Below are 72,089 nucleotides of genomic sequence, written 5' to 3'. Positions count from 1 at the left end.
CTTGCCTATTCTTTCCACAGCCTGATGAGCAGTCCATATATCCGTCATCAGCCAGGTGTTGCCTGTCCACCTGGGCTCCATCCATCCTTTGTCAGGGGCTACAGAGTCTCCAGAGAAGGAGAGGATGGACGTTGGCCCTCGAGGGATCTCTGGGAGACAAAGTGTAGGCACAACCACACCCTAGGAGAACTGCATAGAGCAGTTTGGGTTGCAGGTGGGCTGGACATCCAGGAAGCTGGGAGCTGGAGCAGCTGGTCAGGAGGAACCTCGTGGGTAGCTGGGTGAGAGTTGGTGGGAGAGGATATTCCATGGGGAGGTGAGAAGGTGTAGGAGCTTGGAGGAGGGGAATCTGTAGGGGTGGAGTAGGTGGGTGGCATGTCACCCTCCACCTACGTCTTATGCTCAGATCACGTGTATGGCCCCTGGGACTACAGGCACTGCTTCCCACTCCAAAGCGTTTGCCCCTCCTGTCCAAATCCTTCTTTCCTCCTGGAATTCCTTCAGAACTCTGCTAAGGAGGCCTTCTCCCCAAAGCCCACAGACCAGGAGTGTGAATCACTTGGACTATACCTCCTCCTCCATTTGCAGCCTGGACTTCACATGGCCTCTCTCTCCCTCAGCTGGGCCCTCCCCCAGGACAGAGCACATCTTACCTTACTTGTCCTTGACTCCCAGTGCCCAACACGAGGCTCAGCATGCAGCAGGTTTGCCAGAAACACAGACTGGGTTAATCTGAGCTGCTGGCCAAGCCCAGCCCGAAGGCCTCTTTCCTCTAGGAGTGTGCCCATTCTGTTCAGATGCTGGTCCTCTCCCCTCGCTGCCCTGCATCTCCACTCCTCCCCTTCAGCTCTGCGAGTTACCCCCGGTGATACTTGGGCCACTTACTGTAAGTCTCGGGCCTCAGGCTCCTTCATGTCAGTCGGTTATAAAGGGATCTCCGCATGGAGAGGTTATGACACTTACAAGACCCTGAGCCTGGCACCTTGGGGGCCGTTTAAAAACAGTCATTCTCTCCCCCCATGCCTGGCTCCCCTCACTGTCTGGCTCCTCCCCCACCATCTCATTTGTGGCCCAGGTGAACCTTTGGGGCTCACCCAGTCTCTGGAAGTTTTCCTAACAAGAGGTTTGCATGTTTGGTTAATAGGAGAAAACACAATCCCGGCAGAGGAAAGACCGGATGCAAAGGTAGGATGAAGGCCCAGGGAGCTGGACCCCAGTGAGAAAGACACCAGTTTAGCAAGCCCTTCACCTTGTTCCTATTCTTCGGTGCATCTGTCATGGTTGAAGGAGGAGGGTTTGCCCAGTTGCAGAAGCCCCAACCCCAATGAAACAAATGTGACTGTGGCCACACAGGCACTGGGGACCAGTTCTGCTTTGGCCACCTGGTGGGCTGTGTGACCTCTGGCAAGTTAATCTACCTCTCTTAGCCTTAGACCAGGTAGAAAATAAAAATGGAGCTAGAACCATCTTCGAAGAGGGTGACCTGAAGATGAATGCAATAATGCTAAAGCCGTGATTAGCATGGTGCTGGGGACGTGGGAAGCATGAAATAAATTGTATAAATTAGTGAATATGTGCATTTTTACAGCTTGACCAAGCCTAAAGAACAGGATTAATTTTAGGGTGTATGAGGCCCGAGGAAAGTATTTGATTAAAAATATGTTATAAAATCCATGTGGAGTGTAATGATTTATTGATGAAGATTTAGAATAATGGGTAGAGAAGAGAAACTTAATTGTTTATTTATTGTCCAATCAGAGCTCATGAAGACTCTTCAATGTCCCCAGGCTCTGTCTCTCCCTGTTCAGGCCCAGAACCATCTCTTTGTATTCTTCATTGTCATGTGCACATTCCTGGCTAATTTCTTATTTCCCACTGCAAGGAAAAAGTGGTAACACTATTTCAATTCTCAGTGCCATGGCTTTCTGGAACCAGTTCATAAACTTTTTCCGTCTGCAGGTCCCTAATGCTGTATAATTCATGCTGGTTTGCACTGTCACTCCCGAAGCTCCATGTGCCACTGTGCTGCTCATGACTACTGACTTCACTGACTTTAAGTTAACTTTGTGCTTTATTTACTGATGACGACATGGGCAAGTCCTGCCCAAAGATGGCAAGAAAACGGGAGCAATAATTCATTTTCCGGTCATGTTAAATTTGCCTCTTGGAATTTTGTAGCATAAACATAAAACAATATATATCTTTCACCCACGTCCTCTCTGGAATCATTAGGCTGTGATCCCTGTGTCCCCAGAATGTGATCGTTCTCACTGCAGCCCAAGCGCCAGCCTTTCACTCACCACCCCCAGCATGGAGGACAGGCAAGGGGGCGTGGCCGGAGCCCGCAGACTGGTGCATGCGCATACGAGTGTTGTTCCCTCTCCAGCACAGCTTAAGATGCGCCGGGGGACTGTGATGTCACCGCACCTGTTGGTCATAAGAGAATGCATCAGTTGGAAAGATCCTTTGGCATTTCTCCAAAGCCTTCAGAGGAGATAGGTGTGACCACCCGTGTGCTCAGTGCGCGTGCTCAGTTTCTCCTCTGTCCGTGGGATTTTCCAGGCAGGAATACTGGAGCGGGTTGCCATTTCCTCCTCCAGGGGAATCTTCCCAGCCCAGGGGTCGAACCTGGAAACCCGTGTCTCTTGTGTCGCCCTGCATAGAGGGTAGATTACTTAACACTGCACCATCTGGGAAGCCTCCTGGCCATCTGTAGAGGCTGCCTGACTTGGATCCTGGGGAAGAACTGTGGGTACCATCCTGTGTGCCAGTGGTGGGAGACACAAGGGATGAAGGAGGCCTGCCACCACTCCCACAGCCCTCAGGTGCCATGGACTGAGGAAGCGCTGTGGTGGAAACACACCCAGGAAGACAGCCCGTGGACCCACAGTGGCGGCTCAAGCCCGAAGCTCCACTGTGGACTGTAATAGCTCAGAGCCCCAAATTCACCCTCTGTCTGGCATGAATACGAGTTACCCCAAAGCAGCATGTCAACTCCACTTTAAGGGTGAAGGTCCAGGCCAGCCAGTGAAAGAAATACACAATCACCCAGAAATTTGATCTACTCAGCTGTGATGCACTCCTGGAACCACACCCTGCTCATGGGGCCTTAGTAAGTCCTTGGGGGCTTCAGTTGTCTTGTAGATGCCCTGTATTGGGTAGAGGGAAAAACAGGGTTAGGGTCCTCACCAGTCTAAATCTGGTGTAGGGCTGCCCTGCTCAGACACTCTTCCAGCTCTGCAGATCTCAGGTACTAGAAAGGATCTAAGAAAATTTCAAGAAGGGTGTGGCTAGAACCTGGGAACACATGAGATCTGGGGATCTAGTCTGGACCTCGGGTACCCTGCTTGGGCTCCTAGCCAAGATTGGTCCCAAGTACCCAAGGGGGCCCAGAGAATTTCAAGGAAGGTAGCCTCTTTTAGGTACAGGGCCAGGGCAGGGGTCGGCTTGCCTAGGCCTAAGGGAGGTACTTCCAAAGAAAACACTGAATGAGATTTTAAGTCTAAGGTTCATGAAAGACTGAACTGCATAAGAATTTCTCTGCCCTGTCCAGCATTCAACCTAGTTGCTTCAGTGGGGCAGATAGACTTGGCCTGGGAAGTGATGGTTCAGGTCCCCTAGGGAGGCCACTGTTTGAAGAGAGTAACTCACTGGGCCAGTGCCTCTCCTCTGGCCCTGCCTTTCTGTGCCAGGGCAGAGGTGCTCAACCAGGATGGTCACTGAAGTTATCTGGTGATGTCCCAGTTCCATGCCAGACCAGTTACATTGAATCCCTGGGGGCTTCTGTGCCCAGAGAATGGATGAAGAGGGAAGGGTGTACAGCACTGGGTTTGGGGTCAGTAGAAAGAGAAAGTGTTGGTTTCTTAGTCGTGTCCAACTCTTTGCGACCCAATGGACCATAGCCCCACCAGGCTTCTCTGTCCATGGAATTCTCCAGGCATAAAAACTGGAATGGGTTGCCATTCCCTTCTCCAGAGGATCTTCCAGACCCAGGGATGGAACCCAGGTCTCCTGCACTGCAAGCAGATTCTTTACCATCTAAATCACTAGGGAAGCCCCTTGAAGATCAGCAAGCCTGAGTTTAAATCTTAGTTCCTCTACCTATAAGCTGTTTGACCTTGAACAAGTTAATTAACCTCTCTGAGATTCAGTTTCCACCTTTGTAGATGGAATAGGACTCTGCCTCTCAGAACTGTCACAAATGCAGTAATTGAGTCCTTGGACTTGGAGGTCAGGCACGTTCTCTGTTCTTTATTAGCTGTGTGACCTTGGGTGATTATCTAACCTCCTTTGAACCTTCATTTCTCCAGTTTTTAAGTGGGCATTATAATGTTACCTCCTAGAGCTGTGGAGATGGAGTAGGATAAAGTGTGTTAAATACCTAACATAGTACTTGGTTTGTTATTAGGAATTTTTAAAAAGGATGAGTCTCCTGCCTGCAGACCTGACTGTAAGAAGTGGATGACCCAGATCCCTCCGTGGTTTTCGGTTGTTTCCACTTTTGCTTTCCTGTCTGCCGCTCCCGCCCCTGGGCCTGACAGCACGCACCTCATCAATCCTTCTCCACCCTAACTGCTCCAGTCATATTAATCTTCCTTGTTCTTTCTTATCTCCCAGCCTTTGCTCCTGTCAGGTGCAACAGAGTGAGATCCCCTCTTCTCTCTGCCAAACTAGGCTGAGCACCTCATTCATGCCTGTGTCAAATTAAAATCTTCTCCATGGCAAAAAAAAATACCATGAGCAAAGTAAAAGGACAAACCACGGGAATCTATTTACATATTTATATCCACACAACATGAAGCGCTCTTCCAAATTAGTGAAAAAGAATGATCACTCAATTAAAAACTAGGGAACGGACACATAAGACAGCTTCTAAAAAGGGAAACAAATGGTCAATAAACATATGAAAAGCATCTCAGACTCATTCACGATTAACAAAAATGCACATCAGAACAATGAGATGCCATTTTCACAATTATGTTGGCAAAATAATGATGACCACGTACGATCAGACAAGAGGATGGGGAGAAAGCCAGTTGGGTACTGTTAATGGGGATGTGAGCTGGTGCAGCCTCTTGGGACAATGGTTTGACAGATTTACCAGTATTTTTAAAGCTTATCCCCTTTGAGAGGGCAGTGCCACTGCTAGGAGCTCTTTTACAGTTGTAATTACATGTGCACCTCTGTTCATTCAACAAATCTGCCGTTAACCCTACTGTAGATGCTGTTCCTGGCAATGAGGGGAGGGCAAAACACAGCTACATCCGGATTAGTTTCTTATGGCTGCCAGAACAGATTTCCATAAGCCGAGTGACTTACAACAACATGGATTTATCACCTCACAGATCTGGAGGTCAGATGTCCTACCATCAAGGTTTCAGCAGGGCTGAGCTCTGATGGAGGCTCTAGGGGATGATCCTTTTCCCTGATTTCCCAGATTCTAGAGGCTTCCTGCATTCCTTGGCTCATGGCCCCTCATCCTCTCTCTGACTCTGACCTTCCTGCCCTCCTCTTAGGAGGACACTGTGAGACATTTAGGGCCCACAGGAATAATCCAGGATGACCATCCCAACCCCAGATCTTTATTTTGATATTTTTATGTATTTACTTTTGGCTGGGCTGGGTCTTTGATGCTGTACAGCTTTATGTCTAATTATGGTGGGCAGAGGCTACTCTCTGGTTGTGGTGCGTGGGCTTCTCATTGCAGTGGCTTCTCCTGTTGTGGAGCACAGGCTCTAGGTGAGTGGGCTTCAGTAGTTATGGCTCATGGACTCAGACTCAGACTCGGAGCACAGACTCAGTATCTGCGGCACACGGGCTGAGTTGCTCCAAGGCATGTGGGATCTTCCCAGACCAGGGATCAAACCTGTGTTCCCTGCATTGGCAGGCAGATTCTTATCCACTGTGCTAGCAGGAAAGTGTCATAGCTTTAATCAAAGCTTTGACAAAGCTTTAATCAACTTCAAAGTCCCTTTGGCTACAGAAAGGAACATGGCCAAAGGTCCTGAGGATTAGGATACGGCCATCTTCCCGGGTGGTGCTAGTGGTAAAGAATCTGCCTGCCAATGCAAGAGACATAAGGGATGTGGGTTCCATCCCTGGGTCAGAAAGATCCCCTAGAGGAAGGAATGGCAACCCACTCCTGGAGAATTCCATGGACATAGGGGACTGGTGGGCTACAGTCCATAGGACTGTAAAGAGTTGGATATGACTGAAGTATGTTCTGCCTGCAACACAGCCTTGTGGGGTTAATATTCTAGTGATATTCATACACAAAGATATTCATAACAGTATTACTTGTAACAGCAATAACTTAGCAAAGAAAAGCCTAACAATCAGTAGTAGTGAACTAGTTAAACTCGTTATGATACACCCATTTAGTGGACTCCCAGGCTGCTTAGGACCTGAACAGTAGAGCTATATGTAGTCCCAGGGCTCCATCTCCTAGACACTTTGCCGGGTGAAGAAGTGACTCCAGAGCAGGATGAAGAGTAAGCTGGATAGAAAGAAAAGCACTTGTACTTCTACAGGTATAGACTATATATGAAACGATACACAGGAAATTACTAACAAAGACTTAGATGGGGAACTAGAGTTTGAGTCAGAGGCAAACTTACTCTTCATAATATATTCAGTCATAATTCTTTTCTTTTTTTTTAACCATTTGTGAAAATAACTTTTCAATTAAAAAGAAATCTAGCTAAAGAAAAGATAAAAATGATACCTTCAGTGTCTTACCTATCACCTCCATCACTTTTCCAAAGCTCTACCTCATCATCTTCCTCCATGACCTCCCCTCCCAGGTGCCCCAAAGGAAGAAGGAGTTGTCTACAAACTTGAAGCAGCAGATACCCCATCGTTGGACGACTGGCTAGAGGGCCAAGGGTGCTCAGAAACTCCAGGCTAAGGCAGCGACAGAGTGTGGAGGTGGGATCTGAAGGAGAAGGGAAGTAAAGGCAGGAAAGAGAACCCAGCTAGTCTTTATTCATTCATTCAACACAGAGATGTGGGAAAGCCCTCTGTGTAGGGTCTGAGTCAGGGCCTGGGAATGGGAGCTTGGAGACATCCCAGGGGGATGAGTTTGAGCCCCATCTCATAAGGTCCCCCATCTCATTTCAGACTCAAAAACATGTGTCAGTTGCCCGCCCTCTGCCAGGTACTGGGCTGGAATTCTGCCCCATGGAATAATGAAGTCAGACTTGAACATTAGAGACCCCTTTGGGCTGCATGGGGCCCAGAGATTGGATGGGCCAAAGATTAAGGCAGGAGATAAACTGGAGGCTGGTTCAGGGGAGAGGGGGCAAAGATCCAGATTGAGACAGTGGCTGCTGGGTTAAGAGGGAGAGGATCTGAAGGTGACTTGTGATAGAAATGAAAGGACTGGGAGAACTGGAGCACTTGCGCCAGGAACTATTGGCTCTCTGAGAGACTGCTTAGATGACAGCATCTTCAAGCGAGAGAAGCGATCTGTTGAGAAGGTCCTAGGTTGGGTCTGTGCAATGGAGGCACCCATGGGGCACTCAGAGGGTGGTGAGGCTGCAGCAGTGGAAAGCCAAGGTGGCCCAGGCAGCAGGGGTGACACCCAGGAGGGACAGAGCAGCAGCCCTGCTGGAGGGGGAGAGGCTGTGTGCACATGTGCAGTGCTCTGGCTTAGGTTACATTGATAGAAACAGCAAGGTCTTCTAAGGTGTGTTCAGTCAAGCTCTACTGGAGAATGAGAAAACATGCACTCCATGTGAAGCACTTCACGTACTTTTTTTTCTCTCCTTTTTCTTCTTCCTCTGATTTAGAGGGTGCTTTGAGAGGAAGCAGGTGGAGTTGCGGGATAATCACCCCCAGCCACCCCTTGGCATAATCCCCACTAGGGAACATGTGGACAATGAAGAGAGAGTGAATGCCCATCTTTGAGTGACAGGCAAAGGGAAAGAAGCCAGGGAGGAAGGCTGAGGGAGAGTCAGGGAGACAAGTGGAGTGAGACTCCAAAAAAGATTGAGAAAATCAGGGGGAGAGAATGTTTCAAAAAGCTCTATGTGCTTTTTGAATTAAAAAAGTGTTTTTTTGAAAGGAAGTAATGATTAACACAAATATCTCCAATATCTATGTATCTATCTATCCATCCATCTACCTAGGCAGTAAATACTTAAGACGTGCTTGCCAAGAACAAGACATCATATTAGAATTTGTAGGTAACGCTATTAAGGCACAGTATATGCTAGTCAGTTAAAAACTGAAACTAGCTATAAAATATTTAAATAACATTTTAACCCTGGAGCCACAATGGAAAATACTGACAAATTTGACTGCACAAAAATTAAAAGCTTTAATACAAGCGAAAAAATCTTCAGGACAAACTATAAAGGTATTTGTAATGCATATGACAGACAAAAGACTAATTTCCTTCATTTACATTGTAAGAATCATTCTGCGACAGACCCCACATGAGCAGATGTGAACAGGAAGTTCTCAAGAATGAAAGCTGATATGAAAGTAGTTTCAACATAACGCATAATTAAAGAAATGTAATTCAAAACTTCATTAACCACATCTCAGGCTGGCAAATATGAAAATGCTCATTACTATCCAGTGCCATGCAGAGTATGGGGAAACAGACAGCCTCTTACTACTGGTACCAGTTAACTGCTGCAGAGCTTTTATGGTAGGTAGTTGTGGACCAGGTCAACATTTGAAACACATATCTCATTTGACCTGGAAATCCCATCCCTAGGAATGAGTTTTACAGGTGTCTTGCATAGACACCCAGGTGGACCAGGAAGGGTGCTCCTGGTGGCAGAGACTGCGCACAACCTAACATCCATCAGCTGGTGAGTGGAGAGATGAGTTATGCTGTGCCTGGCTGTGGAATATCATGTAGCCATCAGGAAGCCATCGGCTCAGCAGAGAACAGTGTATCATCTCTCTATGACATGACACTGATAAAAATTATATACACTATATATGGATTATATTTACATTTTGTTTTGGAAGAAGATTCGTGATGCTAATAACCATTTCTCTCTTGAGACACATGTGAATGATTGTTCCATCAAGCAAGATAACAGATGCAGATGCAGGTCTTTGGGTGAGAATCATGTCTGTTGACTCTTGAGTTTAAAATACACTTGGGAGGAGGACTGAGCACGCTTCAATATAGAAAGGAAGGCTGCTAGTATCTAGTTTATGTTTACAAGTTCTATATGAACTTTTAAAATTATGTGCATGTACTATATTTCATAATATATAAAATATTTTATACTAGATTTTAAGTAAATTGCATATTAAGGCCATACTTGAGCTGTTGGCCCAGGGCCACATGTGAGAAACATCATTTAACTTTTCCCCCAACAAGGGCCAGGACGGGAATTCTTTGTGATCACCCTGCTGTACCACAAGTTGTTTCTCTACTTTGTGAAATCCTTTCATCACTTTTTGTTCATGGAGGTCCTTAGGAAAAACCCCTGAAAGATTCCTGAGATGCAACCCCCCCAACCTCCACAACCAACCCCACCATTTTGCCTCAAGATAACCATAACAGGATTTTGTTCTGGATCATTTCCATTTCCTTGTAATCCCCAAACATCAAAGTATGGTCTTAGGCAAAGATCTAAAGAATCATCCAAGCAGCGCTAGTGGTAAGGAATCCATCTTCCAATGCAGGAGATGCAAGAGACACATGTGACTCCTTGGATCAGGAAGATCCCCTGAGGTAGGAAATGGTAATCCACTCCAGTATTCTCGCCTGGAAAATTCCATGGACAGAGTAGCCTGATTGGTCATAGTCTACAGGGTCCGTAAAGAGTCGAACACAACTGAGAACGCATGTCGACACTGACATTTAACAAATCACTAATTTGGACAACTGTGTGTGCCTGTGTGTGTGTGTGTGTGTGTGCATCCCAAGGTGAGCAGCACAGTGTGACCAGTGGACAGAGCCCTGAATCAGGGACCAGAGGGCTTGAGTCCTAATCCAGCTCAGCAGTTGACCAGCTGTGTCCTGCAGCCATCACAATGCCACTTTGACCTTCATTATTTGTTTCTTAAAAGAAGAAATCCAACTTAGTCATGGTTTCTAATCATCCTCGCAGGTCAGATATTCTGTTTTTTCTACATTTCTTTCCTGGCCCCAACTCAAAGCTTGGTTATACATTTTTCCATTTCTCTACTTTACCTAGAACCTCCTGTAGGGCTGAGCCTGCAGAGGTCTGGTGTGCACGGCTTCCTGGGGTGGAGAGTTTGGCCTTAGAGGCAGATAACATTGGCTTTGAACTTCATTTCCACTCCTCAACAACCATGGAATCAGCCAGTTATCTTCTCTGAGCCTTGATTTCTCCATCTATAAAGTACAGTTAAGGTGGTGGTACAGATTAGAGAGTGCCACGTCCATTTCAGGGGCCTGGCACTAATGAAAGTGAGTCACTTCAGTCGTGTCTGACTCTTTGCGACCCATGGACTATTGCCCCCCAGGCTCCTCTTTCCATGGAATTCTCCAGGTAAGAAGACTGGAGTGGGTTGCCATGCCCTTCTTCAAGGGATCTTCCCAACTCGGTGATCGAACCCAGACCTCCCACATTGCAGGCAGATTCTTTATGGTCTGAGCCTAATAGGTGCTCAATAAAAAGGGAAATTCTTATAATGAAATCAGAAAGCAATGGCAGAAGGACACAGGATGCCTACTTCCTTACCTCCTTCAAGTCTTATCAAACACCCTTCCTCTGGGCATTTGTGTCCTCACTCTTCTGAAGTGTGTGTTGTGTTCTATTGAAATTGACTGTTGATGTCTCTATCTTACCCACTAGACTGTGAAGCCCTTGGGATCCTGAATCATGATCCCTAGTACCTGGCACAGTGCCTGCGCTGTGATATATAGAGGTCTATGTGTCTATCTTCTATGGGCTTCCCTGGGGGCTCAGATGGTAAAGAATCCACCTGCGGTGTGGGAGACCTGAGTTTGATCCCTGGGTTGGGAAGATCCCCTGGAGAAGGGAAGGGCTACCCACTCCAGCATTCTTGCCTGGAGAATTCCCATGGACAGAGAAGCCTGGTAGGTGACAGTCCATGGGGTAGCAAAGAGTCAGACATGACTGAACGACTTTAGATATATGGTCTTAGCCAAAGATAGAATGAATTACTAACTTGGACAACTGTGAGTGTCTGTGTGTGTGTCGAGTGACAGTACCCACCTGGTTACCTGCCACAGGTAGGTCTGGGAGGCCTGCAGACTTTGGGGGTGGTTTTGCCTCAGGCTCAAGCTATCCTCGGCCCACATGTTTCAGCTCTGATTGAGCTGACCTAGGAGGGTTCCTGTATGCAGTGGGGAGTGGGGGGCTCTCTGGGTAAACTGATATGAGAAGTGACCTCTCAGCCCAGTGCCTGGTGGAGATTCAGCTGTCAGCCAGCCAGGAGTCTCAGGGAGAAGTAAGTCCATTCATCCAGGAGATAAAGAGCCTTCAGGTGCACTGGAGAGCATCTGCAAGCGCCACTCACCGGAGAAGGAGGCTCATTTTTAATTAATTGCAGCCTCTTTCATCACTGACAGCAGGGGCCACAGTCAGCATCACAGAATCACTTTAATTGCCTCTGAGAACTCTCCACACTTCGGGTATACTGGGAGGGTCTCCTCAGCAGGCCCAGGCAGCCCCACGGGCTCTCCTGTTCATACCAATTGCACAACTCCTCGAGGGTTCCCACAGGTCAAACCCAAGCTTTTCTCTCCCTCAAAATGCCCTCTGCTTCGGTGACTAGCACGACTACACTCCCGGGCACCCCAGCCAGGAGCCCAGGAATAAGACTGGAGTCTACCCTCCTCTCCATGCATCTGGTTGGAGAGGGCCCATCCTGTGCCCCTTTCCCCTGTTCAAGGCCTTGATATCTCCTAGCTGGGCTGCTGTCTCCTCACCACTCTTGACCCCTAAAAGTCCAGCCTCCCCCCCCCAACCCCTAACCTCACCCAGCTCCCTCTTCCTAGAGCATCTTCCCTCTGCCCTCACTCCCCGAGCTGACTTTATCCACTCCCTGCTCTGGGGTGAACTCTTGCTGGAAGCTGCCCTGGATCTCCATCACCCCCCAGTGGTTCCGTCCTCCTCTGGGTCCCTGGGCCCTGTATTTAATGGCCTAGCTGTCTGTTGATGGTTCTGTTTCCTAGTTGGATGGAGAGTTTTGGAGGGTCAGGCTGCAGGTTGCCTCCATCCCCATACCCCCACACCTGACACATACAGTGTGTCAGGGCAGAATATGTTGGAACAGAGTTAAATCCAACATGTTTATAGTGGAAACAGCCAGAGGAGACAGACAGCTTCTGCCAAGAAAAAGATGAGCTGTCGAGTGCTGGGGGTACTGCCTGATGACAGAGTGCGTGAAGAGTAACCAGCAGATGCCTGGTTACTGAGGGGCTCACTGAGACCCTGGGTGTGCACCTATGGTGTGGGTCTCTGCTGCCCTGCTCCCCTACCTTCCCAGACCACTGGCCATCCTCAGGCAGGCCTGGGATGTGGCAACTTTTCAGAGGCTCTGGCCCTCTGGTACCCAGACCTTAATTCACAGATGGCATAGTCCTGAGACTATATGCATGAAGGCCCCCTCTTGGCTCTTTTTTGACCTCTCTGGCCAGTCCTTGGAGGAAGCCCCTAGTTGGGGAGTTCTCCATGTACAAACTGTTGGAGATGTTGGGGTGGGGGCGCTTGGGAAATGACCTAATCTCATCCCGCCTTGTCCAAATAAGGAAATGCGTGCCAAAGGGGAAGGACCTGACTGGAGGTCACCAGCTAATATCTGACAGAGCAGAGTTTGGGACTCAGGTCCCTGACTGTTTGATGCCTTTACATTGTAGAATTCTACCTCAGTCTCCTCCAAGCTTTTCAGAAGTTCTTCCATTAGACCTGCTGTGGTTGCCTCCTCCTCCTGCCCAGCTTCTTTTCCCTGGGCTGTGGGCACCAGCAGCGATGGCAAGAATGGGGAAGGACATGAGCTTTGGGTCAACCTTGGGATTTGGATTTCTAGCCCTGCTGCATATCATCTTGCTGGTCCCCCTGGGTAAAAAATCTAACCTCTCTGAGCTTCTTAGTAAAATGGGAGCTATAGAATCTCATGAGATTGTTCTGAAGAACTAATGTATGTAAAGAACCTCACACAGTACCCATTCACAGCGAGTACTTAATGAATGGGAGTTCTGTAACATCCTAAAATAAAGGTGCTGACCCCCTAAATGGTCCCTTTTGAATGGCTTCTGTCCAGGGCCAGCAGTAGATTGGTTACTACTGGGCATCAGGAAGAGAAACGGAGGAGAGAGTTTCGTAGATGCCCGAACCGGGCACAGATGAAGCGTATGTATTTCTTCTGAGCGGTGGGCTGCGTCCAGCCCTCGAGCCTTTGCCGGGATCCGCAGCCTCCCTAGTTCCGTTCCTGGCGGAGCCGGGCAGAGACTGAGGTCGGAGCCTGGCGGGCTGAGCACGGCCTGCAGCGCCCCCTAGTGCCCGCAGCGGGAAGGCGGCCTCCCCAGCGACAGTCTGCAGCCTTAATCTCTGAGTGGAAAACGGTCCAGTTGATCATGCGGAGTGGGAGGCAGCCAGGTTGTGTTTGTGGGGCAGACTTCCCCAGACTGTCCCCCGGTCGCAACCCTGCCACCGTCTGCAAAGGTCAGTCACTGCCCAGTGTTTACCGAGTTCTTGGAGTTCCCCAAGCCTGTGGTACCAAGTACCTTTGTGTTCCATGCAGTATTCTTCCCAGTCCCCATGAAAAGAGGGCCAGAGCAGAGCTCCCATCTGCTTATCGCAGGACTCCAATCAGAAAATCCAGAAAAATGTCGTTCTAACATGCATTTTAACAAACATGCAAAATTTTTTTGATGGTTTGTATGATTTTGAGTAGGGCTTCCCAGGTGGATCACTGGTAAAGAATCTGCCTGCCAATACAGGAGACTCAAGAGACAGAGGTTTGATCCCTGGATGGGGAAGATCCCTTGGAGAAGAATTGGCAACCCACTTCAGTACTGTTGCCTGAGAAATCCATAGAGGAGGCTGGAAGGCTACAACCCATAGGATCGCAAAGAGTTAGACACGACTTAGCAATTAAACAACAACAATGATTTTGAGTGCAGGTAGTGAGGAGTTACCATACAGCTGTTTGGTTCTTTAAGATTTTATCATGCAGATTTGGGCTAGTGGTAGGGAAGGAATCCCACTGGTCCTGGGCCTGGAAGAGGGGGAGTTCAGAGTGGAGACCCCTCTGGCCCCCACATTTGTGGGCCAGACCAGCCTATTACTCTGTGCTGATGTGTTCACTTGTGGTTTCCCCCCTGAACCCTGACCTCAGAGGTCACGAACTGGGTTTTTAATCTTTGTGTCAGTGGCTCCCTGCGTAGCACCTCACACGGAGAAGGCACAGGTAAATGCCAGATTAGAGGGGCAAAGGCAAGTGTGAGAAGGTGAGGCTGGGAGCACAGTTGTGACAAGTGGAAGGGAAAGAGAGGTACAGTGCAGAATTAAGCACAGAGGTGCCCCATTAAAAACACCCCAAACTCCCCTGGTAGGACATTAAACCACATTCATTCATGTACCAGAGCCCCCAAATTTGCCAATCCTGCAGGAAACAGGACTTGACCAGGTGAATACTGGGTTGAGGTGGTGCCCAGCGGGGTGGATGGAGTCCAACTATGCAGTCTTATCAAGGGCATGTCCAACAGGCGTGTGTGTGGAGGGCCACTCGTCTCTGTCATCAGAAACACCAGGTTCAAATCTGGCCTCTGCCTCTTGCTAACTGTGTGACCTTGAACCCATAGCTCTTTATCAGTGATCCTACCTTGCAGATTGTTCTGAAGTTTGAGAATATGTGCCTGGCAGAGGGAACCCTCAAGATAGTTGCCCCAGTACTCCTAACGTTTCCAGCAAAGGTGGCCATGCAGCCCTCCTGACCCCAGCTTCAGATCTTTCTCTCTCCATGTGCCCAGCACCCATTCCTCCCCAGACCCCACTCAGCTGTTGACTTTGGCTCCTGCCCTCTGAGAAGATAGAAACAATCAGATGAGAACTCCCTCATTCCTCATCTATCAAATCCACTGGCTTCTGCATCTTTATTCAGATTGCCACCTTCCTTCCTGCTATCCTAGAACTATTCCTGTCCCTGCCAATTGCTCAGAATCCTTTAGTCCTTCTAAGGACCTGGCTTCTGAAATCGTGCCCTCCCTTCTGAATTTTAATTGAGCCTATCTACTAGGTCATTCCCATCAGCATATAAACAGGACTTTATCTTGTTACAAAAAATAAAGTCCGCCCCTGCATCCCACCTGTCTCCCTCCAGCTGCAGCCCCATTTCTCTCCACAGCCACACAGCCAAAGTGTCTGCTGGGCCCTGTCCCCCCGTCCTCCCAGGGGCCTGTGCACCAGTGACACAATGCCACCCAGGGACACTGGGATGAAAAGTCTGAGCTCGGGAGGGGTGGACTCTGGTGGACTCTGTTGAGTCCATTTACTGTTTACATTAAATAATTTCTTTTTTCCTTTTTTAAAAATGTATGTTTACATTCTTAAATTGGGGGATAATTGCTTTACAATGTTGTGTTAATTTCTGCTGTTAAACGAAGCGAATCAGCTATAAGTATACAAATATCCCCTCCTTCTTGAACCTCCCTCCCACTCACCCCCTACATTCCTCTGCTCTAGGTCATCACAGAGCACAGATCTGAGCTTCCTGTGTTACACAGCAGCTTGCAACTAGCTACCTATTTACACATGATACTGGAAAAGGTCAGTTTTCATTCCAATCCCAAAGAAAGGCAATGCCAAAGAATGCTCAAACTACCGCACAATTGCACTCATCTCACATGCTAGTAAAGTAATGCTCAAAATTCTCCAAGCTAGGCTTCAGCAATACGTGAACCATGAACTTCCAGATGTTCAAGCTGGTTTTAGAAAAGGCAGAGGAACCAGAGATCAAATTGCCAACATCTGCTGGATCATGGAAAAAGCAAGAGAGTTCCAGAAAAACATCTATTTCTGCTTTATTGACTATGCCAAAGCCTTTGACTGTGTGGATCATAATAAACTGTGGAAAATTCTGAAAGAGATGGGAATACCAGACCACCTGACCTGCCTCTTGAGAAATCTGTATGCAGGTCAGGAAGCAACAGTTAGAACTGGACATGGAACAACAGACTGGTTCCAAATAGGAAAAGGAGTACATGCTTATTTAACTTCTATGCAGAGTACATCATGAGAAATGCTGGACTGGAAGAAACACAAGCTGGAATCAAGATTGCCAGGAGAAATATCAATAACCTCAGATATGCAGATGATAGCACCCTTATGGCAGAAAGTGAAGAGGAACTGAAAAGCCTCTTGATGAAAGTGAAAGTGGAGAGTGAAAAAGTTGGCTTAAAGCTCAGCATTCAGAAAATGAAGATCATGGCATCCGGTCCCATCACTTCATGGGAAATAGATGGGGAAACAGTGGAAACAGTGTCAGACTTTATTTTTTGGGGCTCCAAAATCACTGCAGATGGTGACTGCAGCCATGAAATTAAAAGACGCTTACTCCTTGGAAGAAAGGTTATGACCAACCTAGATAGCATATTCAAAAGCAGAAACATTACTTTGCCAACAAAGGTCTGTCTAGTCAAGGCTATGGATTTTCCTGTGGTCATGTATGGATGTGAGAGTTGGACTGTGAAGAAGGCTGAGTGCCGAAGAATTGATGCTTTTGACCTGTGGTGTTGGAGAAGACTCTTGAGGGTCCCTTGGACTGCAAGGAGATCCAACCAGTCCATTGTGAAGGAGATCAGCCCTGGGATTTCTTTGGAAGGAATGATGCTAAAGCTGAAACTCCAGTACTCTGGCCACCTCATGCGAAGAGCTGACTCATTGGAAAAGACTCTGATGCTGGGAGGGGCTGGGAGCAGGAGGAGAAGGGGACGACAGAGGATCAGATGGCTGGATGACATCACTGACTCAATGGACGTGAGTCTGAGTGAACTCTGGGAGTTGGTGATGGACAGGGAGGCCTGGCATGCTGCGATTCATGGGGTCGCAAAGAGTTGAACATGAGTGAGCGACTGAACTGAATGTATATGTGTCAATACTACTCTCTGAGCTTCTGTGAAGGGTCTTGAATAATCATAATAACCCAGACTGAGCATTTACCACATGCCAAGCAACAGTTAACATGCTTTTTTTTTTTTTTTTTTGACTTTTTTTTTTTTAAATTTTATTTTATTTTTAAACTTTACATAACTGTATTAGATTTGCCAAATATCAAAATGAATCCGCCACAGGTAACATGCTTTTTTTTTAACTTATCATTTCTTTTGGTTTTTCTAAACTTTATTTTGTATTTATTTATTTTTATTGGAGTACAGTTGCTCAACAATGTTGTATTAGTTTCTGCTGTACAACAAAGTGAACCAGTTACATGTATATTTATATTCACTCCTTTTTTAGATTTCCTTCCCATTTAGGTCACCACAGATCACTGAGGAGAGTTCCCTGTGCTATACAGAAGGTTCTCATTAGTTATCTGTTTTTTACATAGTAGTGTATATACGTCAATCCCAATCTCCCAATTCTTTCTCCTCCCACTACCCACCCCCACACCTCTGGTAACTGTAAATCTCTACTTCTGTGACTCTATTTCTGCTTTGCAGATAAGTTTATCTGTACCATTTTTCTAGATTCTACATATAAGTGATATTATACGAGATTTTTCTCTTTCTGAGTTACTTCACTCTGCATGACAATTTATAGGTCCATCCACATCTTTGCAAATGCCACTGTTTCATTCCTTTTTATGGCGGACATAGTATTTCATTGTATATATGTGCCACAGTTTCTTCATCCATTCCTCAGTTGATGGAATTTAGGTTGCTTCCATGATATTGTAAATACTGCTGCAATGAACACTGGGGTGCATGCATCTTTTTAATTATGATTTTCTCCTGATACACGCATAAGAGTGGGTTTGCTGAATCATATGATAGCTCTATTTTTAGTTTTTTATGAAATCTCTGTACTGCTCTGCACAGTGGCTGTATTAATTTACATTCTCATCAATAGTTTAAGAGAGTTCCCTTTTTCTCCACACCCTCCCCAGAATTTATTCTTGGTAGATTTTTTGATGATGGACATTCTAACTGGTGTGAGGTGATACCTCCTTGTAGTTTTGATTTGCATTTCTCTAATAATTAGTAATGTTTAGCATCTTTTCATGGGTTTGTTGGCCATGTGTGTGTCTTCTTTGGAGAAAAGTCTGTTTAGGTCTTCCACCTTTTTTTTTTTTTTTTGATTTTTTTTTTTTTTTTTTTTATATCGAGTGCATGAACATGAGCTGCTTATGTATTTTGGAGATTAATCCATTGTCAGTGGTTTCATATGCAAATATTTTCCCCTATTCTGAGAGTTTTCTTCTCATTTTGTTTACAATTTCCTTTGCTGTGCGAAAGCTTTTAAGTTTAGTTAGGTCCCATTTTTTTAAAATTTGTTTTTATTTCCATTGGATCAAAAAACATCATATGGTAATTTATGTCAAAGATGTTCTGTCTCTATTTTCCTCTAAGAGTTTTATAGTATCTGCCTTTACATTTAGGTCTTTAATCCATTTTGAGTTTATTTTTGTGTACGGCATTTGGGAGTGTGCTATTTTGATTCTTTTACATGTAGCTGTCCAGTTTTCCCAGCATCACTTATTGAAGATACTTTTCTCCACTATATATTCTTACCTCCTTTGTCATAGATTAGGTGGCCACAGGTGATTGGGTTTATTGCTAGATTTTCTATTCTATCCTGTTCCATTGATCCATATTTCTGGGTTTTGTTTTTTTTTTTTGGTGGGGAGAGGGGGGAGTACCATACTGTTTTGATTACTGTAGCTTTGTAGTATAGTCTGAAGCTAAGGTGCCTGATTCCTCTAGCTCCATTCTTCTTTCTTTAGGTTGCTTTAGCTATTTGGGATATTTTATGTTTCCATACAAAGGATACATTCTTTTGTTCTAATTCTGTGAAAAATGCCTTGTAATTTGATAGGGATTGGATTCAGCCTGGAGATTGCTTTGGGTAGTATAGTCATTTTAACAATATTGATTCATCTAATCCAAGAACATGGTATATCCCTCCATCTCTATCATCTTTGATTTCTTTCATCAGTATCTCATAGTTTTCTGAGTTTATGTCTTTTACCACCTTAGGTAGGTTTATTCCTATGTAGTTTATTCTTTTCAATGTGAAGGGAAATGGGATTGTTTCCTTAATCTCTCTGTCTGATTTTTCATTGTTAGTGTATAAGGATGCAAGAGATTTCTGTGTATTAATTTCATATTTTGCAACTTTACCAAATTCATTGATGAGTTCCAGTAGTTTTCTAGTAGCATTTTTAGGATTTTCTATGGATAATATCATGACATCTGCAAACAGTGATGATTTTACTTATTTTCCAATTTGGATTCTATATATATTTTTTTTTCTTTGATATCCATGGCTAAGACTTCCAAGACTATGTTGAATGAAAGTGGTGAGAGCAGACAGCCATGTCTTGCTCCTGATCTTAGAGGAAATGCTTTCAGCCTTTCACCATTGAGTATGATGTTAGCTGTAGGTTTGTTGCATATGGCCTTTATTATGTTGAGGTAGTTTCCCTCTAGGCCCACTTTCTGGAGAGTTTTTATCCTAAATGGGTGTTCACTTGTCAACAGATTTGAGATGATCATATGTTTTTTACTGTTCAATTTGTTAATGTAGTATATCACAGTGATTGATTTGCATATATTGAAGAATTTTTGTATCCCTGGGATAAATCGTACTTGATCAGTGTGTATGATCCTTTTAATGTGTTGTTAGATTTGATTTGCTGGTATTTTGTTGAGGAGTTTTGCATCCATGTTCATCAGTGACATTTGTCTGTAATTTTCTATTTTTGCAAGATCTTTGTCTGGTTTTGTTATCAAGGTGATGGTGGCCTTGTAGAATGAGGTTGGGAGTGTTTCTTCCTCTGCAATATTTTGAAGAGCTTCAGATGGGTAGGTGTTAACTCTTAGAATTTGCCTGTGAAGCCATCTGACCCTGGGTGTTTATTTGTTGGAAGATTTTTAATCAGTTTCAATTTCAGTACTTCAATTAGTCTGTTTATGTTTTCTATATCTTCCTGGTTCAGTTTTGTGACATTATACCTTTCTAAGAATTTGTTCATTTCTTCTAGATTGTCCATTTTATTTGCATATAGTTGCTTGTAGTAATGTCTTATGATCCTTTGTGTTTCTGTGGTGTCCATTGTAACTTCTTTTTCATTTCTAATTTTATTGATTTGAACCCTCTCCTTTTTTTCCCTGATGGGTCTGGCTAAACATATATCAATTCTATATATCTTCTCAAAGAACGAGCTTTTAGTTTCATTGATCTTTGCTATTGTTTTATTTGTCTCTTTTTCATTTATTTCTACTCTGACCTTTATGATTTCTTTCCTCCTATTAACTTTGGGTTTTGTTTGTTCTTCTTTCTCTAGTTGTTTTAGGTTGTTTATTTGTGATTTTTCTTGTTTCTTGAGGTAAGATTTTATTGTTATAAATTTCCTTCTTAGAATAGTTTTTGCTGTATCCCATAGGTAGTTGTATTTTCATTGCCATTTGTCTCATTTGCCATTTTTTATTTCCTCTTTGATTCCTGCAGTGATCCACTGATTACTTATTAACATGCTGTTTAGCCTCCATTTTTTTAACTGTTTTTTTTTTTCCCTGTGATTGATTGCTAATCTCATAGTGCTGTGGTCAGAAAAGATGTCTGATATTATTTCAATTTTCTTAAATTTACCAAGGATTGATTTGTGATCTGTTCTGGAGATTGATTTGTGATCTGTTCTGGAGAATGTTTCATTTTCATTTGGGAAGAAAGTGCATTCTGTTGTTTTTGGATGGAATGTCCTATAAGTATCAATTAAGCCTATTTGGTCTAATTTATGGACTGTGTTTTCCTATTAATTTTCTGTCTGGATGATCTATCCTTTGGTTACCATTGCTTTCCCCTTTTATGCCTGTTAGCATTTGCCTTATATGTTGAGATGCCTATATCTTATATACTGTGTGCGTATATATTTCTAATTGTTATGGCTTCTTGGATTGATCCCTTGATCATTATGTAGTGTCCTTCTTTATTTCTTATAATGGTCTTTATTTTAAAGTCTGTTTTATCTGATATGAGTATTGCTACTCAAGCTTTCTTTTGATTTCCATTTGCATGGAATATCTTTTTCTGTCCCCTCACTTTCAGTCTATATGTGTCCTTAGGTCTGAAGTGGGTCTCTTGTAGACAGTGCATATGTGAGTTTGTTTCTGCATCCATTCAGCAACGTCTATACCTTTTTTTTTTTTTTTTGAGCACTTAATTCATTTATATTTAAGGTGATTATTATTTTTTAATATTTTTATTTATTTATTTTGCTGTGCCAGGTCTTAAGCTGAGGCATGTGGGATTTAGTTCCCTGACCAGAATCGAATACAGGCTCCCTGCTTTGGGAGCATGGAGTCTCAGCCACTGAACCACCAGAGAATTTCCCCAAAGGTGATTATTGATATGTATGTTTCTATTGCCATTTTCTTAATTGTTCTGGGTTTGTTTTTGTATGTCTTTTTCTTCTCTTGTGTTTCTCACCTAGAGAAATTTCTTTAGCAATTGTTCTAAAGCTGGTTGGGTAGTGTTGAATTCTCTTAGTTTTTCTTTGTCTGTAAAGCTTTTGCTTTCTCTGTTGAATCTGAATGAGATCCTTGCTGGGTGGAGTAATCTTGGTTGTAGGTTTTTCTCTTTCAATACTTTAAATATATCTTGCCACTCCCTTCTGGCCTGCAGAGTTTCTGCTGAAAAATCAGCTGATAATCTTATGGGGATTCCCTTGTATGTTATTTGCTGCTTTTCCTTGTTGCTTTTAATATTTTCTTTGTATTTAATTCCTGTTGATTTGATTAATATGTGTCTTGGCATGTTTCTCCTTAGGTTTATCCTGTCTGGGACTCTCTCTGCTTCCTGGACTTGGGTGACTATTTCCTTCCCCATGTTAGAGAAGCTTTTGAGCATATTCTCTTCAAATATTTTCTCAGATCCTTCTCTTCCTCTTCTTCTGAGACTCCTAATTCAAATGCTAGTGCATTTAATGTTGTCCCAGAGGTCTCTGAGACTGTCATGATGTTTTTTCTTTTTCCTTTCCTCTGTGGCAATTATTTCCACCATTCTATCCTCCAGTTCACTTATTTGTTCTCCTGCCTCAGTTATCCTGCTATTGATTCCTTCCAGTGTATTTTTCGTTTCAGTTATTGTACTGTTCATCACTGTTCATTTATTCTTTAGTTCTTCTAGTTTCTTGTTAAACATTTCTTGCATCTTCCTAATCCATGTCTCCATTCTTTTTCTGAGATCTTGGATCATCTTTACTATCATTACTCTGAATTATTTTTCAGGTATATATATTTTCTATATCTTCTTCATTTATTTGGTCTTGTAGGTTTTTACTTTACTCCTGTGTTTGCAACATATTTCCTCTGCTGTCTCATTTTATCTAACGTACTGTTTGTGGTCTCCTTTCCATGGGCTGTGGGGTTGTAGTTCCTCTTGCTTCTGGTGTCTGCTCCCTGGTGGGTCACCTTGATTCAGGAGCTTCTGTTGGTTCTTGGTGGGAGGGACTTGTGTCTACACTCTGGTGGATGAATCTGTGTCTTGTTTCTCTGATGGGTGGGGCTGCATTGGAGAGTGTGTTTTGGGGTGTCTGTGATTTAGTATGACTTTACACAGGCTGTCTGCTGATAAGTGGGGCTGTGTTTCTGTCTTGCTGGTTGTTTGAAAAGATTCCCTGAGGCCTCTTCTATCAGTGTCATTGTCCCCACGGTGAGCCACAGACAACCCCTTTCTTCCCAGAAGGCCCTCCAACACCTCTAGGTAGGTCTCTGTACCTGCTGTGGGCAATTTGCAGACAGCTCAAACTCTGACCTGGCCCAACACCTACATGTACTTGTCCCCAAAGTCCACAGCTGCTAAAGCTAGACCAGTCTCAGTTGTGGGGGCACTTATGTCCACATTCATATAGTCTGCAGATGCTGGGTTTACCAAGCTGATTGCTGGGGTTTAATCAATGACCTGTGCAGTTTCTGGGAGAGATTTCAGTTCTTCTTCCTTAGCTGCAGAGCTCCGGGCTCAGTTTTGGTTTTGGGCCCACCTCTGCATGTGGGCGACCCTCAGGTGTCTGTCTCTTGCCCAGGTGAGAGGAGGAAAGGGAGTGGCTGACTATGGTGCACTTGCTTGCTTAGGTGGGAGGGGCAAGAGGCTGCTACAGATGGTGGTGCAGGCTCACTCAGACAAGAGAGTGATAAGGCAGCCCTGTATGGGGTGCGTGGGTTCACTTTGATGGGATTCCCCTCTAGTGCCTGTGGAGGCAGGGGCTGGTGTGGTGGGGAGAGAGTCTCCCTGTCGAGGATTCTTGATGGTGACCCCTCCACTTGTGCGCCACTCAACAATGGCACCTCGCTTCCCAGGCAGACCACGTTTCCTCCAGGAGCTTTCTGGGATGTGGAGCTCCTCACTCTTGTCTCCTTAAGCTGTCTCCATGCAGCCAACAGCAGTCTTCTCCCCAGGTCTGCTCTCCTAACCCCACCCTTCAGCACCCAGCCCCTGCCTGCATTGGCAGACAGCCGTCTCAAGCTGGGGCTCCCAGGCTATGACCAGTCTCCCTCTATTTCAGTGTACTTTGCTGCCAGAAAGGGCACCTCCCCAGGTGCAATGACCTCTCCTCTCCTTCAGCTCCCCTCTCCCAAGGGGTGTGGGCCCCATCCTGTTCCCTTTTTCCTTTTTCTTCCCTTTTTCTCCTTCATCCTACCTGGTCATGCTGGGATCTTTTCTTGTCCTTTTAGGTGTCTGGGGTCCTTTGCTAGGGATCAGCAGATGCTTTGTGTGAACTTTTCAACTTGTAGATGTACTCCTGATATACTTGTGGGGAGAGGTGAACCCCAGGTCCTCCTATTTCATCATCTTGACCTTGACCTTAACTTATCATTTCAATGAATCCTCACAAAAAATCTAAGAGGGGGAACTGTTACTAGATTTTATTTTACAAATGAGGAAGCTGGGACCCAGAGAGTTTCAATAATTTAATTGTGCAGGTGATGGCCTGTTAAAAGGCAACACTGGATTCTAACCCAGGACATCTCAGTCCTGAGTTGCATTTCTAGAGCTAGGTGCTGAGAAGCTCTCTGTGCTTGCCTTGCCAGGCCAGTCATGGGGGTCTTGCACACAGAGGGTCCTTCGAGGGCCCTGCCATCTCTGTCATACCCAGTCAGTGTGCTCAGTGCTGGTGTCTGTGCTGCTGGCCTCAGCCAGGGTCCAGCATCCCCAGGAAGGGGAAGCAGGAGGGAGGAGAGTGTTTTCAAGTGGACGGCAGTGTCACACAAAGGTCATGCCCAACGTACGGCGGCCCCAGGCCCCTAGCCTGCCCTCCAACGGTTGAGGATACTGTCCTACTAATTTTACCCAGTTCCTCTTCAGCCCCACAACTAGCCACCAGTCAGCCACAGCACCAGCAGCCACATGCTGCGGCCAAGTTCTGTGGTCACTGTGGTTCCAAAGGGGTTTCCTCAGCTTAGCTCGGCCAGAGAGTTTATCAGGGAACCGACTTGGCAGACGTGCAGGCCGCAACTCTCCTGCTGTGTGAATCCCCCTCTACTTCTTATTAGCTACATGTAGTTTTCTTAGGCCATTATTGTTATATAACAAACCACCCCTAAACCTAGTGGTTTCAACCACAACCATCTGTGATTACTCACGAATTTATGGGTTGGTCTTCTGATGTGGGCCAGGCTTGACCAGTCTCAGCTGGGCTCACTAACATGACTGTGGCCAGCTGTATACTGACTCATGGAGGAATACCTCAGAGGGGGGAGTTGGGTCATGCTTCACGCATTTCACACTCCTTCACACGCCTCCTCCATTAGGTTTAGCCTGAGCTTAGTTTCATATCATGGTGGGAATTCCGAGAGAGAGAGTGAAAGAGTAACAGCCCTGCTTCCTGTTGAGACGAGCAGCAGTCACGTTGCAAAGGCTATCAATAGAAAGATGGTGAGCTGGAGCCAACATACCACAGTGCCAAAGCTCTTAGAGACTCAGTTTGCATACTTGTTAGATGGGAATGGTATCCCTTGTATCATGTGCTGCTCTGGTGTGCTGTGTTCTTCGATGGGATGGTTGGTCAGGTATGGCCTCAAGTGGGGACCCAGAAGAGTTGTGGGGATTACACTCACCAAAACAGAGTCCCTACAGGTTGAGAGGGGCCCCAGGGAGTGGGTCAGCCACTTAGATGGGAAGCCAGGAGAGGGTAAAGACTCATGGACAAGGGTCTTCACTGGGGGGTCGGGATGGGGGTACACAAGCAACCAGTGTGAGGGGATTTCATTGGTGCATTTGAATGTCACTAGGTCACAGTCACTGTGGGTAGAGGGAGGAAGGGGAATTTGTGGCAGGGGCCCAGCTTATCACACTGGTGCACCTGATTACCTGGGCTGGTGCTCACAGCCTGTTTGTGGTGATGCTGAGACAGGGAGTGGGAAGATAGGATCTTTTAAAATTTACAGTACACCTTGCAAAACTTGGACCCCATTTTGTTTCAAAAGCTAATCTCCTAAAGTGTGAAAGGCCCAGTGACTAGATTTGCCTTTGGAGAAAATCTTCATCTTGAGGAACCACTGCACCACAAGGATATGTCTCTTGTCAGAGGAAAGACTGTGAAGCAATACCAGTATTGAAAAGCTAAGTACTCTGTTTAGCATTCCTTCAGAGAGCCAGTCAGAAAATATTTATCACCAGTTCGTTGTGTAAGAGACATTATGTAAGAGAAACTGAATGAACAAAGGGCTGGATGTAATAGAGGGGAAATGAACCATTAAGGTTGCAGGAGGACTTTGTGAGATTGTCAGGGGCACAACCTTGTAAGTCACGATGGTGAGTTTGCCCCACCGCCCAAGGGAATGGGGAGCCATTGAAAGATATAAGCATGGAGTGGCGTAGTGAGCTGTGTGATTTCTAAAGGTCTGTCAGGCTGCTGCTTGCAGAATGAATAGGTGGTTGGTGGAGCACGGTGGAGGAGAGACTGATTAGAAGCTCCAAGCATCCAGGCCACGGGGCAGTGGCCTGGACCATGATGGTAGTAGAGATGGAGAGACCTGAGTGGACTGGAGAGACGTTTGGCAGGTAGAATACTTGGTGCCTGGTGGAGGCATGGCATCTGACACCCAGTTTCTGTCTTGGACACTGGATGGAGGGAGCAGGTTTTAGCTGCCTGAACTTTGAGGCGCTAGTGTGGACATATATGTAGCCAGAGCTCAGGAGAGAGGTCTTCACTGGAAGTATAGATGGGGGATCAACACCTAAGAGATGAAAACCAAAGCCATGGAAGGGAAATTTTGGGTGTGTTGAACCATGTCTTTCAGCTTTCTTGCTTGAGGAGGGGAGGGATAGCGGGAGGTTGGTCCATTCTCTGTAAGGATTTTGTCTATTCTGCCTATAAACTATTATTTGTTCCTGTGGAAAGATGTGTGTGTGTGTGTGTGTGTGTGTGTGTGTGTGTGTGTGAGAGAGAGAGAGAGAGAGAGAGAAGAGCGCATGCATGTTCACACATCCCTAAGGGTGATTCAAGGGGTCCCCCAGGTAGGAACCAGTCCCACAGTTCCTCACTCTTGAAGGAGGCAGATACTGGGAAAGGAGATAAAGATGGGAGAGTTGGGCCTGATACTGCAGGGAGAACCCTCCTCTATTTCTGTCTCCTCGTCTCCTTTCCCACCTTCCCCAGAGAAGGGCAGGGGGCTTTCACAGTACCCTTCCTTCCTGCTTGCTCTGCTCAGACCTGCTGCACTTAGAACACTGTGACCAAGTCAGCCAGGGTTGGCTTTTGATAAATTAAATGGAAAAAACTAGAAAACTGTTTCTGCTTTCAATTCTGCTTTCATGGTACTCCTGTTTCTAAAGAGGTTCAGGAAGTCACTTTGAGATTCAGATGGGAGAGATGACCCCTCCTCTCTGTTTCAGGTTGGACCTGCTCTTGACTTCCCATGTGGGTGGGTAGGTGGGGGACTTGTTAGGATAGAAGGAATGGGCAATAAGCTTTGAGAGATAAGGATGCTGATAAGACAGACAAGTTACATTTGTAAAGTATTACATCTTAGAACCCCTGACAGGGGCTCCTTCCTCCCTGACCTTCCATTCTTCCATCCTGAAGTGCCAAGAAAACCCGCATCATTATAGAGGTTTCTGCCAAATTAAAACAACCAGCTTTCAAATCCTGGCCCCATTCCCCTCTCTGTGCCCAGGTCCAGAGAGCTCTCCCATTGCCCTGCAGCTCTGACCCTTGTGTTGATTTCTGAACAGCTGCAGCCTCTGAAAGTGCAGACTGGGTCCTGGGTGGCTGGTTGAGCTCTTGAGGGAGGAAGCCCTGGGATGTCTGCTCTGTCTCCCAGTCCTTCCACTGCTCTTCCTGGGCTCTACCATTTACAAGTTCGTGCATGTGTGCTAAGTTGCATCAGTCCTGTCCAACTCTTTGCGACTCTATAGACTATAGCCCACCAGGCTCCTCTGTCCATGGAATTCTTCAGGCAAGAATACTGGAGTGGGTTACCATGCCCTCCTCCAGCCAGATCTTCCCAACCAGGGATCAAACCCACGTCTCCCGTGGGTGAATAAAATGGATGAAAGTTCCTGCATTTATGGAGCCCACATCCTAATGAGAACAAATTCTCATGCTTAAAGGTACAATTCCTATTTTCCATGCAACCTGGTGTCAACTACATGAGGTCTCTTCATTTGCTGGCGAGTAGCTCCAGTGCTGGGGGACCATCCACTGCTGTGCAAAGAGGCTACATCTGACTGACTGAAGGGCTGGTCATGACTAATTCTGACAACGGGTGAGCACCACTTTCACCATGGAATTTCAGCCCCCATGTGCCCCAGTTCTGAGCTAAGATTCCACTGTCCCTGTGCACTGGGTGGGAGTGCGAGGAGCATGAGGACTCAATGAAAGGCTGTGTGCATTGAGTGAACGCATCCCTAAGGGACAGGAGGGATGAGCTAGTAATTTCAGCCACAGCCAGGCAGTGTCAAGTAGCGCTTTGAGCTTTATTAGCTTTATTGAACCCGCTTCAGAGGCTGTTAGCCACCCCTGGGAGCCCCTCAGAGAGCACCGCCTCCCTTCGTGGGCTGAGTGTCTTGGCTATGGACACCTTGGGGGCAGAGTGGTGAGTGGGCTGTGGGGTCAGCTGCAGTTCACGCCCGCATCCTCATTGTGGTTGCAGTTGTGAGAGCCCCAGCTGCTCTTGTTGCAGTCCCACAGGGTCTGTTCTGACCCTGAACATGCAACATCATCCAGCCAGATGTTTCCAGAGCCTGGACACAGAGAAAGCAAGGGGAGAGAGGAGTGTGGGATTAGGGTTCAAGCTGTATGGTCTGTCTGTCTTCGGGGTCTTCCACAGGGAGCTAGACTGATCATTTCTCCTGCAACTGCCCAGGCCCACGGTGCGGACAACTGATCTGCTCTCTTATGAGGACTCTGCCTCTCTTCTGCTTTCTACCCTTTGATAAAAGTCTCATCCAAGTATTTAATATGTAATCCAAGCATGATTTGAAATCTCCTAAGGATCTCTCAGGGTTTGTCTCTTCCTTAAATGCCTTTGTAACCAGATCATTCCCAGTTCCAAAGCATTCATACCTCCTTCAAACCCCGTGCCTTCTGATATAATCGATTTCAGATCAAGAGCTCAGAGAAATTACTGGCTTATTCGATTCCAGTAATTTACACTACAGTGTGACAATCTATATAGGCTTAATCTGTGGGAGGAAATGTGTATTTTTAAGGAGTTTTATAATCCTACTAGACTCATATTAAAACATAGGTATGCATTTTGGTAGGGTGGAGGGGGAGGGGTGAGGGCAGAGAAGATTTGGGGGCAGGAGCAGGAGAAACCAGCCTAGTGTCCTTGCCAGGTCAGCTCTTGGTGGTTGTTTAGTTGTTTAGTTGCCAAGTTGCTTTTGCAACCCAATAAATAGGCTGTAGCCCACCAGGCTCCTCTGTCTATGGAATTTTCCAGGCAAGAATACTGGAGTGGGTTGCAAGCCCTACTCCAGGGGACCTTCCTGACCAAGGGATCAAACGCACGTCTCCTGCATTGGCAGGCACGTCTCCTGCATTGGCAGGCAGATTCTTTACCCCTGAGCCACCAGGAAAGCACAGGTCTGCTTTTATGGACAAAGAAAATGACCTTTTGCTGCAAAACATAGTTGAGTCTCCAGCACTCCAGGACATCTTTCCAAAACTGATTTTAGGAAGTCCCTGCTCTGATTCACTGTCTCTTCCCTTCTCCTTGAAGATGATCAAGCTTGGGCTGCCCAGGCCTTTAGGCTTCAGAGAGCTGAGATAACCACTGTGCTTGCCTGCCCGGCATCTTTGTTCTCCTGGCTTCCACCCCTCAGCTGTCTTTCAGAGAGCACCCCTCACAAACACTGTCAGACACGTGGCATTCTGGCGTTAGGGCTGCATGGACAGTAACTTCTGTCCCTGTGGAGGAAGAGAGCCTTCTTTCTCCTGGGGCTGCCAGCCAGAAGGATGTAAGCTGGGGCCCTGAGCTGTGAAACTTTTCAGTTGCTTGAACCAATCCCTTTCTTTTAAGCCAACCACAATGAGTCACTTGCAACTGATGGGTGCCAATACCCTACCCAGGAGAGAAAGCTCACATCAACACCTCAAAAAAAAAAAGACTCCTGGTTGAGGACTGATTCACTCACCAGCTCCCACACTGTAGACAGGAGATCCAGAGGAGTAACCCAGCATGCGGCAGAAGACAGTGGCATCTGAACTGTCCCAGCTGTCATCACAGATTGTCCCCCATGCTCCATTATAGAAGACTTCAGCTCGGCCTCGGTTCCTAGAGCCGATAATCCGGACTGATAATGAGGAGTCACCTGGATGACAAAACACATGTGGGAGAGGTGAGGGAAGCAGCACAGGGCTTTGGGCAGACGCAGGTTCTGCCTTTTAATTTTTGGAAGTCCTATTGTTGTTGTTCAGTCACTAAGTTGTGTATGACTCTTTGCGACCCATGGACTGCAGTATGCCAGGCTTGGAAGTCCTACAGTTAGGGAAGAAGTCTTCTGCTTGGCTGTCATCATAGCAGTAAGATCCCTCATTATGGCACCAGAACTACCAGCGGCCTCTGTGCACTGAGGCTTGTAGGCATGAGGCCATACAAGGAGGTGCCTCTGCAGCTGGCCTTGCAAATCCAGCCTGCCATGTTTTGCTTGCGTTGTGGAGGAAAAAAAGGGAGGAGGAAGAAGGGAGGAAGAGAGAGGGAATCGGGGGTGGGGAAGAAGTGAGGAAAGAAGGGGAGAGAGAAACTGTTACTTGTGGCTCTGGACACGGGCAGGCTTATTCAAGGGACAGCCTTTTAGCTTTCCCCCCAAATGAAGAATCTCTCTGAGAACCAAGGCCTCTCCCCCAGAACACATACAACTTTCAAGTACAGAGTAGCCTCTATAGCATACGTTAAACAGAACAGAAATAGCAATTACCTTTTTGACCTTTTTCTCCCTTGGCTCCTTGTGGTCCAGTAGCTCCTGTCATGAGTAGAAAAATGGCACAGTTTGAAGGAAACCAAGTCAGGAACCCCCTGCTCTCCTTTGCCAGCAGCGGGGAGGAATGGTGGGGGTCAGACTCGCTCCTCCATCTTTGCCGGCCCCCTGGCATCATGGGGACTGGATATGCCATGGATCTCCGTGGTTGAGCAAGAAGAAATGGGCCTGAGCTACAGCAGGAAGGACTTAAGCTAGATTAGAGAAGGGCATTCAAGAGGCACGGAGTGGGAGGTCTCTCCTGAGGTCAGTCACGGAGACTGCATGGTCCGGGGGCCTGGCTGGGCGTGGTCCAGCACATTGTCACCTGCTGTGCTGAGTGCCCAGCTGTGCCTTATTCACCTCTGTAAGCTCCGGGCCGAGGGCAACCCCAGCACAAGACTTCTCCACAGTACCACTAAGCCCCTAGCCTTCTGGTTCTGAAAACCACCCCCAACTCCTTATAACAGGCCTCTCTTTTGAACTCTTATATCAGAAGCCGAGACCTTACCTCTCGATCCGGGCTCTCCCTTTTGGCCAGTTGGTCCAGGTGCCCCCTTGAGGCCTCCCAGGCCTGGGCTTCCCTTCTCTCCCTTCACGCCTGAAAGGCCTGGGGAAGAGAGACCACCGCCATCAGATACTCTGCTCTACTTTCCAAGGGAAACTAACAGCTTTGGTGTTTAATGAATGAATTGTCCTGAAGGTCCCCCCCACCCCCCCAACCCCTATCAGTGGGCTATTTGGATGTTCAGCCTTGGGGCAGGGGCAGAGTGTTGCCCCTGCCCCAACCCCCCCACTTTCCAGGTAAACTCTGGTTGGGGACAAGAGGGTGAAAATAGCCGACAGGATTCCAAAGTTGTTGGTCCTCATTGGGCCATTATGTGGAAGCCATTCTGGGAGAACTTGCTAGAACATTTACAGGCCTCAATTTCCCCATTAGTAAGTTAGAATAAGAAAAGGAAATCCACCTTAGGAATAATAAAGACTGCTCAGGAAATGTGACTGAGGAGTTTTGTTGTGGCTCCTTAGGGTGGGGCCGGCAAGAAGACTAGCAATGCCGCGTGTAAGGGTGGGGACCAACGAGGACTATAATGATAGTCCTGTGAGAAGTAGCAGGAGGAGGGGGTGCCTTGAGGGCCAGAGTGAACAGGGAGATGGACCAAAGAGATACAGGCCAGGCAACCACCTTGGGAACTGGAGAGAAAGTTGCTTAGCTCCACGGCGGCTGCGCAGCCTGAATTCACCACCATGCGGCAGCTTCCAGGGCTTCTTTACCGTTTTCTCTCTCAACTCCACCCCTTTAAACCCTTTCCCCTGGTTTATCACTGGAAGAGCCTGGGGCTTGAAAGACAGAGCCCTGGAGGCCTCATCACTCTGGTGGAAAGTTACTGCGGTTACAGCCCTGCTTTCAGGGTCAACAAAACCCGCCTCAGAGAGTCCTTCCAGTCATTATTGTGGAAAATTAAAATGAAGCCAGCGCTTTACCTGGAAATCCTGATTCTCCTTTTGTTCCTTTCTGTCCTTGAAGTCCTAAGATCAAAATACAGAAAACGGAAGAAGATAATAAAACTTAGATATTAAACACTTTTAATCTTAGACAACCTCTACCTTCTGTCTGATTAATGCAGATGGAAAGGTACATTGGTTCTCCTCGATTGTTTAAAGACACTTTAGCAGAGCATAAAAGTAGACAGACTGCAGATAAATGGGTATGTGTATTGGGGTGAAATGGAAACGTGGTGGATGAAGGTCTGGATTAGGTGAACAGACCCCACACTCAGTAACTGGCCTTCTTTGTCCAGTAATAACCTGGCTTGATATCTATTCCTTCTTGTTGCAAAAGAAGGAAAAGATTGGAAAAAACATTTTCTGTTGGAAAAGAATTGAGAGATATTTTGAAAATAAAGTTATTTTTATTTCTAAAAGACTGTGGAGGGGACTCAGTGGCCACTAGAAGCTCTGGGAGTCTCTCACCCTCAGTAGATATTCCATAAGACTATTGGTTTATTTCATTGTGGCCCCCACTGTAGCTAAACAGTTAGGCAGCTAAAGGGTCTCGTGTCCAGAAAATGGAAAAATAACCACTGCAATTGTTTGGGACGATCCTATTTGTAGTTCTGATGTGAAAGTTCCTCCCTCCCTCCCTTCCTTCTTTCCTCCATTCATCACTTTATTCACTAACTTATGTAGAAGGCCCACTATTCCCAGCACCATGATGGGTCATTACTTATTGTGGGATAATAACCTATTGGTTTAGCAACTCCATGATCTCTCAATTTCAGGAAAACAGGATTCTCTAAGACAGTCACACAAACTTGGGGAAAGTAAAGCTCATTACTGATCATGAAGTAACAGTTTCTTGAGGGTAACAATGGGATTGTACTTCCACCATGATCTTGACTGGGGTCCCTTCCAACAAGCCAGTCGGCTTTAACCAAAACCCACTCATTGGATGGTCACTAGGAACCAAGAGGAACTCAGTTACTCTCACTGCCAATCACCTGGGGGACGTTCCTGCCTCTCACTTTAAATTCCTGGCTTTCCTGAGCACCCACTGTGTGCTGGTCAGTGGAGAGCAGAGGTGGGGCCTGGCAGACCTCTTCAGGATCCCTTCTTGGAATAATGAACAAGGAGTCCTGGCTCCTGGCTGCCTTTCAGATGGCTAGTCTGAGGAGGAGGGTCAGAGGGCTGAAGAGCTAGGAGCTGCTGCTGCAGGCCTGGGCACTAAAGGAGGCTGGAAGGGCTGGAAAGATCTGAGAGAGCAACTAGTTTTGCCCCTCATTCTTGAGATGAGGACCAGTTCGAGTCTCAGAGAGCTTCTTCTAGAACCTTTGAGGTCAGCTGGCAGGCAGGCCACAGCTCACCCTGGGCCAGCTGTGCTTCTCCTGGACCCTCTGTTTGGAAAGTCTCACCCCTTTGGTCTCCTGGAGAACTGGATCAAGCCTGTGAAAGCTGCTATGATGCTAGATGTTGCCGACTATAAAACCTTCTCTGGCCTTGCCCATGGATGATGTGCTTCCTCCCAGGGCAGCACAGGGCCCAGATAGCCTGGGTTTGCATCTGCCTCTGTGACATTTAGTCCAGTTCCCGCTCCCTCAGCCTAACCTCTATCCTCTGAGCTTCTGGTTGCCTCAGAGATGGTTATGAGACTGAAATGAAGTCACCTGTGTCAAGCCCTAAGCCTCGTGTCTGGCAAGTGGTGCCGTGTGGACCCTGGGGACCCTTTTGGTACTTGTATGTACTCCTCCAGTGGGGAGCACCTGGGACCCTGGGGCTAAAGCCCCCACAGGAGCTCCAGCCTTGCAACCCAGGAAGCCCCTCAAAATGTTTGCTGTTGACTGTAAGTGCCCATCAGGGGCGGCAGATGTGTCCTCTCTACTTAGGTGTGTGCTTGGTCGTTCAGTTGTACCTGACTCTTTGTGATCCCATGGATTGTAGCCCTTCAGGCTCCTCTGTCCCTGGGATTTCCCAGGCAAGAATACTGGAATAGGTTTCCATTTCCTCCTCCAGGGGATCTTCCTGACCAGGGATCAAACCTGCCTCTCCTACATTGGAGGGCAGATTCTTTAGTACTGAGCCACCTGGGAAGCTTACCACTGTGCCATCTGGGAAGTCATCCTCTGTGCTTACCTGCATCTGAATTGCAGGTGTCAAGATTAGGGAGGAGAAACCACATTCAGAAACCTGTCTTTGGTTGTTAAATAGGAAAATGGTTCATATCTAGACTCTTGATCCCCCATGTCTCATCCTAAAGGATGCCATACTGCACAATTTACCTTAAGAGCCTGTCCCTAGATGCAAGGTTGCAGCCACCTCACACTGTGATCCCTCCTGATTGCCTCCCCACTACCTAAGAAGCCTCCAAAGCACCAAACAACAAATGTCTTGTACAAACAGGAGCCCTAGGTAAGCCCTGGTTCACTAGGTCCATGGTCCCCGAGGCCTGACTCTCCCACCTCATTTCTCACACCCTCCCCCAGCCCCTCACCTCTTAGAGACTAAGCATCTGCTCCTGAATGTCCTATGCTGCACACTGTCAGGGGTTTCACATACATCTCTCACCTGCCCTGCTAGGTTGTGCCATTTCCCTCTTCATAGAGGAGGAAGTCTACACTCAAGAGATGCTAGGTGATTTACCCAGGTCACACAGAGAGGGACTGGTGAAGTTAAATTTGGGAACCAGGGCTGGCCTCCCACTGGGCACTGTGGCTGCCTGTTCCACCAGTGTGCCAGCTTACCCCCGCCTGGAGTTTCACATGGGCTCTCCATGGGATTCCAAAGACTTTCAGTAGCCTTGGGCCATCCCTTACTCCTAAATGAGTAGTCAAACTACAGTGAACATCAGAGTCACCTGTACAAGGTTTGTTTAAAACTTTCTGGGACTTTTCTGGTGGTCCAGTGACTAAGACTCTGAGCTCCCAATGCAGGGGCCCTGAGTTCAATCCCTGGTCAGGGAACTATATCCCACATGCCACACTGCGAGTTTGCATGCTACAACTAAGACCAAGCACAGCCAAATAAATAAATAAAAATATTTAAAAACTCTTCTCCTTTACATTTCTAAAAACAAACAAACAAACAAACAAAAAACAGATGCCCAAACCAGATGCACTGAATCGGAAACTCATGAAAATGCTCTTTGAGTTTTAGGACTCAAACCCTCCCAGGATGCAGAGTGCAGGCAAGATTCCCCACCTTTGGACAGTGGGAGATGCAGGCTGGGGACCTGGGAAGTGGATACAGTGCTGCCTGTGTGCAAAATCTTGTTTTATCACACATACTCTTGCTTAGTCAAGAATCACTAGTCTGGCAAAGGTGGGATGGGGTACAGGGGCTCTCCCCAAAATTTATAACTGAGGGAGAAAAGCCAGCATCTCCATGAAGCCAAGCAGAAAACTCAGGGGTAAGACATCTTTAGGCCTCAGAATCAGAAATCCTAAGATCTGGGGTCAGGGAAGAGAGAAGTATAAGACCAGAAAGAAGCAGCCAATAAATTGGGGTCGCCTGACCACTACACCCACATGGAGACTTTGCTGACAGCCTTCAGGTGGCATCCACATGGGAACGGGTAGCAGAGCCCCTGCCTGTCCTGACCCACCATCTGTGAAAAGGAAAGCAGCTTTGAAAATGGATGGGTTAAAAAAAAAAAAAAAAGAAAATGGATGGGTTAGAAGGACAATGTGTATAGGAGTCACCTGTGCCAGGGCTCCTGCCAACCTTCAGGGGAAACCCAAAGGTCAAAGGATCCGAGTCCTAGGCTCAGAAAGTGGCCTGCCCAGCTCTCTGGCCAGAGCTTCCTGAACCTCCACCACATCCCAGACCTGGACTCAAGGGATGCCAACCTACAGAGCCCTCCCTCACCTTCCAAGACTTCACCTGCTCTGTTCCCTTTCTCTAGACTTGCCTTCCTCTCTCCACCTGGACAAGCCCTATTCATCCTCTATGACTCAACTCCAGCTCTTCCATCACTCTTGCAAGATGCTATATTTTGCTACCCACACCAGGGGCCACTGTGAACTTGAAGATTTTGATAGAATCAAATCACATCTGTTTAAAAAAAATCAATCAATCCATCGACCGCTTGAATGAAAAATGAGAGGGCCTGTCCCTGGTGTGGGTTTCTAGCGTAGTTCTGGGATGAAGGCATCCAGGTTGTCTAACTCAAGTATGACCTTCTGCACCTGCAGTGACTGTCCACAGACATCCTTGGAAGATGCCCAGCCCTTTCTCAACCTTCACTGGCCACAACACCTCCTGGCCTGCACCTGGCTTCCTAAATGGCCCATGGCACTCCTCCACACAAAACCCTCAGCAGAGTGTGCCTGATGTCATCTGACAGTCTGTCTGTCTGTCTCCTGCATAAGCCTGCATGTCTGAGAGCAAGAACCAGGTCTTATGTGTCTTGGAGGCCCAACACTTTCTAGACTATCCAGTGAACCAGACTTTCTAGATCATCATGGGTGCCTGGACTTACTTAGTGACTAGCAAAAGTTAGCAGTTGTTTATAAAGCAGACCTGGAGAAGGCAATGGCACCCCACTCCAGTACTCTTGCCTGGAAAATCCTATGGACGGAGGAACCTGGTAGGCTGCAGTCCATGGGTCGCACAGAGTCGGACACGACTGAAGTGACTTAGCAGCAGCATAAAGCAGACCACATTGGTAGGATGGTTTATAACCTCGACTAAATTGGCCTAATAGCTTATGACCTTGACTAAGTTGGTGTGATAGTTCATAAACTAATCTCTGTGAGTTGGATAACTGTGGGTCACTGCTTTCAGCTGGGGCCCCCCTGGGAGAATGTGCAAGCAGGGTTTTTTGACAAAGTGAAATTGCTCAGTTGTGTCTGATTCTTTGTGACCCCATGGACTGTAACCTACCAGGCTTCTCCATCCATGGGATTTCCCAGGCAAGAGTACTGGAGTGGGTTGCCATTTCCTTCTCCAGGGAATCTTCCCAATCCAGGGATTGAATCCAGGTCTCCCGCATTGCAGACCCACCAGGATTTTTGACAACTGCTGCCCAAATCCAGAGCCCTGACCCTTGGGGCCCCACCTCAGATCAGTGGGAGAGGGTGGGCTCTACATGCACAGCTGGAAGGCAGGCCAGGAGACAGTGCAAGCAAGGTGCCCACCCCCCTCCTGTTTGACAGTGGAGATTTGATTGTGGCATTCAAGGTCTCTCATGGACTCTGGGCAGAGAAAAACAGCCATAGGGCCTTGGATTCAAAGGGCTCTGGCAGAGGAAGGTGCCCTTCTTAATCCAGATGCTCAGGGGCCAGAGCTCAGGACACCCTCTGCTTCCTTCTGATGGCCCTGCTGGGAAGTAGTCCTCCTCCGTGTCCATCACTGACACCCAGCAACTCCACTTGCCCACCTACCCACAGCCTCTGTTACCTGTGTCCCCCTTGCTTCCTTTCACACCTTCGACTCCTGGTGTCCCGGGCATCCCTGGTGGTCCTGGACAATAGATAACACAGAGAGTGTAAGGGCTGGACTGGGTGGGTCTTCAGACATCATTCCCCACACCCACCACAGGACCCAGGACCTCACCTATTGGCCCAATGGGGCCAATGCTGCCAGTATCACCCTTGGCACCTGGGGATCCCACAGCTCCTGGAAAGCCTGGAAGACCCTTCATTCCAGGAGGTCCTGAAAGTAAAGTCATGAATAGAAGGCTGGGGGTGGTTGGTAGAGGGCCTGGCTGCCTATGCTTTCAACACACCTCTGTTCTCGGCAGTGGCACATGCATCTCTTAACACCTTAAATATTCCCTGGGCAGCTTAAAAGATCTCTCTTTAAAAGCCTTAAACTGGCCCTATGAGTGGGAGGAAAATTACAGTCTCTGCAATTTATTAATTTATTTCCTTTCACTGCTGCAGGGTTTGAAGCTTATGGACTCACTCAGAACTCTGGGTGTGAGCTTCTGGCTTCACAAGCCTGAGCAGCAGAGTGAAGAGAAGCTCTCAAAAAGAATATCAATTAGGGCTGCCCTCTGAATACTGCTCCGTTCCTCTTAAGGATGGGCCAGGTTTTACAAAATCTCAGAGGCTCTGGGTTAATATTACAGTCAAATACGAGACAGGGAGAGTGGTACCCGGAATGATGCCCATCCCTACAATTCTTACCTTGATCACCTTTGATTCCAGGAATTCCAGCCACTCCTAAAATACAGAAGGATTTTTAGGGATTGTATTTTTACCCTCTAGCTTCAGCCTGCGAGACAAAAGGGGAATACCCGCAGGACAACAGACCCAACAGTGAAAACTCTTACCTGGGAAACCTGGCTTTCCCGAGTCACCTTTATCCCCCGGAGCTCCGGGGGGTCCCATGTCTCCTTTCATGCCCATGTCTCCCTTTCTTCCTGAAAAACCAAGAAACTGTGGTCAGACATGGAGGGAGGGTGGGGCTTCCCTGGTGGCTCAGTAGTTGAAGAATCCGCCTGCAGTGCAGGAGACCCAGGTTTGATTCCTGGGTTAAAAAGATCCCTGGAGAAGGAAATGGCAACCCATGCCAGTATTCTTGCCTGGAGAATCCCATGGACAGAGGAGCCTGGCAGTTTACAGTCCATGGGGTCGCAAAGCGTCAGACACAACTTAGCAACTAAACCACCACCACCATGGGAGGAGGGCAAGCCAGGCCACTACATCCAACTCTGATACTTCCTGTCCCACTCAAATTCCAAACTCAGACTCCTTGAACTCCTTGGTGCCCAGAAGTGGAAGATACAATGACTGCCCTCAAAGAGCACACCATTTTGCCCAGAGACCAGGCATAAACTCATAAAAAATGGATGAGAGGACCTGGCCTGGCCGATGGGAAGTTGAAGGTCCCAGAAGCTGAGCTCTCTATCAGCATTGCCTAGCTTATTTCAGTGTCTGAATTTGGAGAACTGTTTTTTTAAACTTCCCAAACAGAATTCTGAATATTCCAGAAAGCAGATTTCATGTGCTGAGAGCAGAAGCTTTGAGGTGCTGATGGAGAGAAAAGCAACAGCACTTATCCCGCTAGTGGTTCAGACACAGGCTTGCCTGGTGGCCACGGTTTCACATTTTCCACTTGGCATCAGTATTCGGAGCTTGCCCCCATCCATCCTTTCCTCTGTCCTCCGTCACTCCCTCCTCCTTCCTGCCGCTGCTCAGAGCGTATCAATTGAGGGAGGCTCCTCACTGGGCAGGGCTCAGCAACCCCTTCCTGAACCTGCCAGCCACCCATAAAGGGCCTGCTCATTGGTACCCACTGGCGGAGGAAGGCTGGTGAGGTCCCACCATCAGCAGAGTCCCACTCCTAGCAACTCCCTCAGGGGGCAGGACTGCCTCGTTAATATGGAATTTGGTTAAAGGGCTCTATTCGATTATTTTCATGATTTCAGAGCTGGAGGGAGAAGGAAATGGCAACCCACTCCAGTATTCTTGCCTAGAGAATCCTATGGACAGAGGAGCCTGGTGGGCTGCTGTCCCTAGGGTTGCATAGAGTCGGACACGACTGAAGCGACTTAGCATGCATGCATGCGTTGGAAAAGGAAATAGCAATCCACTCCAGTATTTTTGTCTGGAGAATCCCAGGGACGAAGGAACCTGGTGGGCTGCCGTCTATGGGATCACACAGAGTTGGACACAACTGAAGCAACACAGCAGCAGCAGCAGAGCTGGAGAGAACACAGAAAGGCCCTGGCCTCCTCTCTAATGAATTAGAAAAGCAGGCAAAGTCGTCTTGAGTGGCGGCAAAGAAGCGACTGCCGTACAGAACTCTCTGGATCTAAGATTTGAGAGATGTTAGGTGTAAGTCTTGAGAATGAGATTCTTTGAGGTGGTTAGGATACTTAGAGAATGATTATTCCTTGATGGAAGACAAAACAACCATAGAGACCTTGATTACAATTGAAGTCCCTTACAACTGCCTCAGCTGCAAAGAGCAAACAAGTTTTCGGTCCTTCAGAGCATCCACTTGAGCAGAAGGGCCAAAAAGCTAGGACAATGCAAGGAATTATTTCCCTGAGGCATTTGTTGGTGCCCTGCTGCTCTGGGCCAGTCAGGGTCATCACATTAAGGCAATTATGTGACTCTATGAGGTTTCTTTTCTCTTTTTTTGCTCTCCCACGCAGTTTGAAAGATCTTAGTTCCCCAACCAGGGATTGGACCGCAAGAGAATGCAGTCCTCACCACTGAACTGCCAGGGAAGTTCCTGTATGAGGTTTCTTGAAACTGGTGTGGGCCTGAGTGTGTGTTGCTATGACTTCCATGTCTCCACAAAGAGGACCACCTTGGGAAGCAAAGTAGTACTGGTGAAAATAACAGAATCTGGGACCAACTGAGGAATGACAGCTACATCTGACTTCAGAACCTCCCCATCATCACAGCTAAAGGTGGAGTGAAGGAGATTGACACGATCCCCTGGAACCTCATCACAGTGACATTACCCATCTTCTGGGACAAAGAGAGGAAAACCTCAGTACTCAGTACTGCAGGGGCGGGTCCCACTTGGTCTGCTAACCCCGTCTGCAGGCAGTGGATTGGGCAAACAGTGGGTAATTTGGGAAGAGGAGCCCTGATTTCTGAAGACATGAAACTGATGCATTTCCCCTCACCAGCTGCAGTGCTCCCAGCTCTGAGCCTGGGTGTGGCAGTGGGTGAGTGTGAGGTGGGAAGCAGTGTGGTTCAGACTCTACAGGCAAAGGCTTGGCTCTCATTCATCCCCTCTCTGGGGCTGCCGGGGCCACCTTGAGAAAGTCTGGGCCACTGAGAATTGTGGAGGGCCACCTTTGGAATCATCCTCATAGGTCAACTGTCCGACCACCTACCCGGTGCAAGTATCTCCCTTCTGTTCCACCAAGAATTCTGCAGCAGCCGCGCATCTGCCTGTTTCATTGTAGGGCAGACCCCAGTCTTAACTGTTTGTTCCTCCCTTACCTCAGCACAACTGGTTCTCCAGAAACCTTTGCCCCTTGGCCTCCATTCTTCTGATGGGTACCACTGACAGCAAGTCTATTTTCTCCTCCACAAGGACCTTTCTAGTATTTAAGGATGGCCAACATGTCCCCTATAGGGGCTCACTTCATGAAGGCAAGTACCCTCAGTTTCTTCTGATGTAGGTAATTCCCACATGCCAGCTACAGTATCACACATCTTTTGTCTTATATTCATGTTGTAATCAATCCTCACTGAAGGTTGCTATTACTATCCCCCTTTTATAGGTGAGTTAATTGAGGTTCAGAGAGGTTACACAGCTGGTGAGCCATGTTCCAACCCAGATCTGTCTGACCTAGGAACTGAAATCCCTTTCTGCATTACAGGATCACTCACACTACCTACAATGTAGCGGAGTTTGAAAACAATGATTTCCAACCCTTATAGCTGTCCTGGAAAGCACATAAAATTTAATTAGTATTATTTTAATGTAATTGCCATTCTTTGCTGAAATGAAGTTAAATCTCAGCAAGCCAAGTGATGGTTACCCCAGCAAGCCACCCCAAGGGTGGTCTCTGGGGAGGCCAGGAGCCCAGGAGTATGAGCTGCTCAGTCGTGGCCAGAGCAGTGGGCTGTGCTTCTCAAAGCCTGTCCCCCACACCTCCAGGATCTGAATCCTCCACAGCCTCTAAAGCATCTCAAATGGTTCTTATTCATGGCCATTAGCTTGAGAAGCACTGCTCTAGACCAAGCCCTGGCCATCAAGGGAAGATTCTAGGTGCCTTATCAGCCCCTTTGTCCTCACTATCAGCGGTCTCCCCTCCTGACCCAGGCCCACCTCAGGCCCCACTTGGATCTCCCACCTTTTTCTTTTCTGAGTTCCCAGCACTGCCATGTCTGCCCTTGCCACCAATTATACATGGCAGGAGATTCTTCCCCCTCTCACTCTGTTCTCAGCTTTCCCATCCTGTCCTTTGCTCGCCTGGACAGAAGGGACCACCGCTGTGCCCCTGGGATGCTTGGTGACCCACCACCCTCTGGGTGACCTTGCCCCTCCCTGGCCGTGAAGGCTGAGTGAGTGAGTGTGTATGAGTTTGTCGTAGGGGTGGTGAGTGCATGTGAGTGCATGTGTGGGTGTGTATGCATGTGAGTGTATGTGCACGTGTGAGCAGGTGCCCTAGTGTGACCGTGCATGTGTGATTGTGTGCCTGCGTGGGTCCCTGAACTCTCCTCCTACTGTTTGCCCATCCTCCATTCTGAAAACCTTCCCCAGTAAAACCCTGCTGGAGACTTAGAACACTAGGCCTGCTGGGATTTCCCCTTCTATTAAAATCCTTCCAAAAATTAGTTCCTGGAAAAAAAAAGTTTTCCCTCCTAACAAGTTTCCCTTCTGCAACTAGTGGTGTTTTTCTTTCTGTCTCAGTGTCCTGGAGACTTAGAGGCTCTCAGTCTATTTCCCCTTTTCTTGCAAATCCTCTCATTCTGCTCTTTCTTTAGTAACAGCTTTCCTGGCATCTTTACAACTCAGCAGCCTCCACCCCTCTGGGGATTGGAGGTTTGAGAGTCTAAGTGGAGGGCAGAGTGGACTGTAACAGTGACGAAGCCCCTCTTCCCCGGGGCCATCCGAGCCCCCACATCCGAGCCTCGCCGTGGCCACTGGAAAGGCACCTGAGCATATTAAGGCCACAGCCTAAAACACAGAGCCAATCATAGGCTCTGAATTATAATTTTAACTTCCCAGTAATCGTCTGAAGCATTCTTATCCCCATTTTACAGGCATGGAAACTGAGACCCAGAGAGGTAAAGGGGTGCTCCCCAGGTCGTGCAACCAGTCTCTGGTGAAGGCAGTTGTGTCAGACTCTGGAGTCTGGACCAATGAGCTTGACTGTCTCCAGGGATGCTCATAGGCTTGTACTCTGAGCACCAAGTCTTGCAGTGTCCTCACCCTTCCATCCACACTTAGGTGTCTCCTCCGTGAAGCAGGTACTTCCCAGCATCCCAGGACATGTAGGGTCTCACCCCAGGTGACCTCCCTCACACACAGGCCCCACTCGGAGTTCAGACTTTCAGGGTGGGGTGTGTGTGGCACTGCTCCGAGACAGGCTGCTGCCTGGCTGGCACACACGCCCAGCCCCTGCTCACCTGCCTCTCCCTTGATTCCTGGTGGGCCTCGGGGTCCTGGGGGTCCTGGAAAGGAAAAGGAATTCAGAATGTAGCCTGGATAAGGAGGAGAAAAAGGATTATGGGGCCAGGAGACAGAGGCGGTTTCTATGACTTCTCTGTGAGCGGTCCTGGCAGGTGGGGAAGGCGAAGTCCACCCTGAGCCCCTTTGGACCTGAAAGACCTAAGGAAAAGGAGCAGAGACACCATGCCCCAATGACCAAGGTGAGGACGACAGTGCCACTCACACCATCATTCACTCGACAAGTGTCATCGGGCACCACGGATCAGCCAAATGGCGTGGAAGGAACAAAAGATGGAGTGCCTTCCCACAAGAAGCTCATGGCCCAGCAGGCAAAATTCAGTTGTATAGATGATGACTCCAGAGGGAGGTTGAGCCGGACAGACCCGGGTTTGAACAGCAGCACTGCCCCTTTAGCTGAGTGATCCTGGGCCTGACCTTCCATCGTTTGGAGCATCAGCTTTCTCTTCAGTGAACTAGGGTTCATATACCAGTTAAGCAGGGCTGTTCTGAGGCTGCCACATGGAAACCCACATGGAAAGCATGCCCAGGCTCTGATAAATGGCACCCATCGCTGCTGTCACCCATATCAGATCTTTCCCTTTCCAGGACTGCTTTGGGGATGACAGCCTCCCAAAGACTTGGATGGATGTGACGGGGCTCCTTATCCTGTCTTAGTCCATTCTGGCCACTATAACAACACATTATGGACTGGGGAGGTGGGGCTTAGCCAAAGAAATTCACTTCTTACAGTTTTGGAGGCTGGAAGCCCAAGACAAGGGGCCTGAGGGGTCGAGTGCAGGGGACTTGTGTGTGGCAGTCTGCCACCTCTCTCTGCGTCCCCACATGTGGGAGGAGCCAGGGTGCATTCTGGGGTCTCTTCTATAAGGGCAGGTCCAATGTCCTCTCCCCTCCATGGTACCTGCTTTGGCTAGACTGGCTTGGTGCCCACCGTTCCTCTCTTCAGCCACAGACTAGTATCAGTTTGCCAGTTGGAAGTGGTCCTAGGAATCGCCCCAGGCTCTGCATTTTGCCTGCCCTCCTGAGCATTTTGGGCTGGTCTGAGGGCTTTGTGACTCAGACCTGACCTTGGGATGATTACTGAAGACCTTGGCTCTTGGATGTCATAATCATTTGGACAGGGTCCTTGGCTCCTAGCTTCCTGACCCCACTCTCTCCAGATCTGTCTGCAGCCACCCAGGGTGCCTGTAATTTCACGCCCTCCTCATTCAGCCTTTACCCCCTCTCTTGGCCTCCAGGGTCTCATGCCAGGCCAGGGTCTGGGAAGCCCCTCTGCCAAAGAAAGGAATTCAGGTCTAGAGACCCTCTTGTCCACACACAAGCAGATCCCCCACTCCCATTCTCTCTGGAAAGTCCCAACTCAGTGGGGAGGGACCAACCTGGGGTCTGAATCAAGTTGTCCATCCGCTGTTGTAGGGCCTCCAGCTTGGTGACGTCTTTGGGCTGGGCCTGCGTTTCATTGTTGTAGTGCATCTCCAGGATCCAGAGCCGCTCCTGCAGTTTTAGACCTGGACACCCCACACCCCAACCCTTCAGCATTCTTTTAGGGACTTCATTAAAGCCCAAGGCATTTGAACATAACCCTGACATTCTGTGTTATATGTGCATAACTCTGTGAGTTCTGACTACGTAAACACATGCTTTGTGTACTATGAGGACCTAGAGTGAGCACAGAGCTTTATCTGTATCTTGCACATGGGCACTTCACACTCACAGATGTTACATGTCCATAGAACACACTGGCACAGTCTGTGCAGCCACTGTATCCATGATCAACCTGCATGCAGTTAAGAACTTTGTGCATGCTTGGGCATGAGTGCATGGCCACTAATATGCGGACCTGGCCTAATCATGTGGGGCATTAATATGTGTGTGATGGGTGTTTATGACAACTGGGCACATGACACGCTTGAGCAACTTCACTGTCTGTATGATGGAATTGCTTCCTGACCTAATCATTTGGACTGGGAGCACTTTGAAAGTCAAATAATGTTGAAATGAAACACTAATCAACAAAGCTCCTTCCTAAACCAGAATTGAAAGAGACACGTGTACCCCAATGTTCATTACAGCACTGTTTATAATAGCCAGGACATGGAAGCAACCTAGATGTCCATCAGCAGACGAATGGATAAGAAAACTGTGGTACATATACACAATGGAATATTACTCAGCTGTTAAAAAGAATACATTTTAATCAGTTCTAATGCGGTGGATGAAACTGGAGCCTATTATACAGAGTGAAGTAAGCCAGAAAGAAAAACACCAATACAGTATGCTGCTGCTACTGCTGCTAAGTCGCTTCAGTCGGGTCCGACTCTGTGCGACCCCATAGACAGCAGCCCACCAGGCTCTGCCGTCACTGGGATTCTCCAGGCAAGAACACTGGAGTGGGTTGCCATTTCCTTCTCCATTGCGTGAAAGTGAAAAGTGAAAGTGAAGTCGCTCAGTCGCATCCGACTCGTAGCGACCCCATGGACTGTAGCCCACCAGGCTCCTCCAACCATGGGATTTTCTAGGCAAGAGTACTGGAGAGGCTTGCCATTGCATATATATGGAATTTAGAAAGATGGTAACGATAACCCTGTATGCGAGACAGCAAAAGAGACACAGATGTATAGAACAGTCTTTTGGACTCTGTGGGAGAAGGCAAGGGTGGGATGATTTGACAGAATAGCATTGAAACATGTATATTATCATATGTGAAACAGATTGCCAGTCCAGGTTTTGTGCATGAGACAGGATTCTCAGGGCTGGTGCACTGGGATGACCCAGAAGGATGGGAGGGGGAGGGAGGTGGGAGGGGGTTCAGGATGGGGAACACATGTACACCCATGGCTGATTCACGTCAGTGTATGGCAAAACTACTACGATATTGTAAAGTAACTAGCCTCCAATCAAAATAAATAAATTAAAACAAACAAACAAACAAACAAAGCTCCTTCCCACCCAGAGAGGGAATTCTTGATGTGAGATGCATAAGGCACACCTGTGTGAAATCACTGCCTCTTTCACTGCTTCAGACATACACATGTGTGGTCTATTTCTCCTTGCCTCCCTCTTCCCTGCCCCCCTCACACACACACATACACACACACATGTAACACGTAACACACATTCCCCTTTCTGCTTTCCCGTCCCGTCCCCTCACCACCCTGGCCTCCCAGGGCCTGAGAACTCTCTCCCAGCAGATGGGCAGCAGTGGCCCCAGGGCTCTCCCCTGAACCTGAGTCCTCTGTCATTTGGGGCCACATTGTTACCCAAGGAAGGACCAGACAGGACTCAGACGCTTTACCTTGTATCACCAAGAGCCCAGCGCCCGCAGTGAGCAGAACCAGGTACGTGATCACTAGGACCATGATGCAGTTCATTCCATTTCTCCTCTTGGGCTTTGGATCTGAAGTAGAACACAGGCAGAAAGCAGGTGCTAGAGAGGGTGGAGAGCAGAGGTCCCTAGCCTGGGCCCAAATCCCCTCTGGGTGAGCAAGGGGCTCTCCATGAGGTTCCATGAGGGGAAAGACACAAAGACCAATGACACCCAAATCCTCCCCTTGATCCTCCTTCCACAAAGCAAGAAGACACTCATTTGTGTGGCTGGGTGAAAAACACCTCTGCATATATTCTTTGCTGAAAGAGCACGGTCCTTAAGCCAGATATTACATTGGCCTTGCTCACTGGGAAGCCCCAGTGTGCCACCTGCTACAGGAGGTGCTCAATAGATATACATCAGATTAACTGATGAATTAACATATTTCAATTTCAAAATTTTTGGAGGAAACGATTGTTCCCATTTTATAAGCAGTGAGTGAGGTTTGGAACAGTTGAAAAACCCATTAGGTTATAAGACAAGATCTGCAAATTTTGTCCAGGCCTTTGCGTTCTTTTTCTTTAGATTTTTAAATTATGAAAGTAAAACATGCATAATATAATTTATCAAATAATATGGAGAGCATTTCAAGGATTAATACTCTCATAATTAATCCCCTGAGGTCCTAGCCTGCTGAGGTAAGCTTCATTAGCTTTCTGGGATGCGGCCTTCCTCCCATTTCCCCTTCCGAACAAACCCATATCCTCCTAGATGGACTGTTTCTCCTTTTAGTTTAACACTAATGATATCATGTTACAAATACATACTACTATAGCACATGTGCTTATCTTGTTGTGCTTATCACATGTGCTTTAGTAGTATGTAATCAACTAAAGCACATGTTCCTTCTGCAATGAAGAATTTTTCCTTGGATTTCCTTCTAGTTTTCTCAGTAGATAGAGATTTAACTATTCTTTTTATTAGTTGCTTCATATTCCTTAAAGACGCAAGGCTAGTCTCTGTCTACCACAGGGTGTCCTCTCTACCTGCATGCACCCCTGGAGTCCAGGCCCACATAGCAGCCTGAGTGAGTTTTCCAACACACACCCTGCCCCAGTCGCTCCCTTGTTTTCAGCCCTTGGGCTCACTGCCCTCAGGACAAACAACTCCCCTGTGGGTACATGTAGCCTGGTCTGGAGCCAGCTCTCCTGTGGCCATGCCTCTATACCTCACCTCCACCCCTGATACTGACCAATGGTGAGCCCAGACCACTGGGGTTACACCCTTCTGACTTCAGACAGAATATCTCCTCTGAATACCCAAGGAAGGAATATTCCTTCCTTCTTTGTGCATAACTAATTCTTACTCATCCTTTGGGAGCAGAGTAGAGACTTCCCTGCTCCAAGATAGATCCTCAGGCTCCCCTGGGATGGGTGGGACCTTGCTCTGCTTCCCCACATCACTGTGTTTTTATCTGCTGTGACCCTGAGCACCTTGAACTGTTTCTATATCTCAGTCTCCTCTATATGGCCTGGAAGTTCCTAAGGCTGCATTCCAGCATCAATATGATATGCTGGAAAAATGGCGACTGGCTAGTTGAATGAATGAATGAGTAGTCTGGGTGCCAAATATGTGCAGAGTTGAACACTGCCAGTTTAAAAGTGTTGGGAGAGCATCAGAAATGAAACTTAAAACCTCAGGTACCATATAGTCATAATAGTGAGAATGAATAAGTGTGATGGGAAGCCTCACATTTAATAGAGGATGTTGGATGGCAAATACAGTCTCATTGACAGCACAAAACATGATGAAACTTAACATGTGATGGGAATAGAAAGATAAACTATGTTTCAGAGACACACATATCATAGATGCTAGAGGTAGGGGTGAGGGCCAGCATGGAAGATACAGATATTTTCAACTACATGGTAGGAACATGGTGTAAGGCATTTGAAAAAGGATAAGAAGAGGAAAAACAGACATGACAGGGAGGTGGGAATAGTTCAGGTCCAAAATGCAGAATGCTTTTTAATTCAGAGCTATAACTGGCATAAAGGCAAAGTATTTTAGACCTGGGAACTTTAAATCCGTAAGTTTTGTCTAACTTTCTCTGTACAAAGCAAAGGATATGATAAATTCTTTACCCCTATGTTGATCATTAACAGAAGCAGAAGATATTAAGAACAGGTGGCAAGAATACATAGAACTATACAAAAAAGATCTTAACGACCTAGATAACCATGATGGTATGATCACTCACATAGAGCCAAGTCAAGTGGGCCTTAGGAAGCTTGTTATGAACAAAGCTAGTGGAGGTGATGGAATTCCAGTTGAGCTATTTCAAATCCTAAAAGATGATGCTTTTAAAGTGCTGCACTCAATATGCCAGCAAATTTGCTGATCACAGGACTGGAAAAGGTCTGTTTTCATTCCAATCCCAAAGAAAGGCAATGACAAAGAGTGTTCAAACTACCACACAATTGCACTCATCTCACATTCTAGCAAAGTAATGCTCTAAATTCTCCAAGCTAGGCTTTAACAGTATGTGAACTGAGAGCTTCCAGATGTTCAAGCTGGATTTAGAAAGCAGAGGCACCAGAAATCAAATTAGCAACATCTGTTGGATCATCGAAAAAACAAGAGAGTTCCAGAAAATCATCTACTTCTGCTTCATTGACCATGCTAAAGCCTTTAATTGTGTGGATCACAACAAACAGTGGAAAATTCTTAAAGAGGTGGGAATACAAGAACACTTTATTTGCCTCCTGAGAAATCTGTATACAGGTCAAGAAACAAAAGTTAGAACCAGACATGGCACAATGGACTGGTTCCAAATTGGGAAAGGAGCACATCAAGGCTGTATATTGTCACCCTGTTTATTTAACTTATATGCAGAGTACATCGTGCAAAATGCCAGACTGGATGAAGCACAAGCTGGAGTCAAGATTGATGGGAGGAATATCAATAACCTCAGATATGCAGATGACACCATCCTTATGGCAGAAAGCGAAGAAAAACTAAAGAGCCTCTTGACGAAAGTGAAAGAGGAGAATGAAAAAGTTGCCTTAACACTCAACATTCAAAAAAACGAAGATCATGGCATCCAGTCCCATCACTTCATGGCAAATAGATGGAGAAACAATGGAAACAGTGACAGGCTTTATTTTTTGGGGCTCCAAAATCACTGCAGATGGTGACTGCAGCCATGAAATTAAAAGATGGTTGCTCCTTGGAAGCAAAGCTATGACCAACCTAGACAGCATATTAAAAAGCAGAGACATTATTCTGCCAAAAAAGGTCCATCTAGTCAAAGCTATGGTTTTTCCAGTAGTTATGTATGGATGTGAGAGTTGGACTATAAAGAAAGCTGAGTGGCGAAGAATTGATGCTTTTGAACTGTGGTGTTGGAGAAGACTCTTGAGAGTCCCTTGGACTGCAAAGAGATCAAACCAGTCAGTCCTAAAGGAAATCAGTCCTGAATATTCATCAGAAGGACTGGTGCTGAAGCTGAATCTCCAATACTTTGGCTACCTGATGCGAAGAGCTGACTCACTGGAAAAGACCCTGAGATGGGAAAGATTGAAAATTTCTCAAATTTGATGAAAGACCCTACAGATCCAAGAAGTTGAGCAAATCCCAAACATGGGGGAGAAGGGGATGACAGAGGATGAGAAGGTTGGATGGCATCACCGACTCAATGGACATGAGTTTGAGCAAGCTCTGGGAGTGTGGCGTGCTTCAGTCCATTGGGGTTGCAAAGAGTTAGACACGACTGAGTAACTGAACTGACTGATGTCGATCATTTCATCTCTTAGTGGTTAGGAGAAACTGTCAAGAATGATACCCACAAAATTGGCCAGAATCTATCTAATAAACCTAAATAGTTTATGCAAGAAACTTAAACCTAAGATCATTGAGATGACACAAATGTTGGAATTATTGAATAAAATTTTAAAGCAGCCACCACAAAAATGCTTTAATGAGTACTTACAAACAAAACTTTAAAAAAAAAATCTGACAAAATAGAAGATATATAAAAGACTCAGGTGGAAATTATATAATTTCAAAATGCCAAAAATCTTTTTTAAACATCACCACATTGGCTCAATAGTGTAATAAATATGACAAAAGAATCACTCAACTAAATGATAGAACAATAGAGATTGCCCAATCTGAAAAACAGAAAATCAACAACAATAAAACGACAAACAAACAGAGCCTCAGGGATGTGTGAGTCAATAAAAAAAGACACACGCACACAAAACACATAATACTCATCACTGAAGTTCCAGAAAGAGTGTGAAGCCAAAAAAAAAAAAAAAAAAAAAAACTCAAAGAAATAATGGTAGCTGAAAATTTCTCAAATTTGATGAAAGACCCTACAGATCCAAGAAGTTGAGCAAATCCCAAACATGGTAAATTCAAAGAAATCCATATCAAGATACATAGGCAAAAATCTGAAAAATTTAGAGATAAAGAAAATTAAAAATCAAAAGAAAAAGTCTTGAAAACAGCCAGAGGGAAAGGAGAAATTACTTATAAAGTAATATCTATTTGGAATGTCAGTAGATTTTTCATCTGAAACCACAGAGATCAGCTAGAAGTGGCACAATACTTTTTGTGTGCTGAAGGAAATTGTCAACCATGAATTCTATTTCTAGTGCATCCTTTAACAATGATTGAAAATAGAGGTTCTCAGATGAAGGAAAACTAATAGAAATTATTGCTCGTGAACTTACCTTTGAAGAATGGCTAAAGGAAATCTTCAAATAGAATGGCAATGATGTAGGAAAAGGTTTGACACCTCCAAAGGGAAGAACAAGAAAAGGGAAAGAAGAATGGGTAAAATACAAGGATATATATTAAATTATCCTTCTTCTCACAGCTTTTAAAGATCCCATTGATGGTTGAAACAAATATATGATACCAGCTAATGTGGCTCTCAGTTTATGTAGAGGAAATACCTCAGACAATTCATTTTAAAAAGTGAAGACAATAAAAAGACATAAATGTAAATAAGATTTTTACACTTGACTCACAAAGTGGTAAAATGTTGATACCACAGACTGTGCTAAGTTATGTATGTATATTGTAATGCACAGAGAAACTGCTAAATAAACTATTCAAAGGAATGTACCACAAACAAACTACAATAAGTAAAAATGGAACTCTAAAAAGTGCTCAAGTAACCTATAGGAAGATAAGAAAAGAGAAACAGATGAATGGGAAATAGAAGAAACAAAGAGAAAACACAAACTAGGATGGCAGCTTTAAACCTAACATACCTGTAATTACTTTCATAAATAATCTAACTGTACCAAGTAGAGGGCAGAAATTGGCAAAGTGCATGAAAAACTATGACCCTTTATAAGATGTCTATAAGAAACCAAATAGTAGAACTTCTTTTCACATGAAACAGAATTGATATAGCTGAAAAGAGAAATGGACAAATCCTAGTTATAATTGGGGATATTAACACCCCATTCTCAGCAATTGATAGGAAATCAGCAAAAATATAGAACAACTTGAACACCAACAGGATCTAACTAACATTTATAAAATGCTCCATGCAACAACAGCAGAATATGCATTCTCTCCATGAATACATGGAATATTTACTAAGACCATATCTTGAGTCATAAAACAAACCTCAACAAACTGTAAAAGAAATTAAAATTTACAGATATTCTCTGACAATAATGGAATCAAAATAGAAGATAATAACAGAAAAATCTTCAAACAATTGTAATCTTTTTTTAACTTCTAAATAATGCATGGGTCATAGGAAAATTCTCAAAGAAAAAAATCTTAAAAAGAATTGAATGAAAGTGGAAATAAAAGATATCAAATTATGGAATGTTTCTAAAGCAGCACTGGAAAGGAAATTCACAGCACTAAAAGTTTAAAATACAAATGAGGAAAGTCCTCAAATCAATAAACTAAGTTATTACCTCAAGAAGACATAAAAGAAAAGTAAATCATAAACAATCAGGAAAAAAAAAAAAGAAATAATAAAGACCAGAGCAGAAATCAACGAGATTTAAAATAAGAATACAAGGGAGAAAATGAAAAACCGAAAATCTGGTTGTTTGAATAAAATCAATAAAAATTGATAAAGCGCTATCAAGACTGACAAAGATAAAAAGAAAGAAGACACAAATCACCAATATCAAGAGTAAAACAGGATGTATCACCACAGATGCTGCAGCCATTAAAAAGAAAACAAGAAAATACTACTAACTTTATGCTAACAACTTAGAAGGAATGAACCAATTCTTGAAAAATCACAAACTACAAAAACTCAACCAAGGTGAAAGAAATAATATAAATATCTATGCCTATTAAACAAGTTTAATTTGTAATTTAAAATCTCCTATAAAAGAAATATCCAGGTCCAATATCCTAACAAACCTTTAAGAAAAGAATTAACACTAAGTTCAGACAATCTCTTACAGTTTACAGAAGAGTAAAGAGCACTTCTTAACTCGTTTTGTAAGTATTATCGTAATATGAAAATCAAAGACAGTACAAAAAGAAAACTAAAGATCAGTATGTCTCATGAATGTTGACACAAAAATCCTCAACAAAATATCAGTAAACCATACCCAACAAAGCATTAAAAAGATTTATATACTAAATGGGATTTCCAGGTATGCATGACTGGTTCAATGTTAGAAAATCAATGTAATCTACATATCAATCGACTAAAGAAGAAAAATCATGTAACTGTATAGTTAGTTAATGCAGAAAAAAGTACTTAACAAAATCCAATTGATGATAAACGGTCATAATTATCACTCTCATAATAAATAACACATTCATAATATAACTCTCAGCAAATTAGAAGAGAACATTCTCAAATTTTCTTTTTTTAAAAAGGGTATTAACAGCTATCTAAAGCTTATATCACTCTTTTTTCTTTTTTTGATGTGGACCATTTTTTAAAAGTCTTTGTTGAATTTGTTACAATATTCCTTCTGTTTTATGTTTTGGTTTTTCACTGGAGAAGCATGTAGGATCTCCATTCCCCAGCTAGGGATTGAACCCACACCCCCTGCACGGCAAGGCTAAGTCTATACACTGGACTGCCGGGGAAGCCCCCTGCCTATACCACTATTAATGGTGAGACAGAAAACTTTCCTCCTTAGACTGGGAACAAGACAAGGACGTGAGTTCTCACTCCTTTTTTCTATATACAACTGACAAACAAGTGGAAATCAAAATTTAAAACACACATTTATAAATAGTCTAAAGAAAATCAAATACTTTGATATAAATTTAACAAAATGTACGCAAGATCGGTATGCCCGAAAGTTACAAAATTTTCATTAAAAAAAAAAAAAAAAGCAACAAAGACCCAAAGAAATGTGGGAACATACCAAGTTCCTGAATTGTAAAACAACATAAAGATGTCAGTTTTTGAACTATGTAGATGGACAGGGAGGCCTGGCGTGCTGCAATTCATGGGGTTGCAAAGAGTCGGACATGACTGAGCGACTGAACTGAACTGAGAGGTATAATATAATTCCTACAAAATCCAGCAAGGTTTTTGATGGTATAAATTTACCCCAAAATTTATATGGAAAGGCACAAGCCCCAGAATAGTTAAAATCATCTTGAAAAAGAAGAATAAAATGTGAGAAATAACATTATGTTTAGAGTTACAATAAATCTACAGTATCAAGACAGTGTGGTATTGGTGCAGGGATAGCCATGTAGATTAATGGACAGAATGAAGAACACAGAACTAGACTCATACAAGTAAGTAAGTGTAAGTGTTAGTTGCTCAGTCGTGTATCATTCTTTGCGACTCCATGGACTGCAGCCCACCAGGCTCCTCTATCCATGAGATTTTCCAGGCAAGGATAATGGAGTGGGTTGCCATTTCCTTCAAGTGTGCCCAACTGATTTTTGACAAAAGTGCAAAAGTAATTTACTTGAGGAAGGATAGTACTGATTGCTTCAATACCAGCAGATGGTATTGAAGCAGTTGGACATCCATAGGCAAAATAAACAAACCTTGACTTAAACTTCACATCAACTCAAAATGAACCATGATATTATATTATAAAACTATAAAAGCTTTGGAATTACACATAGGAGAAATCTTTAGGACCCAGTGATAGGTAAAAAGTTCTCAGACTTGACACCAAAAGCACAATCCGTAAAAGGAAATGTCAATAAATTGGACCCCAATAGAATTAAATACTTTGTTTAAAGTATTTAATTAAAGACTTTGTTAAGTGGATGAAATGACAAATTACAGACTGAGAAAGAATATTTGCAAACTGCATATCCAGCAAAGGATATATATTTTGAGTATATGAAGAATTCTCAAAAAGTTTAGCTTTAGTTTAGCTTAGTAAAAAAGAAAAATCCTATTAAAATATTGGCAAAAGACACAAAGAGACATTTCTCTGAGGAGGGTGTATAAGTGACAAATGAACACATAAAAGGATATTCAACATCATTCAGTTCAGTTCAGTTCATTCGCTCAGTCATGTCCAACTCTTTGCGACCCCATGAATCGCAGCATGCCAAGCCTCCCTGTCCATTACTCAAACTGATGTGCATTGAGTCAGTGATGCCATCCAGCCATCTCATCCTCTGTCGTCCCCTTCTCCTCCTGCCCCCGATCCCTCCCAGCATCAGGGTCTTTTTCAATGAGTCAACTCTTCGCATGAGGTGGCCAAAGTATTGGAGTTTCAGCCTCAGCATCAGTCCTTCCAATGAACACCCAGGACTGATCTCCTTTAGGATGGACTGGTTGGATCTCCTTGCAGTCCAAGGGACTCTCAAGATTCTTCTCCAACACCACAGTTCAAAAGCAGCAATTCTTCAGTGCTCAGCTTTCTTTATAGTCCAACTCTCACATCCATACATGACCACTGGAAAAACCATAGCCTTGACCAGACGGACCTTTGTTGGCAAAGTAATACCTCTGCTTTTGAATATGCTATCTAGGTTGGTCATAACTTTCCTTCCAAGGAGCAAGCGTCTTTTAATTTCATGGCTGCAATCACCATCTGCAGTGATTTTGGAGCCCAGAAAAATAAAGTCTGACACTGATTCCACTGTTTCCCCATCTATTTCCCATGAAGTGATGGGACCAGATACCTCGATCTTAGTTTTCTGAATGTTGAGCTTTAAGCCAACTATTTCCCTCAACATCATTAGCTACTAGGAAAATACAAATTAAAATTACAGTAAAGTATTACTATCACATGCTTATCAAAATGGCTAAAGTAAAAATAGTGATAATACCAATTGCTGGCAAGGATGCAGAGACAGTGAATCAGTTGTACACTGCTGATGGGAATGTAAAATGGAACATCCACACTTGAAAAACAGATCGACTGCTTTTTATAATACTAAACATACCTGCTGCTGCTGCTGCTAAGTCACTTCAGTCATGTCCGACTCTGTGTGACCCCATAGACATCAGCCCACCAGGCTCTCCTTCCCCTGGGATTCTCCAGGCAAGAACACTGGAGTGGGTTGCCATTTCCTTCTCCAATGCATGAAAGTGAAAAAGTGAAAGTGAAGTCGCTCAGTCGTGTCCGATTCTTAGCGACCCCATGGACTGCAGCCTACCAGGCTCCTCCATCCATGGGATTTTCCAGGCAAGAGTACTGAAGTGGGGCGCCATTGCCTTCTCCGAAACATACCTAGAATCCAGCAATTAATTGCACTTTTTGGCATTTTTCCCAGAGAAATGAAAATCTGTGCTTGCACAAAAACTTTTCCATAAATAAGCATAGCAGCTTTATTTGTAATGGCCCCAAACTGGAAACAACCCAAAAGTCTTTCAGTGGGCGAATGGTTAAACCAATTGTGGTCCAGTCATATCACAAAATAATACTCAGTAAAACTCAGAACCAACTATTGATACATACAACAACTTGGATGGATCTCAAAGGGGAAAAAAAGCCAATCTTTAAAAAGCTACATACTTGTAGATCATGTAACTTTCTTTAAATAGAAAAATTATAAAGAGGAGGAGCTGATTAGTGGTCACTGGGGATAGTGATTGTTGGATGGGAGAGAGGGCATGTGTGTCTCTAAAAAATACCATGAAGGAGATTCTGTGGTGATGAAATTGTTCTATATCTTGATTTTGGTAGTGGTTACGCAGGTATACACATCTGATAAAATTGTAGAGAACTACATTCACACACACAAATGAGTGCATGTAAAACTAAAGAAACCTACATACGCTCTGTGGATTGTATGAATATCAGTTCCCTGGTTGTCATATTGTACTAGAGTTATGTAAAATGTTATTACTGGAAGAAAATGGGTGAAGGTCACAAAGACTTCCCTGTACATTATTTGCAACTTTCTGTGAAATTACAAATATTTCACAATAAAAAGTGGAAAAACACCTCTGGGTAGTCAGATTTTTAAAAAATGTTGAGAAATAAGGACATGACAAAACACAAAAGTCAGAACAACAATGTGAAATGAAAGTAGTCCTTTCAGCAAGGCTGACCCTGCATAGACTCCAAAGTTAAAGTCTGTTCAGTTCAGTCGCTCAGTCGTGTCCGACTCTTTGTGACCCCGTGAATGACAGCATGCCAGGCCTCCCAGTCCATCACCAATCCTGGAGTTCACTCAAACTCATGTCCATTGAGTCGGTGATGCCATCCAGCCATCTCATCCTCTGTCGTCCCCTTCTCCTCCTGCCCCCTATCCCTCCCAGCATCAGGGTCTTTTTCAATGAGTCAACTCTTTGCATGAGGTGGCCAAAGTATTGGAGTTTCAGCCTCAGCATCAGTCCTTCCAATGAACACCCAGGACTGATCTCCTTTAGGATGGACTGGTTGGATCTCCTTGCAGTCCAAGGGACTCTCAAGATTCTTCTCCAACACCACAGTTCAAAAGCAGCAATTCTTCAGTGCTCAGCTTTCTTTATAGTCCAACTCTCACATCCATACATGACCACTGGAAAAACCATAGCCTTGACCAGACGGACCTTTGTTGGCAAAGTAATACCTCTGCTTTTGAATATGCTATCTAGGTTGGTCATAACTTTCCTTCCAAGGAGCAAGCGTCTTTTAATTTCATGGCTGCAATCACCATCTGCAGTGATTTTGGAGCCCAGAAAAATAAAGTCTGACACTGATTCCACTGTTTCCCCATCTATTTCCCATGAAGTGATGGGACCAGATACCTCGATCTTAGTTTTCTGAATGTTGAGCTTTAAGCCAACTATTTCCCTCAACATCATTAGCTACTAGGAAAATACAAATTAAAATTACAGTAAAGTATTACTATCACATGCTTATCAAAATGGCTAAAGTAAAAATAGTGATAATACCAATTGCTGGCAAGGATGCAGAGACAGTGAATCAGTTGTACACTGCTGATGGGAATGTAAAATGGAACATCCACACTTGAAAAACAGATCGACTGCTTTTTATAATACTAAACATACCTGCTGCTGCTGCTGCTAAGTCACTTCAGTCATGTCCGACTCTGTGTGACCCCATAGACATCAGCCCACCAGGCTCTCCTTCCCCTGGGATTCTCCAGGCAAGAACACTGGAGTGGGTTGCCATTTCCTTCTCCAATGCATGAAAGTGAAAAAGTGAAAGTGAAGTCGCTCAGTCGTGTCCGATTCTTAGCGACCCCATGGACTGCAGCCTACCAGGCTCCTCCATCCATGGGATTTTCCAGGCAAGAGTACTGAAGTGGGGCGCCATTGCCTTCTCCGAAACATACCTAGAATCCAGCAATTAATTGCACTTTTTGGCATTTTTCCCAGAGAAATGAAAATCTGTGCTTGCACAAAAACTTTTCCATAAATAAGCATAGCAGCTTTATTTGTAATGGCCCCAAACTGGAAACAACCCGAAAGTCTTTCAGTGGGCGAATGGTTAAACCAATTGTGGTCCAGTCATATCACAAAATAATACTCAGTAAAACTCAGAACCAACTATTGATACATACAACAACTTGGATGGATCTCAAAGGGGAAAAAAAGCCAATCTTTAAAAAGCTACATACTTGTAGTTCATGTAACTTTCTTTAAATAGAAAAATTATAAAGAGGAGGAGCTGATTAGTGGTCACTGGGGATAGTGATTGTTGGATGGGAGAGAGGGCATGTGTGTCTCTAAAAAATACCATGAAGGAGATTCTGTGGTGATGAAATTGTTCTATATCTTGATTTTGGTAGTGGTTACGCAGGTATACACATCTGATAAAATTGTAGAGAACTACATTCACACACACAAATGAGTGCATGTAAAACTAAAGAAACCTACATACGCTCTGTGGATTGTATGAATATCAGTTCCCTGGTTGTCATATTGTACTAGAGTTATGTAAAATGTTATTACTGGAAGAAAATGGGTGAAGGTCACAAAGACTTCCCTGTACATTATTTGCAACTTTCTGTGAAATTACAAATATTTCACAATAAAAAGTGGAAAAACACCTCTGGGTAGTCAGATTTTTAAAAAATGTTGAGAAATAAGGACATGACAAAACACAAAAGTCAGAACAACAATGTGAAATGAAAGTAGTCCTTTCAGCAAGGCTGACCCTGCATAGACTCCAAAGTTAAAGTCTGTTCAGTTCAGTCGCTCAGTCGTGTCCGACTCTTTGTGACCCCGTGAATGACAGCATGCCAGGCCTCCCAGTCCATCACCAATCCTGGAGTTCACTCAAACTCATGTCCATTGAGTCGGTGATGCCATCCAGCCATCTCATCCTCTGTCGTCCCCTTCTCCTCCTGCCCCCTATCCCTCCCAGCATCAGGGTCTTTTTCAATGAGTCAACTCTTTGCATGAGGTGGCCAAAGTATTGGAGTTTCAGCCTCAGCATCAGTCCTTCCAATGAACACCCAGGACTGATCTCCTTTAGGATGGACTGGTTGGATCTCCTTGCAGTCCAAGGGACTCTCAAGAGTCTTCTCCAACACCACAGTTCAAAATAATCAATTCTTCGGCGCTCAGTCTTCTTCACAGTCCAACTCTCACATCCATACATGACCACAAGAAAAACCATAGCCTTGACTAGATGGACCTTTGTTGGCAAAGTAATACCTCTGCTTTTGAATATGCTATCTAGGTTGGTCATAACTTTCCTTCCAAGGAGTAAGTGTCTTTTAGTTTCATGTTAGCAGAATATTTAAAATTAACTTCAGAGCAGGAAGAAGGGACAGCTAGGTCCAGTGCTGGGGCCAATGCTCTATGTTAATTAAAACAAACAATGCCCCTCCCATAACTTCTCTATTTGTATTTTTTCTGGTCTTCTCTGTCAAGAAGGATGTTCTTCAGATGGAAATTGGTGGGAATAAATATGATCAAAGATACAAGACGTAAAATAATTGAGGGCTTTGCATGAGAGGGCTAGATTACATTCCACAGAAACCAGCAAGAGCATGCTGATCTGGTAACAGAAATTCAGATATCAGACCCATCCTGTAAGGAGAGTGACAGCAAGATGTGAGCCAGAGAAATGCTCATATTTTCAAGAAGGTGAAAGAAGTACATTCCAGAAAGATATGGACCACAGAGGCAAGTGTGTATTCTGTCATTTGGGCTCAAATGCTCCATTGTTGAAGGGAAGAGGAACTGATATTTGTTCATAAAGGAAGACCTGGAGTTTCATTGCCTTAAGGGCAGCCAGAGCCTGCAGTCTGCGGAGCCTCTTCAGATAACTTAAGCAATCTTCAGTTGACAGAGAGATAGGTAGACAGATAGATGATGGATAGATAGATAGATGGACAGACAGATAAATGAGGATAGACAGATAGATGAGGCTGGAGCCATTTAGTGCTGAAGCAAATAGTTTTTTTTTAGTCTCAGTAAGCCCTGAGGGAGTACCGGTGTTACATAATCTCACAGTGAACATTATCCATAATGGTATTCATCTAGAAATTTCCATGCATTCCATGTTCTTTGTATGAGGAGATAGGAACTTGTGGATGCATTCAGGAAAATGTTCTCTCCAAACAGGAGTGATTGTGGTTAGATTTTTACATCATGGTATCTATAACCCCAGTTAGAAATCTAGGATTCACCTTTGACTTACGCATCATCCTCACTTGCCGTGACTCCCCTACTCTAGTCTTACTGATCTGACTTCTGTTTTTCCAGAGCATCCTCTCTTTTCCTTCCACACACCCACAGTCTCTCATCATCGCTGGCTGCCAAGCTCCTCTCTGTCCCCAGGGTGACTCTTTCCAACTCGTCCCCCATCTGTAAGGATAAGTAACTGAAGAGCAAATCACTGCCTCTCAGCCAACTTCAGTCTCTACAAAGCTCCCCACTGCCCTTGCCACCTACAAATTGGCACCTGCCATCTACCTCTAACAAGGATTAAATAATGAGCCTCTGAAGCCGTTTTCAACACCCTCTGAAAGGAGTTCAGTGTGGAGGTCAAGAATGAGGCATTCTTGTACTCTGGGAAAAATGGTAGAATAGGTCTTCAGATAGATATTTATAGGATTAGATTTTATGAGCCCAATTCTTTCCTCTCCTCACATCTGAAAAAGCACTAAAATCATTAACAGTGACATCTGCTCTTTGTGATTGGGAGCAAGCCTCTGCCAAAATATGTACTTGACTGCAAGTACCCCCTTCACTAAAATCATATAATGCTCTGACCTTCCCCTTTGCCTCTTTGGAACATTTTCTCAGAGCTATTTGAAATGCTATCTCTGGGGCTATTGACCTTATTTTGTCCCAAACAGCATTGAAATATATACATTTGTTGTTGTTGTGTTAGTAGCTCAGTTGTGTCTAACTCTTTGTGACCTCATAGACTATATAGCCCACTAGAATCCTCTGTCCATGGAATTCTCCAGACAAGAATACTGGAGTGGGTAACCTTTCCCTTCTCCAGGGGATCTTCCTGACCCAGGGACTGAACCCTGGCCTCCTGCATTGCAGACAGATTATTTATTATTTGAGCCACCAGGGAAGCCCAAAATATACATTACCATGTGTAAAATAGATAGCTAGTGGAAAGTTGCTGTATAACACAGGAAACTCGACCTAGTGCTCTGTGACAACCTAGAGGGTTGGGATGAGGGTGGGAGAGAGGCTCTAGAGGGAGGGGATATACTTATGAACTAAGATGGCTCAGCAGGAAAGAACCCACCTGCAATGAAGGAGATGTGACAGGAGTTGTGGATTCAATCCCTGTTTGGGAAAATCCCTGGAGAAGGAACTGCCAACCCACTCCAGTATTCTTACCTGGAAAATCCCATGGATGCTCATGGGGTTGCAAAAGAGTGGAACACAGCATAATGACTAACCAACAACAATGGCTGATTCACATTGTTGTACAGCAGAGACCAATACATTATAAAGCAATTATCCCCCAATTAAAAAAAAATTAACTCACCACTCTCACACTGTGCATTTTTTTTCAGTAGACACTTTCAGGACAAGGTCAGGTTTAATTGGTCCTAATCTCAATCCCCACTGAGTTTATCCACCCAATTTTGAACCAAACAGTATGGAGCTGTTTGTTTTTTCCTGAATATTCCTTGTGAAAATATCACAAGCGTGTGGTGCCCTACCCCTGTTCCAGATTCCATTTCCTTTCTCTAATGGATCCTCTTTATCCATTAAACTTTAGAAGAGAGCTCAGCTCTGCACTCCAGGGTCCCACACCAGATTAGATCTGTCCATAAAGTCCTGTGCAAATCTCAGTGACAGTTGGTGACAAATTGTATAGCAATGAGTTATGGATAGGCTCACTCTGCCATCCTCCATCCATGTAGTCATGTACTATATCCTCCATCCTACATGAGGCCAGAGACTGGGTTGATTCTTGTCTATCATTTTGGAGCTGAGTACAGAGCTCAGCAGATAGTAGGTACTGAGTCTGTTTGATCACCTGACTTTGCTTGAACATTTTCAGTATCTTAAAAAGTCACATGTCCATAACGCTGCCTTCTCCAAAGTTCTGAATAGCCAACGATTACTAAAATCGTCTGTAATTCAGCCTTTATTGTTACCCCATTTGAACACCTAAAGGCAGAGCACCAGACCCTTCATCTTTGTTACCCTATCTTCCCAGCCACTGACTTGTACAACAGACCGTGGACAAGAGGGACAGTTAAGCCAGGGGACAGAACTGCAGTTGTTCCTACACATACAACTTCCAGAAAAGATGGAGAGTGGGAATGACTAATTGACTTGGAAGACAATTCCAAGAAGATATTCTGAAATAGGAAATCAGAGATCCCCTGTGGGAAGTACTCATTGGTGACTTTCAATGTTATGAGTTCTAGGAGATTTTTAAAAATATATCACCTGTGTAACATTGAGGGAGAAAATAAAACAACAGAGTTGGCTGAATTGTAAACTCTGCGTTTAAGACAGACTAGTTATGCCACTATAACGTACTCTTTGTTGTTTAGTTGCTAAATCGTGTCTTACTCTTTTGTGACCCCATGTAGCCCACTAGGGCTGTAGCTCTAGGCTACATCATTTTGCAACTGTAGCCCACTAGGCTCCTCTGTCCATGGAATTTCCCAGGCAAGAATACTGAAGTGGGTTTCCATTTCCTTCTCCAGGGTATCTTCCTGACCCAGGGATCAAACCCGAGTCGCCTGCGTTACAGGAGGATTCTTTACCACTGAGCCACTGAGGAAGCCCACAAGTAGAGAATGCATTCCCTGAGCAACACATGAGTATTCACAGAAGCTATCTTAAAGAATTTTAACAGAATTACATTAAATAAATATGACACTTGGCCTCAGTTTTGTAAAACTTTTTCATCCCTCTTGTTTTGCATTTTCCTTTTATTACAAACATCACAGACATAATCTGTGTGTCAATGAGACATTAGTAAAAAGGAGGGACATACAAAAAGCATTAGTATTAATGAAAGGGAAAAATATTTAAATACAATTTAAACGAGCTGTGAAACTAAAAAAAAAGAAAACCCAACTGTATGCTAAAGACAAAGTTTCTATTACTAGCATTATACAAATCTCCAGTGGAAGCATTCCAGAAATGCATCATTGAATCTCTAAGGTGCAAACCTAGACTTTCAATGGACTTGTCTATTCCTATGTTGCCAAGAGAAAGACATCACAGGCAATGTCATTATTGGGGAGTAGTACTTTACCATTAACTTCGAATGTCTCCATCCTAGACAACATGGTTTGGTCGAGAGCCGTTCCGTCTTCAGTGCTAGCCAAGAGCTCTTTCTCCTTAAGAATTTCCTCATTTTCCATTGCTAAGGTTTATAGATGGCCAAAGTTCTGGAGCCAGCAGAAATGCTCTCCCCAAGAGGAACCACTTGGGGAGAGATTGTTCCCTTTTGACTACTGCTTCTACTTGTAGAGCACACAGGACTTCCTTTGACTCTGATTTCTGAATTTGCAAAATGTTTCCTGACATGGTCAGGACTAGGCTTTCTCAAAAATGGGCTATTCACACATGGAGTTCCTGCTTAGTGCAACTGCTTGTTAACGGGTATGGGGAGTTGGGGCACAAATCACAGGTCCCTGAAATCACTTGTTCTCAGTCCCTCAAGAGCAGAACCAATGACCCCCATCTCCTCTGCCTGTCCAGACCCTGCCTTCATCCCAGACCCAGCTTATTGTCATGGGACCTCTCCAACCCACAGTGAAACCTGACTCCTCTCATCCCAGACCCAGCTTATTGTCATGGGACCTCTCCAACCCACAGTGAAACCTGACTCCTCTGACCTATTTCAATCCTTTGAGCTCATCCTTGCTACAAAAAGTGTGGGCCATGGACCAGTATCGTTGGCATCACTTGGGAACTGTTATAAAGGCAGAGTCTCAGGTCCCACCCCATAGAGACTGAATCCAAATCTATAGTTTAACAAGGTCCCCAGGTAATGTATGTACACATTCAAGTTGAAGAAACAGTGCTCTACCCCATATGTTTTAGCATTTAATTATGTTTCCTCTCATTGCTTTTCCACGTTTTCTCTGTGTGTGAAAGCATGTGCTTTGTCTGGTCCCAATAAGATCTGAGCCCCTTAAGAGAAACCCCTTTGCTCTGTTCCCTACACCAGGTACTCTCTACCAGGGAGGTTATATAGCACAGTAGTTAACACATGGACCCTGAAAGCTGAAATGCCTGAGTTCCAATTTCACTTCCTGCAAGTGGTTGTGTGGCCATGGGAAAGTCATGCCAGCTTTGAAGATCTCACTTTTCTTGTTGGTAAAATAAGGAAGGTGGTAATAATTTGTGTGTGCATTAAATGACTTAAATGGTGTAAGGTGGCCAGGGTGGCATCTGATGGGCAACGAACACTAACATTGTGCTGCTGCTATTATCACTAGAGACAATGTGAACCCACTGGGTTTAGGGAGATGAAGGTAATAACAGCCTTTGCCTTAAGGGATATCAGTCCAGTATGCAGAATGGTTCTGGATACAACTGAATTCTAGAAAATTGATGTTGGTGATTGGAGCCCCTAGGAGGACAGGTGTGACCTGGAGGCAGAGAAGGCAGGCCTGGGAATGCCACAAAGAGCTTGTCCACTGGATCTGGGTTTGAAGGGGTGACTGGGGGTTAACTATAGAGGAGAATAAGGTGACGGCCTTGCAGGTGGGAAAAAATGGCAAGCATAGCATCACAGCAGCAGGACACTTGGAGGCAGAGGAATCATGGACCACTGGAATACTGGGGGCATGAGCTGTGATGTGGCAGGAGATAAAACTCAACTAGACTAAGTCTCTTTCTTCAGCCAGTGGCATAGCAAAAAGCAAACTCAGGAAAAGGAGTTACTGACAGTGTCCTTCAAGGTAGAGGTCCCCACCTTGCTCACAATTTCAACATTCAAGAGGTCACTGGTTTGGGCTGAGACTTAGAAGCAGAATCCAGGACAAGAAAGGTTAAAAGAGAGAACTGGCAGTGAGGAAATGAGGGCAGCTGGCAGCTCCAGTCACAAGTTTGGTAGTGGACTGTCCAAGAGGCCAGGAGCTATAAGGGCTTCCTCCATGGGCAGGAAATCTCCTGGCGAAAGGAACCCATTACTTGGGCTGCAGTGCCTCCCCTCTCTGCCTGGTTATCTCAGCTCTGGCCAAGGGCAGTCCTCACTCGTAGGGGTGCAGAACGGACTCTTTGGAAAATGCTTGTGTTAATTACGGAGTGTAGTCCTCTTTAGTGGGAACATTTAGTGGATATCAAGTATAGTCAACTAGCTCCAACTCTGGGGTCAGACAGACCTGGGACCCAAACTCTTTCACATACTTGCTGTGTGACCTCAGGTGATTGGCTTAGCTTCTCTGAACCTCAGCACAATGTAATAGCTCATAGAAGCATTACCTGTTATCCAAGATGTATCAGGTGTCAGGCACTGTGCTGGATACATATACATGACTCAACACTCACAATAACTTGTAACTTGCCTCAGATCTTGTGGTTAGAAAGTGATAACACCTGAATTCAAATCCAGGACATCTTACCTTTACAGTTTGGTTTAAATCTAGTTTAATCCAAGGGTTCTAATCCAGAAACTCATACCAGATGAGCTTTTGAAAATACTTGCTGCTCTTCTCCCACTCCAGCCTGAGATCCTGGTTTTAATCAGAAGCCTCATGGTTGATTCTAATGCACAGCCAGCCTGAGGACTGCTGTGCAGAATAATAAAGCAGTCACAGGCAACACAGAGACCCATGTGAGACCTCAGGACTCCATCCTAGGAGGACCCATGAGGTTGAACCATAGGAAATTACTGATATTAATCCCATTTGATACTGGATAAATGGATACTTCATAAGATTCAAGCTAGTCTCTCTGCTTAGCAGGGCCAGATAAAGCAAACCAGGCACTAGCTTGGGGTGGAAAAGATTCAGTAACCAAGGTAAGTAATATTTTAACACAATCCTTAAAAATCAAAATTAATGCAAAAGTTTCATCATGAAAACAAAGTCAACATTTTAAATAGACCACAGGATCCCATGCTGCTTTGTGCAATGACTCTGGTCACCCATTCAACCAGAACCCAGCACTGCTCCTTACTCTGTTTCAGTATCTTCATTTGCAAAATGGGATACCAACAGTTTCCCTGTTTTTCCATAGTGTGAGTTTGAGGATCAAACTAAATAATAGAAGTCTAAGTGTTTGTAAACAAAGGGCTTTCAGTGGAATAGCATCTTATACCAAGCTGGTACATAGTGTGAAACTTCTGGATTGTGCATGTTACCCTTAAAAATCCCTTAAGTCTTCCATAAGGTGCAAAAGACACGATTTGGAGAATCTTGTACAATTTCTTCCTAAGTCCCACTCAGACATTTTTATCTCTGAAACACAGATCTGGCTGTTACTTCCCTTGAGCACCAGATGAAGTGGTTGACTTGCATTTGAGGAGGACCATGCTGGGTTTGGAATGCAGGGTTTGGCTTTCCTTTTCATACAGAGTGCATATAATTGCACTGGAGAATTTAAACGTGTTTTCAGAAGGGTTCTCACATAGTTCTATCAAGGTTTGATGTTCTCCAAATTGCCTTTCTTACACAGGGGTTATGGTGTTTGAGTCCCAGGAAAGCATGACCCCAACTCATGGTACCCTCTGCAGAGCTTGACCCTCTGAACTAGTGGCTCCTTAACTACTACAGTCATTGGGCCACCTGGCAGATCATCAAGAACTCCTGAGTAACCCCATTCCAGCTTAAAACTGGGGCAACCATGATAACACATGATGTAAAATTCACCCGCACAAACCAAAGTATTCAAAACAAACAAACAAAACATCTCAGCAAACAGACAAGCCAGGTCTCCAGGATGCTCTTTGAGTCCCTGTCACACCTCACTGACAGTTTGGCCCATTGTTCTGCTATCTCCTTAAGCTCACCAGTGGAGATGATAGAAAGAGGGACATGGGCTAAAGAAAATAGAAAGGAGACAAATATTAAACATTTCTATCTATTGACCTTATTTTTCTTGCTAGTCATGCATGACAGTGATGGTCGGTGTCCCCCATGACTAGCTCAGCACTTACTTAATAATTTCATTAATGGTACTTAATGAAGCATAATTCTTATGAATTCATTTTAAAAGTTAAAAAATCTCAACAACACAAATGAGCATTATTAGATTAACAGGTAAATAAATTTTGGTATATCCATTCAATGGACTATAGCAATAAAGATAAAGAGGCACCAACATAGATGAATCTTAAAAGCCATTATGTTGAGTGAAATAAGCTAGACCCCAATAGGACATTGTATGACTTCATTCATGTAAGTGTCCAGAACAAGTCATACTCATCTATAGTGTCAGAAAACAGAACCATCAGGCTTCCTTGGTGGCTCATTGGTGAAGAATCCATCTGCCAATACAGAAGACATGGGTTTTATCCCTAGTTTGGGAAGATTCCACATACCATGGAGCAACTAAGCCCATGAACTGCAACCACTGAAGCCTGTACACCCTAGAGCATGTTCCACTGAAGCCTGTACACCCTAGAGCCCATGTTCCACTGAAGCCTGTACACCCTAGAGCCCATGTTCCACTGAAGCCTGTACACCCTAGAGCCCATTTTCCAGTAGTAGGAGAAGCTACTGCAATGAGAAGCCTGCACACTGCAACAAGAGAGTAGCCCCTGCTTGCTGCAACTAGAGAAAGCCCACACAGCAATGAAGACCCAGCACAGCTAAAAATAAATAAATAAAATTACTGTTGACTAAAAAGATGCACAACGTTTGAGAGTGATGAGTTAAGTTTGGGCAGAGTGAGGACTGCAGCCTGGGAGACAGCACTCAGATAGCTGAGACACTGCTCCAAAAAGGCAGTGGGGAAAGGTCAGTATATAGGATTTTGGTGAAGGGCGAGTTCAATGTAATCAAGCACTTACTTTACAAAAGGTTCTCTCTTAGTTACGAGGAGATGACGTGACCATGAGGCGATTTAGTGCTTTCCTAGATATGAAGAGATGCAAGGATTGGGATCATGAAAACAGTTCCTGAAAATATCTAACTATCTAAAGACCTGTTCCACCAGTTTCCCTGGAGCATAGAGTGCCTCGCTCTCCACTCTGAATTCCCTTCAGGGAGTGTTGAAGGTCAGCAGCTGCAGCAGAGCAGGCAGGTGGCAAATGCCCTTGTTGTGGTCGTTCAGTTGCTCACAAATGCTCTTGGTAAGTGCCAATTTGTAGTTGACAGGCAAGTGGCAATTTGTAGTTGACAACTTAAAAACAACACTAAAAAAAAAAAGAAAGAACAAAAATAGAACCATGGTTTCCTGAAGGTAGAGGTAGGGGAGAATTGACTGATCAGGAGCACCAGGGAAATTTCTGAGTTGATGGCAGTGTTCTGTGTCTTGATTGGGTGTTTGTTACAAAACTCACCAAATTTTACATTTGAAATACATATATAGCATGTAAATTATACTTCAATAAAGTTAATTAAAACAGAAGTTAAAGAAAAAAAGGTGACAAAATTATTATTGTTTGACCCTGGCCCAACTTGTAGAAGTTTGTCCTTTGGGAAACATTGGAGGGTGTAGATGAGGTGAAGTGTGTGTGAGACCTTGCTGAGCCACCCACATCTTCTCTTCCCTGTGAAGGGATGCTCACACACATTTTGGGATTGCTGCATCAGGACTGCAGCCTGTGTTCTAGAACAGAGGGTAGAAAAGGGAAGCAGACTGGCCTGTGGTACAACTTTCCCACTGAACCAGCACTCCCATTCAGGGCACACCCAGGGCAAAAGCAAGAGAGGCAGCTGTGAGTTTCTGGTCTGATTTTTTTTTTTTTTTTTAAAGTTCTCCTGACCACAGACATCACCCTCTGCCTTCCTGACACATATAATGTTTTCACAGGAGCCAAAACTTTTTTCTGTTGTTGTTAATCACTAAGTCGTGACTGACTTTTTGTGACCACCATGGGCTGTAGCTGCCAGGCTCCTCTGTCCATGGGATTTCCCAGGCAAGAATACTGGAGTGGGCTGCCATTCCTTCCTCCAGGGGATCTTTCCGACCCAGGGATGGAACCAATGTCTCCTGCATTGGCAGGTGGATTCTTTACCACTGATCCATCAGGGAAACCCCAAACTTGTATTACCCTAATTTAAATGTATTCATTTTTGGGGGGATTACTTATACTGAAGAATAAATAAGCAATATTATTCCTTTCCCAGAGAGACTTTTGAGAGATGGAGGATATGCACGGTCAGGTGAGCGTAGAACAACTCTAGATCCTGGAAGCCTCTGAGCAAGAAAGTGTTAAATGTGCACTTAAAAAAGAGAGAGAGAGAGAGCCACTATTAGAAACTGTGCAGGCTTTGTGCCAAGGGTCACCTGTGCTAATTCTCACTGATCTACAACAATTTTGCCTGAGCAATTCTGGACTGAGAACAATGGGGATGAAACAGAAAAGATAGGAAATCAATCAGAATTGCCTAGAGTTGGTTGTCAGCCATTCCCCATTCATTAAACAGATGTTCATTGAGTGCAAACTCCAACCCAAGCCCTGCACTGGTAAGAAAAGGAAGCAGTCTCTGATGGTCTGATTCTTCACCCACCACTTGTCACATGCTATCAGGTCATACCCTACCTTGTCATTTTTACTGATAGTAAATCCTTCATAATGACTCCTCCATTCTACTCTCTGGCACACCTCTGATCTTTTCAGTTCTTCCTCCCAACAATCCTTTGCCTCCAGGACTCTAATCTGTTATTCTGCCACTCTTCCACTGTCCATTCCCCACTTCTTGTCCTTTCTCGTGTTTAAACTTACGGTCAGTCAACATCCTCAACTGTTGCTCCTGTTTTGCTTCATTGTACTCACTTGCCAAAAAACATAGCACAGGTTGGATCCAACTCTCTGGGCAACTGAATTTAACTGGAGTAAATGATGTGATTATGCTGGTGGTCTCATTGTGACCACCCATCTGGCAATAGGGTATAGGTCTTTATTCAAGTCTCTCTGCCAAACAACCAATTCGTTGTCACTTGATCTCCTGTCTTCACTCTGAGCTGATGATCTTGCCCTCTTCCTTATTATGAAAATTCAAGCAACCAGAAGTGAAACTCTGGATTCCCACCATTACTACCATCTCGGCCAAGATGCCATCCACCTGCTTTCTTATGACCTAGATGAACTGTTCAAGCTCCTGTGAAGAACCACTCTTTCGACCTGTGCACTGAATTTCACCACCTCTTTACTACTTCTGAGTATTTTCCCAGCAGCAGTCCTTCTCTCTCCTTCACAGCATCAATAATACAATTTCCATTGGATTATTACCAACTGCTGAACACACATATTGTTAGCTCTCCATTTTGAAACACTTAATCTTGGTACACTTCCTTCAACCTACTACCCAATTTTTTACCCTCCTTTGTGGAAAACTTCCTTAAAATTGTTGTTGATAGCCACTGTTGGTAATTCCTCTCCTTCTGTGCTCTTTAAATCCGCTCCAGTGGAATGTTCATCCCCATGGTTCAAGCAAAACTACTCTCATGTTATCACCAATGGATTGCTCATCCTCTCCTTAAAATAATCTCTTTTGTTGTCTTTTAAGACATAGTACTTTCTTGATAGTTTTCCTTTTTCACTGGTCACTCTTGGTTTATTTTGCTGATTCATTCTCTCTTTCCTCATCTCTTTTCATGTTATGGTGCCCCAGGATCTGATCCTTCATTGTCTTTCCCATTTATACTCACTTCTTTGGTGATGTTGTCTGGTCTCACAAATTTAAGTTCCACCTGTGGAATGACACCTATGTGTCATTATTCACAAATCTGCATTTCTAGATCAGACTTCACTCTTGAACTACAGATGCCTATTTCTACATACCTGTCACATAGACATCTCAAGTTCTAAGTGCTCCTGAGTTTGCTCTGTCTTAGTTGATGGCAACTTGTTCACTCCAGTTGTATTGATTTAAAAAAAAAAAAAACTGATACCAACCTTGACTCCTTTCTGTCTCACAGTCTTTTTCTCACCACACTTAATGCATTAAGAAATCTTTGCTTTTACCTTCAAAATATATCCAGAATTTGAAAGTTCTCACCATTTCCCCACTACCACTCTGGTATAAGTCACCACAGTCTAGTCTCTCACCTAAATACTTCATTAACTTTATTTTTGTAAAGAAATAGGATTTTAATATAATATTCAACCCTAGCATTTACTATTCTTTTCCTTTCAGTTTTATTGAGATATATAATTTAAGGTATACAGCATAATGATTTGACTTACATACATCATGAAATGATTATTGCAAAAGTTTTGGGAACATCCATCATCTCATAAAGATATAATATTAAATAAATAAAAAATAATTTTTTTCTCGGGATGAGAATGGTTAGGATTTACTCTTTTAACAACTTTCATATATAGCAGTCTGCAGTGTTAATTACATGTATCATGCTTTACATTGCATTCCTACTTCAGTAACTTTCTAACTGGTGTCCATACTACAATATGGTCCACATTCAATATAGCCACCAGAGTGATCCTTTCAAAACATAAGTCAGGCATGATGCCAGAGAAGATGATGGAGTAGAGAGCTAGCAGGTATCTATTTCTCCAGCCAAATAGCAGTTATACTGGCAGAAACAGTGTGAAGTGACCAAGTTGTAGTTCTGAAGTTTATTTGAGCATTTATGGCTTTTAGGAAACAACTTGGCTGATAAA

At 44.9% G+C, this 72,089-nt stretch overlaps 1 protein-coding gene across 1 annotated transcript; it reads right to left on the bottom strand.

Moving 5' to 3' along the window:
- Positions 1 to 28,084: 28,084 nt before the first annotated feature.
- Positions 28,085 to 63,810, bottom strand: MARCO (macrophage receptor with collagenous structure). The gene is made up of 13 exons (XM_006057157.3): positions 63,597 to 63,810; positions 46,489 to 46,590; positions 44,573 to 44,701; positions 43,133 to 43,177; positions 38,359 to 38,448; positions 38,213 to 38,248; positions 37,638 to 37,736; positions 37,482 to 37,544; positions 32,073 to 32,117; positions 31,099 to 31,197; positions 30,549 to 30,593; positions 29,766 to 29,942; positions 28,085 to 28,370 (listed from the first exon to the last, which is right to left on the bottom strand). Exons 1-13 carry the CDS (start codon positions 63,703 to 63,705, stop codon positions 28,240 to 28,242), a joined length of 1,170 nt encoding a protein of 389 aa, XP_006057219.3. The 5' UTR covers positions 63,706 to 63,810; the 3' UTR covers positions 28,085 to 28,239.
- Between the last annotated feature and the right edge of the window lie 8,279 nt (positions 63,811 to 72,089).

Source organism: Bubalus bubalis, chromosome 2 (assembly GCF_019923935.1).
Source record: "Bubalus bubalis isolate 160015118507 breed Murrah chromosome 2, NDDB_SH_1, whole genome shotgun sequence".
Classification (NCBI taxonomy): Eukaryota; Metazoa; Chordata; class Mammalia; order Artiodactyla; family Bovidae; genus Bubalus; species Bubalus bubalis.
Note: the sequence above shows the minus strand (reverse complement) of the source record. Positions and strands in the feature narration are given on the sequence as shown.

Bases quoted from the DNA above. Each gene is read 5' to 3' on its own strand.
- MARCO (XM_006057157.3), bottom strand. From the start codon at position 63,705: ATGGAAAATGAGGAAATTCTTAAGGAGAAAGAGCTCTTGGCTAGCACT. The intron at 38,249-38,358 runs GTAAGAGTTTTC...TCTGTATTTTAG, and splicing joins GGGAAAGCCAGGTTTCCCAG to GAGTGGCTGGAATTCCTGGA. The intron at 29,943-30,548 runs GTAATTGCTATT...TTTGTCATCCAG, and splicing joins GGGAGAAAAAGGTCAAAAAG to GTGACTCCTCATTATCAGTC.